This window comes from Prunus persica, chromosome G3 (assembly GCF_000346465.2).
Source record: "Prunus persica cultivar Lovell chromosome G3, Prunus_persica_NCBIv2, whole genome shotgun sequence".
Classification (NCBI taxonomy): Eukaryota; Viridiplantae; Streptophyta; class Magnoliopsida; order Rosales; family Rosaceae; genus Prunus; species Prunus persica.
In genome coordinates this window covers 17277469-17347871 of record NC_034011.1, presented here as the reverse complement: position 1 = coordinate 17347871, position 70403 = coordinate 17277469, and the positions used below count along the sequence as shown (strand labels likewise).

Genomic DNA, 70403 nt, shown 5'->3' with positions numbered 1-70403 from the left:
GAGGCGGGACCTGGAGTCATTGAAGGCCTCGGCAAACATCACACTGACCGAGCTGCCAGTGTCCACCAGGATACGCCCAACGTCGAAGTTAGAAATGTCAGCCCGGATAATGAGTGGATCGTCATGGGGGAGGATAACACCACGCTCCTCCTCCTCGCAGAAGGTAATGGGGGCCCAGCCAGTCCTGTGGGTCTTTGGCAAGCGTCCCTGCTCGGTGCTGAAGACCTGGTGCGCATAGGTGGAGCGGACATAATGTTTGATGGAGTTGTTGGAGGTGCCAGCCAGGGTAGGACCTCCGCTGATGGTGGAGATCATGTTGATTTGTCGTTGGTGAGGGTTAGGCGGGGCTGGTATGTTGTGTACATAGTTGTCCAGCTTTCCCTCGCGGATGAGCCCTTCAATTATGTTGCGCAAGGCAACACAAGATTCGGTGTCATGGCCGCTGAATTGATGAAAGCGGCAGAAGACACCCGTGTTTGGCATGGGCTTGCTGGATGGTCTCCGGGGGGGTGGCTTGGGGATGATAGGAGCTTCACGCACCAGGACATTCTCATAGGTGGTGTTGAGGGTGGTAAATACCTCGAACCTGGGCCTGGGTGTGAATGGAAGTGGGGCCCGATCAACAGGCCTAGGAGGGTTGCTTCCGCTAGAGTGGTGGTGGTTGCCATGTCTGCCACGTTTGTTGTTACCGAAGGGATGCTGGTAGCTATCCTTCTGCTTATGTTGTTGGTTGTCCTGGGTACTCGGGGCAGGGGTAGAATGCTGAGGTGGGGCTGGGGCGGGTGCTGAAGCAGGTGGAGGGTCAGCGAAAGCGTTGCGCATCAGGTTGGCTGGGCCACGCTTGGAATTGAAGTATTCAGCCTTAGCATGGACCGCTGCCTGCTTCATCAGCTCCGCATATGTGTTCCAACTGTTGCTATGAACCAGGTAGCGGAAGTTGGACTCGCGGAGGCCGCTCTTAAAAGCGCCGAAGGCAGCGCGATCGTCAGTGTCTGGGCAGCGGGAGTATTCATGCCTGAACCGAGCTGCATATTCCCGAAGGGGTTCGTCCTCAGCCTGCCTAAGCATATACAAGTCGTCGGCAGAGTATAGGCGATCAGTCTGGATCATAAAATGGTCCAGGAACGTCTGCTTGAGACTATCGAAGGAGTTGATGGTGCGGGGGTGGAGCCTGTAGAACCAATTCAGGGCCGCGCCGCTGAGGGTGGAAGGGAAAAGGAGGCACATGCCTTCATCAGTGAGGCCTTTGCACCCAAGGGTAGACTGGAAGGAGTGGATGTGGGTGAGAGGGTCCTCCGTGCCAGTGTAGAAAGCGATGCGGAGTGGCTGGATATCTTTCTCCTGGTGGTAGTGGAGGATTCGTTCGGTAAAGGGCCCTGGTCGTGGTTTTGCCCAGAGGGGTTGATGGCTGCGATGTTGTTCGCTTTCCAGGCGCCGGACCTTTTCAAAGAGAAGCCTCATGGCCGGGTCGGCATGAGGGAGAGTTTCAGGTGCCAAAGGCCTGGGGGCGGGGCAGACAGGGACTGGGGATTGTTCCCAATTTTCCAGCGCCTCGGTGTGGTAATTTGGCCGGGTCTCTGAATTATAAAAGTCCCAAGTATCCGAGTCCCCGACACCTTCCTCGTCGGGTATGCGGACGGGGGCTGGTGAGGGGCCCAGGTGTGTCACCCGTGGATCTTCGAGGTTGACAGGGATAGGGATCGGCCTTGGCTGACGGTCCGAGAGGCGATCCCTACAATCTTGGTAGATCCTGACTGGTTCATGGGGCCGGTCCCTCGGTGGGGGAACGCAAAGGGGTCGTGACTGGGCTATCTCCGGATGAAGGTGGTCCTTACCCTTGCGAAGCCTAGCTTGGGCCGAGGCACTGTGGCTGGAATGTACTGGCTGGTTCGGCTGAGCAAGCCCAACGTTCTGGGTGAGGTCATGCTGGGCATCCTGGGTGTGATTCCTTTCCCAGTTCAGCTTTAAAACACGGTAGTCATGTTCTAGCTCAACATTCCTGCAATGAAGGTGCTCGTATTTTTCCGACATTTTAGTGACACTGTCGCGGAGGCGCTCCACTTCTGCCTGGAGAGTGGCATCTTCCGAAGATTTCCTTCTAGAAGTACCATCGCGGGGGGTATGATGCTGGGTATCGCGGCTATCCTCGGTCGGCATAGCAGAATGTGGGGTGAAGAAGAGGCGACGGGGCCTGAGGGGTGAAGGAGCCAGCTGGGCTGATAGAGAAAGAGGGGATTCAAGTGTCGAATTCCCACAGACGGCGCCAAACTGTTGATGCTCAAAACGGCCCGGCCAATATTGAGTCCAACTTAGTGATTAGATGTGCTGAGTCTTCAGCAGAGAAGAAGGCTGAGGCCCTTGCTGAAATGGGTTGGTGAGAGACCTATAGAAGGTAAAAAGAGGAGAAGCAATCGTTAAGCTTCGGACACCGGTGTGGTGCCGGCCGAAGGTTCTCCGATGCCTAAGTCAGTTACAAGTAGTAATTCTGGCAGAGTAATAGTAAAAGTGGGAGAATAGTTGTGCTTTGTACCTGGGTACTGTTCCCTATTTATAGGGAGGTGAAAGTAGGAGTTTTGCACAAAGTTCCAATGTGGGACTTTGTGCAAGCCGTTGTGGTGGCGACACGTGTCCTGGAGATTAGGTTTGGCAGCTGGGAGCTTCGGTAGGTGTCTGGCACCTCGGAAGTGTGTCTTCCTTCGGCACAGGAGAAGGCGTGGCTGCCTTGGTGCTAGTCACTTTGGTGCTGGGTCTGCTCGGTTCATTATGGTGTAAACAACATTCTCCATCGTCAAATAGATGGTTTACTTTAGCAATACGGTGTAGTTCCTCCAACACACAAGGAAACGAAAGGCGTATTCTCAGAACTTCCTTGACAACCAAATGATAAGGCGAATGGTGTGCATTGAAGTGATGGTTGGAAGCAATGCAGGTAGAGTCAAAACCGCAATTAATACCAGGAATGCATTTGCATATGATTGCAAATTTTCAGTATCATCCCAAACTTTTAGAAGCAATGCAGGTGAGTGGCATAAAAACGAGAGTGAGACACATGGCCATTGATAACAGCCACATAATTACACGATTCCGGAGGGGAAATCCGCCAACAAGCAAAAAGGTGACACTGAGAGAAGCAATGAACGAGAGGGTATTAAATATTCCGAACGCGATTAAGTCATCTGAGTTGTTGTTGCCTTTTCCAGCGCTACGGGGTGGGTTAACTGCAGCTTGGAATGTTGAAGTTGATATCATGGTTGTTGTTTGTGCAAATATTTCACGGGAGAATATTCGCTTTTAGATCCTTCAACCTTCGATCTTCTTTCTCTCTCTTCCTCGATTCCTGTAAAAAAGACTGGAGTAAATAGACCACACCCGGGGGTGTTGGCCAAAGGCCCTCCGATGCCTAAGTTAGTTCGAGTGTTTGTAGGAAAACAATAGCTAAGCAAAGGGTACGGAGTTTTATGTAGGGTGTAAACCGGGTGGCCGGAGCCGTGTGTGGTAGCCAGAGCCGTGGGGAGAAAATATGGAGAGTGGAGAGGGAGAGAGAGCTTCGGGTATTTCTCTCGGGTCTTAGGAGTAGGTTTTCTGAAGTACCTTGAATGATGAATGAGGTTGTCTATTTATAGGAGCCTCGGGGCTAGGGTTTCGTAGGAATCCAGTTGGGCCTGATAATATCTGAATTAAATATATATTATCTCTTAAGAAGATAATATCTGAATTAAATGATATTATCTCTTAAAAAGATAATATCTGATTTAAATGATATTATCTTCTCTTTATTAGGGTAATATCTTAATTAATGATATTATCTCTTTAAATAAAGATAATATCATATTAATTAAGATATTTATCCCAATTAATTAATTAGCCAGATAAACTGGTTTAATTAATTAATTAAAGAGATAATCTTCTTTTCCACGTGGCGTGCCCTGATTGGAGACGAAAATATATGCTCCCACAAAAGCCCCCAGCTTGTGCATGGCGCTTGTGTGGCATGTAGGAGATGAAATTATTTTTTTCGGGCTCTCCAACTGTGTCTAGGCTTTATTATGTGAGTTGGACTCCTTCGCAGATTGGATTCCCAATTGGTGTAGGCTTCTGACTGTTGTTGGAGTTGGATTCCCAGTAGGAATGAGTTTGTGATTCCTTCTTGACCCGGGTTGTCCAACCTGTATAAATACAGGGCTTCTCTTCACTATTTCTCATATCACAAACTTAACTTCTCTACCTTCTGGCTTGAGAAAGATTTTGGAGAATTTGTACTACTTGTTGAGGAGAGGAGTTGCCGTGCATCCCAAGTAAGTCGAGCCCGTAAAAATATATATGTATGTATATATATTTTTTATTTTTTGGCAGCAAGGAGATGGTCCAGCATGAGTTGCAATTCGTGAGCAATAGTTGACAAATAGCTGGGGAGTTCATGCTGGGATCAGATGGAGCATGAGGTGCATGCTGGTCTTGGAGCTACCTGGCCTGGGCTGGAGCATATGCGTGCTGGGCCTGAAGCAAGGGCGTGGAGGAGCCAAGCCCAAGTCAGAAGGAGGCGCATGCTGGGCTTCGGAGCTGAGGCAAAAAAAGGCGCTGGGCCTTGCGCGCGAAGGGCTTCCGCTGGGCGAGCAGGCTGCTCACGCTGGGCCGCATGCATGCTGGGCTGGAGGGATTGACGGGCTGCTCATGCTGGGCTGCCTTCTTTTCTTTTTTTTCTTTTTTTTTTTTTTTCTGCCAGCCCTTTTTTTTTTTTTTTTTTTGGGATTCTAACTTGTAGAATTTTCTTCTCTTCTTGTAGTTGTTCATTGACCAACCATGTCTTCCAGAGACGGTAGCAAGGCTTCAAGCTCTCAGGTGCCTTTGTATTTGTGGGGAGGTTCCGTAGTGCCTAGCAAGAAGTTCGTGGCCAACTTGCATCGCGTCACGACCGACGCTCAGTTCCAAAAATGGCGGGCTGCTTTCGCTTCTGCCATTCCAGATGACGTGCAGGTCAAGCTATTGAGGTCTCGGACTGTTAACGATTCTTTCGAGGATGCGAATGATCCTGGTGCTAGGATCATTACCTTCCGTCCTTTTTATTTTTCACTGGGCTTCAAATCCCCGCTGTCGAAGCTTTTCAAGGAGGTGTTCTGCGCCATGGGGTGTGCTCCGAGCCAGAGTACTCCCAACGTTTACCGGGCGATCATGTGCTTCGAGAATCTGAGCCGTTTCTTTACGCTGGAGTTGACGGTGCGAGAGTTCTTTTATTTTTTTGAAGTGAGGCACTTCGAGCGGTATGCCCAAGTTCGCGTTTACAGGTCCAGGCTGTTCGACGGTCTTAGTCAGGGAGATCACGCTTGGCATGACGACTTGTTGGAAGTCAGCGGACGCTGGGAGGGCGACGTTGGGGACGGCCCCCTTGTTCCTATCACTTATTGCTATGGTGTGTCTTTTTGTGATTTATGATTTGTTCCCTTTTTATCTGAGTTTCTTCAAGTGTGGCTGACTAACTTCTGTCTTCTGCTTGTAGTGAGTGACATCAGCAAGCAATTGGAGCTTGGGCCTGACATGGCTAAGGTTCACCGTGCTTTGAACATCCCTCAAAAGTTTCGTGAGTGGCACTGGCTGTTGAGCGAGTATCGGGAGGAAGACGGTGGTTTGCCCCCTGCCGAGGATGTCGAGAGATGGAAGTAGAATGGTCCGGACCCTGATGATCTATCTACTGAATGGGATGAGTGCTTTGCTGAACCCCCACCAAAAAGGAAGGCCGATGTCAAGTCTTCGAGAACTCCAACTACTTCTTTACGGGCGAGGAATGTGTCTTCATTGAGGAAGAAGCCAAGGCTCCCTTCTGCTGAGAAAACCCAAGTAGGAGCTATTCCCGCGTCATCTGCCAGAGTCAAACATCTTGTTGGTGCAGATAGCAAGAAGATTGGTGGTATGCGCAACATTAGGGATATTCCCCTTAAGCCTCTTGCTGATGAGTTTGGAGATCGTGATCTGCTCCGCGACGTAGTTCGTGCACGGTCCAAGTCACCTGTTGAGAAGCCAAGAGATGCTGATTTTCCTTTCCGAAGTTCGGGTCGTTTGCACCAGTCGAAGAGTGGAGGTCGATGTGTGAGGTCTGCTCATCCATCCAACCATCATGATCCAACTGTTGAGTCACAAGCAGTCAAGCATGGAGTTGATTCATCGTCGTCAGTTCCTTTGGAAGTAAGGTTGGTAGAGGCTAAGAAAGCAAGAGAGTCATCTGCTCGGGGAAAAAGTTCTTCTGCAACATCAGCGGCTGATCCAAAGGTGGACAAGCCTAGCCCTGCAGGGGATACGGGCGTGTCTGATCTGCTTAAGACGCACTTTCTATCAAGTCCATCCGCTTGTGCTGAGCTGATTGATCAAGTCCGTCACGCTGGTGATCTCGGTACTTTTTCAAGTCTTTCCATGGAAAAACAAAGAGAAGCAACATTTCATCTGCTTCAAAAAGGAGTGGTTTTTGCTGCGGAGACCATCCGGAACTCGTCGTCTGCTGTTGCCCCCTCTTCTGCTCAGCTTAGTGAGTTAGAGAAGAAGAATGCTGAGCTGGCTAGCAGGCTTTCTGCCGAACAGGCTCGTTTTGAGAAGAAGACGTCTGATTTGCGGGTGATGATATCTGAGCTGAAGAGTTCCCTTACTGAGAAAGATTCCGAGCTCAGCTCTTCTGTTGTTGACTTGGCCAGTCGAAAAGATGCTTATTTCCGCCTTGAGTGCAAAAATGCCGACATCTCTCATAGTTATGACAAGCTTTTGGCTAGATTTCACGCCTATCATAAGTCTGCTGAAGAATCCAAGTCTGAGGCTGTCATGGATGCGTACAAGTTGGGCTACTTGGACTGCACAATTGGATATGATCCCTTCTATGCCATTGGAGATGAAGACATCGAGATGCTCTATCCTGACTTGCCCCCTGTGCAAGGTGAGGAGGCTAATGCTGCGAACACCGAAGGAGTTGAAGAGCAGGTGGCTGAAGAGGCAGTAGCTGAAGAAGATGGAGCAGAGGATGATGCAGCTGATGAGGCGGTGGCAGACATCATAGATCATGCATTTGGAGCTGCTGAGAGCGTGGTTGATCAGGTGGACTCTGAAGAGGCTGCAGATCAGGGGTCTCCTGCTGGCGTTTCGGAGTAGACGAAGACTTCTTTATTTCTTTTCAGCTTTTGTAGTCTGCTTTTTGTTTAGAATAATTGGTCTTGTTTTGACCATCTTCTTTTTGTTTGAACTTGGCCGGTTGGTCGCTTTACTATGGAAATTTCAGTCTTTATTTTTTCAACTTCAATTTGCACATTGTCTTGTGAACTGCCTGAGTAACCGGTTAGTGTCTTGGCTGTGTATTTCCCTCGGAATTTTGGCAAAAGCCAGGGCCCCCCTTGAGGGACTCCGGGCGTATTCTGCATTTTTTCCAGAAAACGCTTTAAGACGCTTCTGGTCGTTGCCCTGCGTCTCCCTTAGGACGCTGCTTATGGACAACTGTCTGACTATCCTGCCCCCCTTAGGAAACGGATAGGAACCTGGATACCTCCCTTAGGAAATTCCTGGCGCACCCTGCAACCCCCTTAGGATGCTGCTTTGTGGGCTGCGTCTCCCGAAGGACGCTTTTTATGGACAACTTTTTGACTATCCTGCCTCCCTTAGGAAACGGATAGGAACCTGGATATTTTCCGCAGAGAGCATGGTGACCCCCTTTTAAGAAACTCCTGGCACACCCTGCGTCTCCCTTAGGACGCTGTTTTGCAGGCTGCGTCTCCCGAAGGACGCTTTTGATCGTCGCCCTGCGTCTCCCTTAGGACGCTTTTTATGGGCAACTGTTTGGCTATCCTGCCCCCCTTAGGAAACGGATAGGAACCTGGATACCTCCCTTAGGAAATTCCTGGCACACCCTGCAACCCCCTTAGGATGCTGCTTTGCGGGTTGCGTCTTCCGAAGGACGCTTTTGGTCGTCGCCCTGCGTCTCCCTTAGGATACTTTTTATGGGCAACTGTTTGGCTATCCTGCCTCCCTTAGGAAACGGATAGGAACCTGGATACCTCCCTTAGGAAATTCCTGGCGCGCCTTGCGTCTCCCTTATGACGCTTATTTGCGGGCTGCGTCTCCCGAAGGACGCTTCTAGTTATCGCCCTGCGTCTCCCGAAGGACGCTACTTATGGGCAACTGTCTTTTGTTGTGGCACATTCTGGAATTTGCAGTAGTTGCTTCTCTTTTTCAGAAATGCGCAGTACTCAGTCGTCTGCTGGGGACTGAGCAGGTAGGAGGAAGCGTCATGGATAGTATCTTTGGAGATGGTAAGCGTTCCATTGTCGCGGAATCTCCTTCCCTTCCATGGTGTCAAGTGTATAGCTTCCTCTGCCCCCGGACCGGCTGATTATGTAAGGGCCTTCCTAATTGGGTTTCATCTTTTTAGACCCTTGTCTTTGTGCAGTGATGAAGGCCTTTCTTAGCACAAGGTCGCCTGGTTGAAACTGTCTGATCTTGGCTCTTTTGTCATAGTAAGACTTCAACCGTTGTTGATAGGAGGCGACTCGGACAATGGCCTTCTCGTGCTCGCCTTAAAGTAAGTCAAGGTTGAGTCTCATCTGCTCGGAGTTCTGCTCAATACTGCCCACTTCGATGCCTATGGAGGGGACAGTGATGTGAGGAGGAATGATCGCTTCAGTTCCATAGGCGAGGGAAAATGGGGTTTCGCCAGTTGATCTTCGCTTGGTGGTGCGATAAGCCCATAGTACGCCATGGAGCTCATCTACCCATTTTCCTTCGGCGCCTTCTAATCTCTTCTTTAGGCAGTCCAATATTATTTTATTGGATGCCTCGGCCTGGCCGTTGCCTTGAGGATATCTTGGGGTAGATAGATGCTGCTTGATGCCATACTTTTTGAAGAAGGCAGTGATCTGCTTGTCGATGAATTGCGAGCCATTGTCGGTAACTAGTGATTGTGGGCAGCCATATCAGCAGATAATGTTTCTCCAGATAAATCATTCCACATCATCTTCTTTAGTAGAGGATAGAGTTTCGGCCTCGATCCATTTAGTAAAGTAATCAGTGGCGACGATCACCATTTCTTTCTTGGCAGGTGCCGTTGGCATGGGGCCTACTAAGTCGATGACCCATTGCATGAAAGGCCACGGACTGTTCTGCGGATGGTAGATTTCGGCAGGCAGATTAGGAACTGGTTTGTACCGTTGGCAGCGATCACATCTCTTGACATATTCAGTGGAGTCATGGCGCATAGTAGGCCAGAAATAGCCTACGTTTAGAGCCTTCTGGGCGAGTGACCTGCCCCCAGAGTGGTTGCCACACTCGCCGTCATGAATTTTACAGAGGACCTCAAGTGTTTGAGGGTGCTTTATGCAAGTGAGATGAGGGCCAGAGTATGATCTGCGAATGAGCTTGTCGCCTTGCATGTAATATCTCGCGGCTTTCTGTTGGACCTTCCTAGCTTTGGACTTATCCGTTGGCAGATTTCCATTCACCAAGTAGTCGATGATGGGGTCTTGCCAGCTGGGGTCTTCATCGATCTGCATTGAGTCGATTGGCTCTATTTCTTCGATGCTTGGTCGGTCAAGGTGTTCGACTGGGATGGAGCGTCTGAACTGGCTGTCTAGCGCTGATCCTAGGCTTGCCAACGCATCTGCATGAGTGTTCTCTGCCCGTGGAACTTGTTGGATGGTGAAAGTAGGAAATTCTTTCAACAGTCCTTGGACTTTGTCTAGGTACCGGATCATTCTTGGATGCTTTGCCATGTACTCGCCTGAGGCTTGATTCGTGATCAGCTGGGAGTCTGAGTAGATGGCTAATCTCTTGATCGTCAGTTCTTTTGCTAGGCGCAGTCCTGCGAGCAATGCCTCATATTCTGCCTCGTTGTTTGAAGCAGAAAAGCCTAGTGTGATGGCTTGTTCCAACAAGGTTCCGTCTGGGGTGATTATGACGACGCCTGCCCCTGCTCCTTTGTGATTTGATGCTCCGTCTGCATGCAATTGCCACATGTCGTTAGGTAGGTTTGAATCGGCAGGGGAGGTGTTGTCTGCTTTTTCCTTGCTTTTCATGACCATCTTCTCTTCTTCGGCTGTCAGAGTAAACTCTACAACAAAATCTGCTAAAGCTTGGGCTTTTATAGCAGTCTTCGGCCGGTAGAGGAGGTCGTATTGACTGAGTTCGATAGCCCATTTCATGAGTCGCTGAGAAGCGTCGGGGCTGTGGAGGATCGATCTCAAAGGACATTCTGTCATGACAATTATCCGGTGTGCTTGGTAGTAGGGCCTTAGTTTTCTCGCGGAAACTACAAGCGAAAAAATGAGCTTCTCCATTTTCGGATAGCGAGTCTCTGCATCGAGGAGAGCTTTTGAAGTGTAGAATACCGGATGTTATGCCCCCAGCTCTTCTGGATGAGAGCTGAGCTGACAGCTGAGTCAGACACCGCTAGGTAGATGTACAAGTCTTCGCTTGGTATCGGTTTTGAGAGTAAGGGAGGTGAAGTGAGATAGGTTTTCAAGTTTTGAAAAGCTACTTTGCACTCGTCATCCCACTTGTCCCTGTGTCTTTTCTTCAAGGCTTTAAAAAATGGCCTGCACTTGTCGGTAGATCTTGAGAGGAATCGGTTGAGAGCTGCCGCCCTACCCGTTAGACTTTGTATCTCCTTTGTTGTGGCAGGTGACTTCATGTTGAGTATAGCCTTGATTTGATTTGGATGTGCCTCGATTCCTCTTTGGGTGACTAAGTATCCCAGGAATCGGCCGGACGAGACTCCAAACGTGCATTTGCTCGGGTTCAACTTCATGTTGTATTTTCAGAGTAGGCTGAATGCCTTGGCAAGGTTCTTGATGTAGTCTGCTCGCTCGGGAGCTTTGACTAGCATGTCGTCTACGTAGACCTCCATAGTCTTGCCGATTTGCTCCTTGAAAATTTTGTTCACCAGCCTTTGGTAGGTTGCTCCGGCGTTCTTCAGCCCAAAGGGCATGACTTTGTAGCAGTATGTACCTCTTTCGATGATGAAAGAGGTTTTAGCCTTGTCATCTTCATGCATCATGATTTGGTTGTAGCCGGAGTAGGCGTCCATGAAGCTTAGAAGTTGGTTGCCGGAAGTTGAATCGACGAGCTGATCAATTCTAGGCAGTGGAAAGTTGTCATTAGGGCATGCCTTGTCGAGGTCGGTGTAATCGACGCATACTCTCCACAAACCTTTATCTTTCTTTGCCACTAGAACAACGTTCGCCAGCCATTCTGCGTAGGAGACTTCTTCGATGAAACCAGCAACTAGAAGCTTATCGATCTCGGCGTCGATGATGGCAACCCGCTCGGGGGCGAAGTTGCGTCTCTTCTGCGCTACAGGTTTGATGGCTGGGTTGACGTGTAGGCGATGGCAGATGATCTGGGGATTGATGCCAGGCATGTCGAATGGCGACCATGCAAATACGTCTTTGTTGTTCCGGAGGAAGGCTGCAAGCTCTATCTTTTCTTCATGGCTTAGGCGCGAGTCGATCCGCGCTTTTCTCTCTGGCTTGTCAGGATCAAGGGGTACTAGCTCAGCGTCCTCTTCGGGCTTCCATCCTTCTTCAGGAGAGACCTCCGGACGGATTCCCTCGACTTAGTCCTGATTCTTTAATTGCTATTGGGGAGTAGCTATTCCCTTTCCTTTCTGGTCTGCTCGGTCGTCAGGAACGGGATCTGCTTCCTTCTCTGCTTGTTCTACTCCCTTTAGATCTGCTTGATTCACAGGGAGGAACTGTGTTTGCTTGCCTTTCTTCAGCCCTTGAGCTGAGCATTTTCTTGCCATTGCCTGATCGCTGTTGATCTGGCCGATACCGCCCCTAGGGATTGGGTAGCGAATCTTCTGATGTGTGGCAGAGGTGATGGCGTTGATTTGGCCGATCCATGGTCTGCCTAGAATGCCATTGTAGGGTGAGATTTCATCAATGACCATGAACGTTTGCGAGCTGATTACAGGTGGAGAGTAGATGTCGAGATCTATCGTGCCCACGGTAACCGTAGTTGCGCCATTGAAACTAGTCAGCGACTTGGCTGATTTATTGATCTTTGCCTCTAAGCCCATCTGTTGGACGACTGCCAATTGTAGGATGTTGGCTGCACTGCCCTCATCTGCATGGACTCGGCCGACCATGGCCTGGGCGATTTGAATGCTGATGACAAGGGCGTCGTTGTGCGGTAGATCAAGGCCGATTAAGTCTTTCTTTTGAAAGCCGATCACGGGATTGTCTTCTGCCAGTGAGAGGTTAGTTGAGACTTGGAAGATCATAGTAGCCTGTTTGATCTTCCTCTTCTTCTCTTTGTTGGTCAGTCCGGACTCCTCGGAGTCGGCTAGGATTGTGTTAATCCTTATGACCTTATGGGGTGGCTCTTTTGCGGTATCGCGGTCTTCTATCTGCTGGATGGCCTGCTTTGCGATGAACTCCGTGCAATGACCTTCTCTCACGAGTTCTTCGAGATGCGCTTTCCAAGCAAAGCAATTATTCATATTGTGCCCATGTGTCGCATGGAAGGCACAATATTTTCTGGTATCCCTCTTGTCTGGATCTCCTTTCAAGGGTGGTGGTCTTTTTATCCAAGGTTTGTTCTTCACTTGGGCCAAAATTTGATGTATGGGGATAGAGAACTTGGTGTAGTTCTCTTTCGTCGTGGCCTCTCTTAGTGGGCGTGACCTGCCTTTGTCTTTGTCCCTACTGCCAAGCCTGTCGCCTCTTTGTTCTGCCCGTTTAGCCGGTCGATCTTCTTGCTCAGTGGACTTCTTCGCGGCGATTCGATCGTCATCCCAGAGTGCGTAGCGTTCTGCGGTCGTGAAGACCTCTGCCAGAGTCTGGCTGGGAGTGATAGTCATCTCGCGGTATAAGTCATGTTCTGTTGGCAGACCTTTCTTGAATGCAGAGGATGCGATTTGGTCATCGCACCCTACGATGTTGGCCTTTTCTGCTTTGAACCTTTTGATGTAATCTCGAAGGGATTCCTCGGGCTTCTTGCGCAGGTTGAACAGATGGTCAGGGTTCTTCTTGATCGTCCGATAAGAAGTGTATTCTTTAGTGAAGACATAAGTAAGCTCCTTGAAGCTGTTGATCTACCCGGATGGCAGGGTATGGAACCAATCCTGAGCTGCTCCTCGCAAAGTCATTGCAAACACCTTGCACATTAGCGCGTCTTTGGCTTTGTAGAGGATCATAAGGCTCTTGAAATGCTTCAGATGACTTTCAGGGTCGGAATCGCCTTTGAAGCATGTGAAAGAGGGCTTTGAGAATCTTTTCGGGGGAGCAGCCTGCTCGATTTTGGCGGTGAAAGGTGAGGAGTTTGCTTGGTCTACCTCAATGCGTAGTGTATCTTCGAAATTTCCGCCAATCTTTAAGTCTCGAAATCGGTTGTTCACAAGCTTCTCAACGTCTTCTGCACGCATGGTTAGATGATGTTGATTGACTTCCTCATTGGCTTGCGAGGGTCGACCTTCTCGGTTGCGCTGTCTAGGAGGCGTGTTGGTAGACTGTGCTTGCAAGGGATTTCCAATAGTTTGCCGACAAGAATTGGTTCTTCGAGAGCGAGTAGCGGAGCGCCTTTCTTCACGGTCCTCATTGTGATGATTGTCGAGTTGACCTCCCTGGGGGCCTATCCTTTCGTGAATATTTCTCTGTGAGCGGGCAGCGGAGCGCCTTTCTTCTCGATCCTCGTCTCGATGGCCATCAAGTTGACCTCCTTGGGAGCCTAGCCTTTCATGAACTTCTTCATGCTGGCCCAGGCGAGCGTGGATGTCAGGTCTTGGGCCCAGCCTATCGCGCACGTTGGTCCTTAAATTCAATCTGGATGGGAAACTTCGTCTGCTCTGAGTGTGGCTTGCGGATGCTTGTGACATGTCCGCGAGCTGATCTCGTTGTTGCGCATTTCCTTGTCTGCTTACTCCTGCTCGACCTGCTTGGTTCCGGCCGAACTGCCTATCGGCGCGTTCGTTTATCCTTCTCTCTTCGCCCTGTTGTCCAAGGCCAAGGTTTTGAGCCAAGTTTATTTGGTTGAAGAGCTGCCTCATCAAATTGTTTTGGTCGTCCATTCTCTGAGTTAGCTGGTCAACTCTCAGATTAAGGTCTACGTGACTTCGTGGATTGGGAGGAGAGAAATGTGTAGAGCCCAATTGCACACGGGCTAGGTTTTCGTTGGATGTGTGCGTGGGAGCATGCGTTGAGCGGGGAGGCAATGGAGGGAATGGTTGAAGTTGCTCCAAGATTGGGCCAAAGTCGGCGGTGGTAGTGAGCCCAACTAGATGTGAGGTTCCACGATGCTCAACGGTGGTGCTCTGAAGGTGGCTAGGTTCGGCCATGGGGCCTTGAGATGGTACGACGGCGGCGGAGGCAAGTGCGGTGGTTCCAGTCACACGGGGTGGCTGCTGAGGGTTCATGGCAGCGAGAGGTGGTGGAGCCGCCATGTCGATCGTGGGATCGTGGGAGGAGTAGCTTTGGGCCGTCACAGATTGAGCCATAACGGCTGTTTTGCTCCTTGTGCGCTTGCTTCCAACCATGGTTGTTTGGAAGGCTTCGGTGGATTGGAAAATAGGAGGAACGGATTCCTTGAGCATGCGTTGAGTATAACTCGAGCTCTTAATGAAAGCACCAAATGTTTGTGCAAATATTTCACGGGAGAATATTCGCTTCTAGATCCTTCAACTTTCGATCTTCCTTCTCTCTCTTCCTCGATTCCTGTAAAAAAGACTGGAGTAAATAGACCACACCCAGGGGGTGTTGGCCAAAGGCCCTCCGATGCCTAAGTTAGTTTGAGTGTTTGTAGGAAAACAATAGCTAAGCAAAGGGTACGGAGTTTTATGTAGGGTGTAAACCGGGTGGCCGGAGCCGTGGGGAGAAAATATGGAGAGTGGAGAGGGAGAGAGAGCTTCGGGTATTTCTCTCGGGTCTTAGGAGCAAGTTTTCTGAAGTACCTTGAATGATGAATGAGGTTGTCTATTTATAGGAGCCTCGGGGCTAGGGTTTCGTAGGAATCCAGTTGGGCCTGATAATATCTGAATTAAATATATATTATCTCTTAAGAAGATAATACCTGAATTAAATGATATTATCTCTTAAAAAGATAATATCTGATTTAAATGATATTATCTTCTCTTTATTAGGGTAATATCTTAATTAATGATATTATCTCTTTAAATAAAGATAATATCATATTAATTAAGATATTTATCCCAATTAATTAATTAGCCAGATAAACTGGTTTAATTAATTAATTAAAGAGATAATCTTCTTTTCCACATGGCGTGTCCTGATTGGAGACGAAAATATATGCTCCCACAGTTGCCACAACCATCAGCATGCCACGCGTCTCTTCCATGTGTCTCTTCCATCCAAGTTTTTGGGTATTCCAAGCAATTTACCAGTCTATTTATCAGACACCAAGCTATCGCTACTGCTTTGTTCTGAATCTGACCAGCAGCGGCAGTAGTTCTTTTTGTTTCCGTACCTGGGCCTGGCTCAACCAAAATTTGATCAAGTTCAGCTAGGCTGCTCGGGTCTCTTGGATTTTTTTCTGAGGAATATAACTGGATCACGCCATTTTCTTCTTCTTTTACAGCAGGTATCATCTGCACAAGTGGTACCATTCATATATTGAAAACTTTGTTGCTTGGAACCAAGGCATAAGAATCACGTGCATGGGTGTATCCATGAACTTTTCAGGGGAGGTGCAATATTTGAAACACTAAAAATTGACATTTGGCAGCTTGCTATTGGACTATTTAAAAAAGGTACCAAAATTGACACGGAGTCTTTCTTCCTCGTCAAACTCGAACATCAATTCTTAATAAACTTCTAAAATTTATAACTTTTGTTTTGGAGCTCTGATTGATGGACCATTTTCTTCTATATGCTCATGAGATCGAGTCTAACAATCAAGGTAAATATTCAGGGTCTCACACAACAGTAAACAAAACAACCTCTTCGAGGCATTTAGTTGAACAATTTGTCGGCACTAGCAAAGGGGTAAATTCCAGCATCTCCAAGGAAGTTTCCGGCAAGTCTCTTTGTGCTTTTGTGGATCCGCCAATGATCGTGTGTAGGATCAAAAATTAATCCCCACTCAAAAAACAATAATAATGGTGAATAAAATTAAAATTGTAGTTTTCAAATGCATTAATTCTAAGAAAAATTAGTGTATAATGATTATAAAAAAAACTTAAATAATTTGTAACACCCCGGACTCCAAATTTAATTCCTATTTTAATTTATTTAAAGTGAACTTACGAATTTACCCTTGGGGTAGGGGTAAATTGATCATTTTCTTATTCGGAAAGATTTTGGAATCACAACTGGTATTTTTGGGTAGGTTGTATTGAGACGAATTCGTAGACATGCGGTAGGCTTGAATCGGAGTTGGAACGAAGATTTGGCAACCAAAAGTAATTCAGTGGCAAACTTGTAATTATTTCGAAAAGAGTTAGAGTAAAAATCTGATTTTTTTCACTTTTACCTCACTCACTCACTCACTCACTCACTCTCTCTCTCACTCTCTCTCTCTCTCTCTCTCTCTCTCCCTCGTTACTGTTCACCGAACCAGAAACCACCACCCCTCCACCGTTTTCGGCCACCCCGATCGACGCCACCGGTCCCGATCAATTCCCCTCGACGTCCTAGTCAGCCAGTTTTCCCCGCCGGAAACCACGAATTCTGGCCACGATCTCGACTAGTTTGAACCGGTGAATCGCTGCCTTCGTGCCGTCGACTTCGCCGCCCAAACCCGGTGAATAAGGTGAGGTTTCTCATCCATTTTCTGAGCTCTAGCTGCTTTTGGGATAAGTTTGGATTGATTTGATGTGTAGAAAATAATTTTGTAAACCTAGGTTTTGGCCGGATTTCAAAGTGAAATTCCGGCCAGTTGCCGTCCAAATTGGACCTCCCTGTAATTGAATGATGTGATCCTGACCTCAAGTAGAAGCTAGGGTAGGAAGGGTGAGCTCGAGTGTGGAGTTTTTCCGTCCCCGGAATTCACTCTACACACCCACGAGCTGCCGGCGCTTGTGGCGGCACGTGGGCGAGGGTGGTGAAGTTGCACTTTGTCTCGATGAGATCCTTAGGTTGTCACGAGTGTGTAGGATTTCGTGGATCTGAATTCGGACTTCGTTTGACTATTGAACGGATTTTCGTATATTGTGCGTTATCCGGGTTCGATAGGTTCTGACCGTTGGATCTTTTCCCAATTAAAATATGTTGTTCTAGGTATTCCTAGGACCGTGTAGGACTTCACGATCATGAATCGGAGCCCCGGATGTTCCGATTCAATAATTCAAAGTTTGTGGGTTAGCGATAACCGTACAATCGTTAGCGATTCCTAAGCCTATAATCGGACCTTAGGATACCTCCTTCAACGTACACGTACTGGGAATTTGGGAATTTAAGTATTTAATTTGTGAATTCCGTTTTGATGTAATTTTATATTAATTAAGGGTTCGTATCTCGAAATAGGTGCTCCGACTGCACGTACTCAGCAGGCAGGACCCTCTCGTGGTCAGGCAGCGTGGGAATACTTGTGAGTGAACTTTGTTTTCAATCATATGCATGGTTTTATTGATGAAAGATCTATGCATAATGTTTTTAATAATTTATTAAATATATTATATTCATTGGTTGAATTTGATGTTTGTATAGCGCTTTGGCAATATATTGTGGGTTTGGCATATTTGGGTATCGAGAGTATATTTTATATGAATTTTTGGGGGAGTTATATATACATATATATATATATATATTGTCTATAGGTGGGATACTTGGGTTGTTGAGGCGAGTTGTGGAGGAACTTGAGTATGAGGGGTTATTGAGAGAAGTTGTATGATTACACTATGTAAGTACCTTCCCCAGTGATTAGACTTCTCACACGTGGCGTTGGATGTTCTGGCATGTGGGAAGAATAGGTTATCAGTCTCACACGCGGCCTTGGATATTCTGGCGTGTGAGACACTTTTCATACGCGGCGTTGGATGTTCTGACGTATGAGAAGACTCTGTATATTGTTTGGGATCATCACACATGGCGTTGGATGTTCCGGTATGTGATGGTCTAGTCTACGCGCGTAGGACTTAGTATTGGAGCTACACATGGCGTTGGATGTTCCGGTGTGTGAGCTGTGGAGTTTCGTCCCCCGGTTGGACTGCTCATCCCTAGACGCAGGATAGCACCTGAAAATCCTACGGGGTAGTTAAACGATCCCCCGGTTGGATTGTTTCCCCGGTACCTAGGTAGTGTGATGAGTATATTGTATAGTTATATATATAGATATATAGTTGTGAGAGTGAAGAAATTATAGTTTATCAGTGGGTTGGCAGGAGCAACAAGATTGTGAGAATGTGGTTTATGGATGAAGTGATTTGTGTTTTTAAAGAGTTTTTAATGAAATATATTTTTCAGCATTTTGAATGAATCTGCATGTCTTGAGCATTACTTTTATACGGTGGGGTTACTATGTTGTTTGAAATGCAAATTTGTTTTTGTCCACTCGCATGTTATCTGTTTTGCTCCCCCAGCCAGTAGTTGTCTCAAAAAGTGTGCAAGTGGTGTACGAGGCTCGAACTGTGAACTTCCCTAGTTAGGATTTGAGTACTTTCTTCTACTCAACTGTTGTTGTAAACTAAATTCAATAGATGCTCTATTATCGCCCATGGTAGATTTTACTTGCGAGGCCGGAGGCCATTTAGTATGTTTTGTTGTATTATGAAAGCATGTTGCTGGTTGGGATTATCTTGTGTAAGTTACAAGTAAAATTTTGTTCAGTTTGCTTAATTTACAGGGGAGACTCTGCCAAAATTTTGGTAAAGAGTCTCGGTTTTTAGTTAGTGGGTCCGGTATTGGGATGATGTCGGAACAAAGACGGGGTCCGCTTCGGTTTCCGGGGAATTCCGGGGCGGGTCCTGTCAGCTTGGTATCAGAGCATTAGGTTCATTTTCCTTTGACTTTTGCACTTTTGTTGCATTGTTGATCTAATGATTTTATGATTTCTTTATGTAGAATCATGTTAGCTCGCAGAGCTAGAGCAAGAGGTCGCGGTCAGAGATGGGGGCCGAATCTGCCATCTCCATCTCCATCACCCCCTCTTTCACCACCAGTGCCTTCACCTCCACCATCTCCACCTGCCGGAGATAATGCTTTGGATATAAGGCATGTACTTAGCTAGTTTACCCGCACAGAGGTCTATGTCAGTGGTGGAGCACGAACACCAGTTTAATGAGCTGTCTAGATTTGCTCCAGAGCTGGTTGCCACTCAGGAGGACAGATGTAGACGATTTGAGGAAGGATTATGGTTAGAGATTCAGGCAGTGGTTACGGCCAACACTTATCCAAATATGAGGGCTTTGGCTCAGGCGGCTGAAAGGGTGTCGAGAAAACTCAGTGGGAGTGCTGGTAGGCGCCGTAGAGATACACCAGGAATTGGTGGGCCCAGTCAGGGTGCATCAAAGAAAGGAGGATCTAGCTCCAGTTTTGCTAGCGGCGGTGGTCAGGAGGACAGGGATCTAGTTCTAGTAGTGGGAGATCCGGTTTTCGTCCAGCTTGGACTCAGTATTCAGGGCCGCAGTCTACAGCTAGCATAGCTAGGACTCCTTCTAGGCAGACTGGGTTGACATGCTTTAACTGCGGAAAGGTTAGGCACATGGTGAAAGATTGTCCTAGCTATACTCAGGGAGGTGGACCGAGTCAGAGTAGTAGCTTGACATGCTACTTTTGAGGGCAAGTGGGGCATACTAAGAGAAGTTGCCCAATTATACTCCAGAGTGATGCAGCAGTCCAGGGGACTGGGGCCCAGCAGGGGCAGGGTAGTATGGGTCAAAATCAGAGTTAAGGTGGTGCTTCTTCCTCTGCAGCAGGGTCATCCAGTAGTAGGGCACCGTCATCTTCTAGAGGCAGGAGTGGTAGGTAATCAAGGGGTTAGCCTGGCATTCCACTACTCAAGCCTGAGTGTTCTCTATGACTCAGCAGGAAGCACATGCCACCCCGGACATGATTACTGGTATGATTCCAATCTTTGGTTATCTTGCACTTGTTCTAATTGACCCGGGGGCCACACACTCCTTCGCAGCACACAATTTCGTACCGTATGTCAGTGTTAGACCTACATCTATGACAAGAAGTATTAGTATTTCCCTACCTACGGGAAAAGTCTTGTACGCAGATCAAGTGTTCAGAAATTGTTTTGTCCAAGTAGGCGATGCATGGTTGGAAGCCAACTTAATTCCTTTAGATTTGGTGGATTTGGATATTATATTAGGGATGGATTGGCTAGAGAAGCATCATGCATCAGTGGACTGTTTCCGGAAGGAAGTAACACTTTGGAGTCCAGGGCAACCTAAAGTTACCTTTCGTGGGGAGCGTAGAGTTCTCCCTACTTGTCTTATCTCTGCTATCATAGCTAAGAGGTTACTCAAGAAGGGTTGTCAAGGATATTTGGCTCATATCATCGATACTCGAGAGATCACCCTGAATCTGGAAGATATTCCTATTGTTTGTGATTTCCCTGATATTTTTCCAGATGATCTCCCTGATTTACCCCCTGAAAGGGAAATCGAGTTCATTATCGAGCTTCTTCCAGGCACCAACCCTATCTATCAAACTCCCTATAGGATGGCACCAGCTAAGCTCTGAGAGTTGAAGACTCAGTTGCAGGAGTTAGTGGATCTTGGGTTCATCTTACCCAGTGTTTCTCTGTGGGGTGCACCGGTGTTATTCGTGAGAAAGAAAGATAGGACCATGAGGTTATGTATTGATTACTGGCAGTTGAATAAGGTGACAATACGTAACCGGTATCCTTTGCCTCAGATTCATGATTTGTTTGATCAGTTGAAGGGTGCTAAGCATTTTTCTAAGATTGATATGAGATCAGGATACCATCAGGTGCGGATCAGGGAAGAGGATATTCCTAAGACCGCATTTAGAACGCGGTATGGACATTATGAATTTCTGGTGATGCCTTTTGGACTGACGAGTGCTCCAGCAGCGTTTATGGATCTCATGAACAGAGTGTTCCGACCATACTTGGATCACTTTGTGATTGTGTTCATAGACGATATCTTGGTTTACTCCTAGACTTTGGAAGGGCATAAGAAGCATCTAAGGTTGGTATTGAGGACTTTGAAGAGAAAGCAGCTTTATGCCAAATTTAGTAAGTGTCAGTTCTGGCTGGACAGAGTGGTATTCCTCAGATATGTAATTTTAGATGAAGGGATTTATGTGGATCCACAGAAAGTTGAAGCTATTGTGAATTGGGTACAACCCACAAGTGTGACAGAAATACAGAGTTTTCTGGGATTGGCAGGCTACTATCGGCGAGTTGTGGAATGGTTCTCTTCGATAGCAGCACCTCTCACGCGGTTGACAAGGAAAGATGTTACATTTGATTGGACGGAAGAGTGTGAACAGAGTTTTCAAGAATTAAAGAAGCGATTAACCACCATACCTGTCTTGGCTCTTCCGGATAATTCAGGAAATTTTGTGATTTACAGTAATGCATCTTTACAAGGCTTGGAATGTGTTCTGATGCAATATGATCGGGTGATTGCTTATGCCTCAAGGCAACTCAAGAAGCATGAGCAGAATTATCCTGTCCATGATTTGAAATTTGTTGCAGTAGTGTTCGCTCTCAAGATTTGGCGGCATTACTTGTATGGTGAGACGTGTTAGATTTTCACTGATCACAAAAGCCTCAAGTACTTTTTCACTCAAAGGGAGCTTAATATGAGACAACGGCGTTGGTGTGAATTGATTGCACGATTGAGTTTCATCCAGGTTGAGCTAATGTGGTTGCAGATGCACTGAGTAGAAAGACTACTGGAAGTTTAGCTCATCTCAGAACGGCATATCTTCCGTTGTTAATGGAACTACGGAAGGATGGAGTACAGTTGGGAATAACTCAACAGGGTGGAATTTTTGCTAGCTTACATGTGAGACCCATTCTGGTGGAATGGGTAATTGTAGCCCAGTTGGGGGATCTAACACTTTGTAGAATAAGGGGAGAAGTGGAAAATGGTACCCGGAAGGATTATGCAATAAGGGGAGACGGAGCGTTGGTAACAGGAACTCGTCTCTGTGTATCTAAGAATAATGATCTGAAAAGAGAAATCATAGAGGAAGCTCACTGTTCCACTTACACTATGCATCCGGGAAGTACCAAGATGTATCGGACCCTACGAGAATATTACTCATGGCTGCATATGAAGGGAGACATTGCCAAGTATGTGGGCAGATGCTTGATTTGTCAACAAGTGAAGGCAGAGCGACAGAAACCTTCAGGACTTATGTAACCACTTCTGATTCCTGAATGGAAGTGGGAACGCATTACCATGGATTTTGTTTTCAAGCTTCCCCGTACTTTTAAGGGACATGATAGAATTTGGGTGATAGTGGATAAACTCACCAAGTCAACCCATTTCCTACCCATCAAGGAGACTTATTCTTTGACGAAGTTGGCAAAACTCTTTGTGGATGAGATTGTGAGATTACATGGAGTACCTGTGTCCATTGTATTGGACAGGGATGCTCGATTCACTTCTCGATTCTGGAAGTGTTTGCAGGAAGCTATGGGTACTAGGTTGCAATTCAGCACAACTTTTCACCCACAGACTGATGGACAATCAGAAAGGACCATCCAGACTTTGGAGGATATGTTGAGGTCATGTGTGTTGCAGATGAAAGATGCATGGGATACTCACCTTGCCTTGGTGGAATTTGCATGTAATAACAGTTATCATGCGAGTATTGAGATGGCTCCTTATAAGGCATTGTATGGGAGGCAGTGTAGGACTCCTATTTGTTGGAATGAGGTGGGTGATAAGAAATTGGAAAGAGTGGATAGTATCCGAGCAACAACCGAGAAGGTGAAGATGATTAAAGAGAAGCTGAAAACCGCACAAGACCGACAGAATAGTTATGCGGATAATAGGTCAAAGGATCTTGAGTTTGCAGTTGGGGATTGGGTGTTTCTGAAGTTATCTCCTTGGAAGGGTGTAATGAGATTCGGGAAACGTGGGAAGTTAAGCCCTCGTTATATTGGACCCTATGAGATCACTGAGCGCATCGGACATTTTGCCTATAGACTTGCATTACCTGCAGAACTATCGCAGGTCCATGATGTGTTTCATGTATCTATGCTTCGGAAATACATGCCAGACCCTTCTCATATTCTAGAGTATCAACCTGTAGAGTTAGAAGAAGATTTGTCATATGAGGAATAGCCTCTAGATCTATTCCGGTAGTGAAGTTTATGTGGAGAAGCCAAACCGTGGAAGAAGCTACATGGGAGCCTGAGGAGCAAATGAGGGCCAAGTACCCTTATCACTTCCATTGACAGGTACGTGAATTTCAAGGACGAAATTTTTGTAAGGGGATAGATTGTAACACCCCGACTGCAAATTTAATTCCTATTTTAATTTATTTAAAGTGAAATTACGAATTTACCTTTAGGATAGGGGTAAATTGGTCATTCTCTTATCCGGAAATATTTTGGGTAGGTTGTACTGAGACGAATTCGTAGACATGCGGTAGGCTTGAATCGGAGTTGGAACGAAGATTTGGCGATCAAAAGTAATTCAGTGGCAAACTTGTAATTATTTTGAAAAGAGTTAGAGTAAAAATATGATTTTTTTTCACTTTTACTTCTCTCTCTCTCTCTCTCTCTCTCTCTCTCTCTCTCTCTCTCTCTCTCTCTCCCGATTCTCTCTTTCTACGTGCAACCTACGCCTCCCCCGTTATTGTTCACCAAACCAGAAACCACCACCCCGCCACCGTTTCCGGCCACCCCAATTGACTCCACCGGTCCCGATCAATTCCCCTCGATGTCCCGGTCAAGACCCGCTAGCTTTCTTCGTCGGAAACCACCAATCTCGGCCACTATCTCGACTAGTTTGAACCGGTGAATCACTGCCCGTCGCGCCATCGACTCTGCCGCCCAAACCCGGTGAATAAGGTGAGGTTTCTCATCCATTTTCTGAGCTCTAGCTGTTTTTGAGATAGGTTTGGATCGATTTAATGTGTAGAAAACAATTTTGTAAACCTAGGTTTTGGCCGAATTTCAAAGTGAAATTCCGGCCAATTGCCTTCCGAATTGGACCTCCCCGTAGTTGAATGATGTGATCCTGACCTCGAGTAGAAGCTAGGATAGGAAGGGTGAGCTCGAGTATGGAGTCTTTCCGTCGCCAGATTTTACTCTACACACCCACGCTGCCGGCGCATGTGGCGGCGCATGGACGAGGGTGGTGAAGTTGCACTTTGTCTCGATGAGATCCTTAGGTTTTCACGAGTGAGTAAGATTTCGCGGATCTCAATTCGGACGTCCTTTGACTACCGAATGGATTTTCGCATATTGTGCGTTATCCGGGTTCGATAGGTTCTGACCGTTGGATCTTTTCCCAATTAAAATATATTGTTCTAGGTATTCCTAGGACCGTGTAGGACTTCACGGATCATGAATCGGAGCCCCGGATGTTCCGATTCAATAATTCAAAGTTTATGGGTTAGCGATAACCGTACAATTGTGAGCGATTCCTAAACCTATAATCGGACCTTAGGATACCTCCTTCAACATACATGTACTTGAAATTTGGGGATTTAAGTATTTAATTTGTGAATTCCGCTTCAAAGTAATTTTATATTAATTAAGGGTTCGTATCTCAAAATAGGTGCTCCGACTGCACGTACTCAGCAGGCAGGACCCTCTCGTGGTCAGGCAGCGTGGGAATACTTGTAAGTGGACTTTGTTTTCAATCATATGCATGGTTTTATTGATGAAAGATCTATGCATAATGTTTTTAATAATTTATTAAATATATTATATTCATGGGTTAAATTTGATGTTTGTATAGCGCTTTGGCAATATATTGTGGGTTTGGCATATTTGAGTATCGAGAGTATATTTTTTATGGATTTTTGGGGGAGTTATATATATATATATATATTGTCTATAGGTGGGATACTTGGGTTGTTGAGGTGAGTTGTGGAGGAACTTAAATATGAGGGGTTGTTGAGAGAAGTTGTATGATTACACTATGTAAGTATCTTCCCTAGTGATTAGACTTCCCACACGTGGCGTTGGATGTTCCGGCGTGTGGGAAGAATAGGTTATCAGTCTCACATGCGGCGTTGGATGTTCCGGCGTATGGGAAGACACTTTCCATACGCGGCGTTGGATGTTCCGGCATATGGGAAGACTCTGTATATTGTTTGGGATCATCACACATGGCGTTGGATGTTCCAATGTGTGATGATCCAGTCTGCGCGCGTAGGACTTAGTATTGGAGCTACATATGGCGTTGGATGTTCTGGTGTGTGAGCTATGGAGTTTCGTCCCCCGGTTGGACTGCTCATCCCTAGACGCAGGATAACACTTGAAAATCCTGCGGGCTAGTTAAACGATCCTCCGGTTGGATTGTTTCCCCGGTACCTAGGTAGTGTGATGAGTATATTCTATAGTTACATATATATATATATATATATTGTTGTGAGAGTGAAGAAATTAGAGTTTATCAGTGGGTTGTATAGTTTCAATAATACATTTGGCGGTTTATATTCCTTACATTTTAAATAATCAAACACGATTTTATGAGATTTTAGTATAAAGTATATACATTGACTTGTTGAGGTATCAATATTGATATAAACTGTATCTTATACTAAAACTGGATTTTAATATTTTGATTTGTTGGGAATTTGAATTTCTAGTATTTCTAGTATTTTTAATGGGGAATGAAAATAAGGGAATATAAGGCAATGGGCGGGCCAAAGGTTTTAATAAATCCTAAGCACAAGCCCTACCCAACCTTAGAAGGTTGAGTCGAGCGGGCCTCATTAACCATCGGTTCAGGTTGGACTTTGGCCCATTGAGCCTCGAGTTACCCACTTTGACCCGCGGACTACGAGCCAAATGATGATATCCCTATTTTAGATCATCCATTCCAGCTTATTTATATCAGCCTCAAGTGATTTTAGTATTTTCTCAATTACTTGTTTCTCCTTTTAGTTCTTTGTTCAATTTCTAGACTACTAAATGCTGTCTTGTACCTAACACACTAAATAAAACAAAGAATTCCCTTGGTAATGATAGCCAAAATCATCATCATCATCAGTAATATGATAAAAGTAGATTTAACACAAACTTACCCCATGATATGATGCACTAGTTTCCGAAGTGCTTTCTGAAATGTCACGAGATGTCATGCCCCTATCATTCAAGACCTTTAAGTTGCTCCTTCTATCCAAAGTGAAAAGGTCCACAACTTTCGGATGATGGTACATCTTTGCCAAGTGCAAAGGAGTATTTCTTCTGTTGTCTTTTTGGTTTGTCAACATTTGAAACTCAACATTCTTGAGAAAATATTTGACAAGATTGTCCTCGCCACATCTTGCTGCAACATGGAGTATATTTTGGTCACTTGAGTTCCTCAGCTCCATTGAATCGGGACAATGTTGAAGTAGCTCTTTAACAATGTTGACATGACCTTTGCTTGATGCATAATGGATCGGAAAGTTGCCACAATGATCCTGTCAATGAGAATCCACGAGACGTCTGCCTGAGAAGCGAACCCCTTCTAGATAACCAATTGATGCTGCATAATGCAGTGGAGTCCTCCCTGTCTCATCTTTTGAGTTCAATATATTTGCTTCCATGTTTAATATTATCTTTAGGACTTCTAGCGTCAATAAATAAATCAAGCATAAATCAGAACAACATGATTATAATAATAATCTTTTTCTATAAAGATGTTGTAATATCTATCAAAATCTATCACATTGTTGCTGTGACAAAAAGAAAAGTCACATTAATATAGGCCCTTACAATTTAAAAACTCTAGACCATAACCCACCAATAATAAAACCTTTAAGTAAAACTCAATTTTAAAATTAGATGCCATATAGGATGTGTAATGTAATTTGATTTATTTACCAATTATGCCATTAAACTACTCTTTAAGTTCCTAATTTTAAGCAATGGAATAATGAGCTACAATCCAAATTAGTTCAAACTTCTATTAATTAGGAAATTTTTTTGCTCACAACTTTAAACTAAGGTGTATGCTCATCACTCTTGTTAATACTTGATATGTGTCAAGACATAATCATAATTAACCTTTTATTTTGATTTATGTAACTATGGTTATACTTATAGATATGGTGATTTATAAAATTATGAATTATTGTATTGTGCCGGCCAAAGAATATGCGGTGAAAGAATATTGTGGGTGTTGGTGGGACCATATGCTTCTAGTATTAAATGTATTATTAATTATAAAGATGAATTGGCACCTCAAAATGGTGCCATTTTTTTTTAACAATTATTTTTCACTTTGGCACGGATAAGTAATGGTGTCTTTTCAATGGGCTAACAAAGATTTAACAGTATCTTATAATCAATGGAAACTCCAAATATCAGATTCCAAGTTTGGAGCCATTCAACATGGCTTGGCTTAACTTAAATGGCTTCTATCTTAAAAAAAGGTATATCTTTAATGGAAAATAGGGAAGGACTGAGCCAATAAATGACATATATTTTTTATGACCACCAAAAAAAAAAAGAAAAAAAAAGAAAAGAAAAGAAAAAGAGTAAAGATTTTATTACATATGTATTATATTTATGTATGAACTTTTGGTCTTTTTGGTTACTTTGGAATGTATTGTGTGTTCGAACTTTTTTTATAAATATTTGTAAAAGGTCTCCTCACACATGAGATCATGTCCATGCCACTAATAAGACCACTAGGGTGTGTCAACCTAGACATAAATGATCACGTGGTTACGTACAACCCAACCAAACCCAACTACCTTCGACCACGAACCCAGTGCCATATTTTTATAAGTTATTAGTCTCTAATAAAGGGTTTATAAGTGAAACTCCCTAAAATAAAATAATTTAATTTTTCATAATTAGGGTCGGAAAGTTCTTATGTCTACAAGGTTCTAGATGCTAACAGAAGAAGAAGAATTGAGGAAGAAGAAGATTGGAGAAATATAAAACAGCGAAATTGAGAGAACAACAGAGAACTTGTATTTCAATGAGAATAACCCACGTGATTATTACAACAACTAACATAACTAATACACGTGACTAACTAACCACACGTCAGCTTAACCTCTCTCTTTACTATTAGCCGAACACTAGAATTATTAATGAAGAGTTATCAAACAGTTTTCACCAAGCTTTATATAAGGAGGAAATAAAAATAGATTTCAGATTAATAAACAACAACAGCTCCACAGAATCTTTATTTATTACATAGCATCCAAACTGATCATTCTGACTTGCCAAACACAACTTGAGTGGTCAAACAATATTGGATTCAAGTGATTTTTTGTAGAGATGATTTTTGAATGAGCATCTACAATATAGATGGTTTGGATTAGTGAAATACAATGCGAAGTGAGTCATACAAGAGTATCCCTCAAATAAGCTAATTTGAGGAATCCCTAAATGGAAGCTCTCTGTGTTAATAAACATGACTACAGCTCCATAGAATCTTTATATATTACATAGCATCCAAGTTCTAACAGAAATAAATTAAGGCAAACATTGGCTAGGGCACCAGCCAAACACGACCTACTGGTTCTCCTTAAACACATTCTTCATCATTAAATAGATGGTTTACTTTAGCAATCTGGTGTAGTTGCTCCAATACACAAGGAAACGACAGACAGGCGTATTCTCCTCAGAATTTTTTGGTACGGTGACGTGCTCTCGAACTATCCACCAAACTATCAATCACGTTCCTGAGGCTTTTTGGGATCTTATGCTTGAACCTGCCCCACAACTTCCTCACCAACCAAATGATAAGACGAATGGTGTGGATTGCAGCTATGATCCCAAGCAGTGTAACCCAAACCACAATGGATATCTGGGATATCTTTTCATATGATTTGTAAATTTCAGTATTAGGGAACACTATGATAAGAGCATGTATATAGGTGAGTGCCATAGAAGTAAGAGTGAGACACATGGCCATTGATAAAAGCCACATAATTACACGATTCCGGAGGGGAAATCCGCCAACAAGCAAAAGGGTGACACTGAGAGAAGAAATATACGAGATGGTATTGTGTATTACGAACTCGAGGAAGTCTTTTGGGAAGCCGCTGCCTGCCACTGAAGTTCCAGCCAAGCATATCTTATCATCGGTGCAATAAGTAGCATTTCCTGCGCTACTATTTATTTTATTGTCTTGCCAAACACCACCGGGTGGATTAACTGCAGCTTCGAAAGTTGTGGTTGATATCATGGTTGCCACAATCATCAGCATGCCACGTGTATCTTCCAACCAAGTTCTTGGGTACTCCAAGCAATTTACCAGTCTATTTATCAGCCACCAAGCTGTTGCTACTGCTTTGGTCTGAATCTGACCAGCCGCGGCAGTAGTTCTTTTTGTTTCCATACCTGGGCCTGGCTCAACCAAAATTTGATCAAGTTCAGGTAGGCTGCTTGAGTCTCTCGGATTTTGTTCTGAAGAATATAACTGGATCACGCCATTTTCTTCTTCTTTTACAGCAGGTATCATCTGCACAAGTGGTACCATTAATATATTGAAAACTTTGTTGCTTGAAAACGAATCGTGTGCAGTGGTGGATCCACGAAATTTTCATGGGAGCTGCAATATTTAAAACATTAAAATTTCAAAAAATAATTTAGACAAGCAAATGCCCTTAGAATTTAAACAATATTAATGTCATTCAAAATAAAAACAATTACGTCTATTACTAATTGATTATAGTCTATATGGTATATCAATTAATATGAACAAAACCTATATCAATGAACACAATTAGTTTACCAAAATTCATATCAAATATATATGAACAATATCCATGTCAATTATATAATTAATCTAAAGAAAGTCAACACTAATTAATCTGACCAAAATTTATATGAACAAAGCCATTTTCTTCTTCTTTTACAGCAGGTATCATCAGCACAAGTGGTACCATTATTATTACTATTATTACTACTACTTGTTTCTCCTTTTAGTTCCTTGTACCTAACACACTAAATAAAACAAGGAAGTCAGAATCATCAGCATCAGTAATATGATAAAAGTAGATATAGCACAAACTTACCCCATCATATGATGCACTAGTTTCCAAAGTGCTTTCTGAAATGCCAAGAGCTGTCATGCCCCTATCATTCAAGACCTTTAAGTTGGTCCTTCTATCCAAAGTGAAAAGGTCCACAACCTTGGGATGATGGTACATCTTTGCCAAGTGCAAAGGAGTATTTCCTCTGTTGTCTTTTTGGTTTATCAACATTTGAAACTCAACATTCTTGAGAAAATATTTGACAAGATTGTCCTCGCCACATCTTGCTGCAACATGGAGTATATTTTGGTCACTTGAGTTCCTCAGTTCCATTGAATCGGGACAATGTAGAAGCAGCTCTTTAACAATGTCAACATGACCTTTGCTTGATGCAAAATGGATCGGAAAGTTCCCACAATTATCCATTCGATGAGAATCCACGAGACGTTTGCCTAAGAAGCGAACCCCTTCTAGATAACCAATTGATGCTGCACAATGCAGTGGAGTCCTCCCTTTCTCATCTTTTGAGTTCAAAATATTTGCTTCCATGTTTGATATTATCTTTAGGACTTCTGGTGTCAGTAAATGAATCAAGTATAAATTAGAACAACATGATTATAATGATAATCTTTTTCTATGAAAAGTTGTAATATCTATCAAAATCTATCACACTGGTCGCTGTGACAAAGAAAACAAGTCACATTAATATATAGGGCCTTACAATTCAAAAACTCTAGACCATAACCCACCAATAATAAAACCTTTAAGTAAAACTCAATTTTAAAATTAGATGCCATATAGGATGTGTTCATGTAATTTGATTTATTTACCAATTATACCATTAAATTACTCTTTAATTGCTGACAGTTTTTTAAGTCCCTAATGTTAAGCAATGGGATTATGAGCTACAATCCAAATTATTTCAAACTTCCTCTTATTATGTGTATGTATATAATACATACTCTAAAAATAAAAAAAAATTATTATTTTAATGTACGAACCTTTTTTCTGGCGGCCTAGAATTGCAGCAAACAACGGGGACTTGCCTTGAATTTTTGTGTTCTTCTTTACTGCTTTTTCTTCTATTAGCTTCACTATCTCAACAAGCCCTTGTTCAGCGGCCAAATACAAAGGGGACTTTTGTTCTTTATTAACGTAAAGTGAAACGGCAGGATCGGCCTCTATCAAACACTTGGCTACTAATTGGTGACCTCGAATCAGGGTCTCATGCAAGGCAGTGTTTTCCTCATTATTTTTCATCCTCAGTAATGTCAATACATCACCAGTATTTTCAACATCTGTTGTTCCTCGTGCTTCACGCAGAAGAGTGTTTGTTGTCGTATCTACATCCCCAGCTTTGGCTGCAATGTGAAGCGCGGTGTCGCCTTCAAAGTTTTTCTCTAACAAAAGGGGCTTGTGTTGTTGTAAGATCTTGGCTGCTAGTTCGACATGGCCGGAGCTCACAGCTATGTGAACGAATGTGTTATTCTGGGGGCTCCGTCGAGATAGAAACTGAACGCGAGTATTGGGATCCCGAAGCTTCTTTTCAATAGTGTCGTGAAATTTATTTGTTTTGCCTTGAGTAGCATAGCTGTACAGCTGCTGGTACAAGAGCAAGTTATCAGCATCACCATCTGTTTCCTCAGAGTCCTGTATTTGATGATGCGCTTCCATTTCCTGTGATGGTAGTTCCGTTACAGTCGGTACTTCCCTATTAGTTAACGGCTCCATGTATGGACTTCAACGTTGGTTTAGATTCCGATCTGCACAACGTTGCAGAGATCGATCAATGAGTGACTATGAGTGCCCTGAGTGCCCTCTTAATTATATCAACTTAACTATATATATATATATATATATGATTACAGATAATTAAGTAATTAGATACAATCACGGTTTGAAACGTTCTTACCGAAAAATGATGAGTACGTAGGAGCCCGGGAGAGAGAGAGGGAGAAGAATAGCTAGCTTCACTTGAAATGAATACAGTACTAGTTCTACACTACAACTCAATATGTTGCTTGGGAAACCCTAAACTGCATTATTTGTTAGAAAACTAGTAACCACCGGTGGAAGCCCACCAGGTCTATCAAAACCAACACCAGGATCCTCATGAAAATGATGCTGGACTCGACAGAACCCCAATATAGTTCCCATTAATTATTATTATTATTATTTTTTTATTTATTTTTTATCAAAGCATTAATTATTAGTTGTATCTCCGAGGCCTACCAATAATTATTACTTGTATGGCATCAGTACTCAGTGCCCGTGATAGTACGGTAAAATGTGAACCTTTTGATACTTGTATGTCAACTTTAATTATTGCTTGTATCGCTGAGGCCTACCAATTATTCATGTCGATGATGCATGTGTAGTGCACGTTAGTGCACGTCATACTACGGGAAAATGTGAACCTTTTAGTAACTTGGTAAAATGTGGCTTTCTTGTTTACTTTACTGTGTTTTCCTATTTCCTATTTTTTTTCTTTTTTCATTTTTAGTTTGAATTATGTCCTTTAAAAAACGAAAGCAAAAACCATACCAAAATATTTGTTGGAATTTTAAAAGATTTTAAAAATTTAATCGTTTTATTTATTTAATTATTTTGGATATTTTATTTTATTTATTGTGGGGGTTATAAATATTTAATATTCAGGTTTTATTTCTGGTTGGTGAATGCTTTAATTTTTTGGTTGGTGAACTTTTATGGTTGGTAAAGGTTACATATTTTTGGATGCCTATAAAAGGGCACTCTTCCTTCACATTTGAGACAACCATAGTACACCATCAGAATATCACATACCTCAATCACTACCACAAACTAATTCTTTCATTTTCTACTTTTATATATATGCTCTACTTTATATTATTATTTTGGTAATGGTTCTGCGACTTGGATACATATATCCGTTTATGAACGTGCTCATAGCGGATATTGAGTTTGTGTACAAGGGGTCGTATCTTGGAGTCTTGTAGACTGTGTCGGTACCTGCACGTAGGGAGGCTACAAAGTCTTTAGGACATCGTCTTTGACGTGCTTTAATGTACCAAACTCACCTTCTTACTTATTATTTATTTTCCTTTTACTTACCTATTATTTTGTTTTATTCAATTTCATTATACCTTCAAAGCTTTCCAATTTGTTTATATGTTATTTATAATATAAATGTTTTGTATTTGACTCTACAGAAAGAGGAAAACTATTATTTTATATAACAATATTTTCTAAAGAAAAGAAACAAAAGATCCCAGTTGTTAGATTAGCAATCCAGAAAACAAAGATTTTATATTCTGGATAGACAGAATGCTATTGTAAAAAAAGGATAGTAAGTTCAAAAGGAAAAGGAAAAGAGTAGCAGATGAGTTAATTACACTTTAACATCCCGAGAAAATTTAAATAACAAAACGAAGTTGGACAAAATCCTATTGAGAAGTACCTAATAAAACTGAAAAATATACATGCAGAAAACTTATGATAAAACTTATGAAAGGAAACTCAAAGTTTTCTTCTCATTTTTTGACTTGGGGGCCTCCGTCGAGACAGCAACTGAACGCAAGTATTAGGATCCTGAAGCTTCTTTTTGTTAAACGTAATGCATCTGTATCAGTTGTTAAGTAGAGTTGTGTCTGTTGAGAAGAGCTATGTTTAAGAAGAGTTGTATCTCTTTAGAAGTCTAGAGTTGTGTCTGCAACTCTTAGAACTAATCCAAAGGTTATGTCTGTTTATGGAAAGGGCTGAGTGTTTTTATATATAGCCAATGTTATAGGCTGCTGTAGCATCAAAGAAGTTAACAAAAATCAGTTTGAATAATTCTCTGTTTTACAAACACTCTCTGCCTCACTTTATATTTCCATCGTATACTTTAGTTTTGTGATCATTCCTCCAACACTTTTCAATAGTGTCGTGAAATCTGTTTGTGTTGCCATGAGTAGCTTAGCTATACGGCTGCTGGTACAAGCGCAAGTTATCAGCATAACCATCTGTTACAGTACGTACCTCCCTATTAGTTAACGGCTCCATATATGGACTTCAACGTTGCTTTAGAATCCGATCTGCACAACGTTGCGGAGATCGATCAATGAGTGACTATGAGTACCCTCTTAATTATATCACAGATAATTAAGTAATTAGATACAATCACTGTCTAAACGTACTTACCGAAAAATGATGGAGGTAGAGGAGCCCGGGAGAGAGAAAGGGAGAACAACAGCTTGCTTCACTTCAAATGAATACAGTACAACTCAATATGTCGCTTGGGAAAACCCTAAAGCTGCATTATTTGTTAGAAAACTAGTAACTACTGGAGGACGCCCACCAGGTCTAGCAAAACCAACTAGGTCCTCATGAAAGTGATACTCAGCCGTTGGATAAATGAATGGACGGGTGATCTTGGATTAGCAAAACCATCCAGTTAAAATTGATAACTAACATCAATCGCTAGCAACCAAAACAATGAGAAAATGAATCAACTTTGATAATTAATTGCCGACAAAACTGGTGTATAAAAGGGTGTCTGAAAAGTAGTGAAAACCAAAAGAGGTGGTCCGTCAGACTTAGATCAGACATGGTTCAGCGATCTGTTGTTTGGTAGATTTAATTATGATATTCTTGTTATAATTAATAATTTAATAGTATTTTAAAAATAATAGTGCATAAAAAGATAAAGTTGTGTTTTTTTCAAACTTATATAATGGGTGGAAAAATAGAATGAAAATAGCGACATTGTGGTTGGGTCCGTGAGATTTCACACTTATTCTCCTCATTTTACACTGTTGTTTTTTTTATTATTGAAATTTCACATTGGAGTTACAATATTAGTTTCACTTGGAGTGATAAAGGTTTCCGAGCTACTAAGAACCTAACAGAACTTTTAAAAAGAGAGTTTCTTTTTCACACAATTGTTTGTCGGTGGTGGAGGGTGAAGACCTTATTGCACATGCGTGCATCAACATCAAGACTGAATTATTTAATATAGACAAAACATTCTACTGCCTTCTCGCTTTGCTGTCAACACACGCGTGGACATTACTACAATTTTAACTTATACCGACAACCTAATATTGGCGAATGAGCAGTTTAGTCAGTACTAGGAATCATTACTGGCCAAGTAAAGTTGTTTGCCACTACTAAATAATACTAATAAAGTCTTTGGTCAGTACAAGTTTTACTGACGAGCAACAGCGCCAGCCCCTTTAAGGGCAGAAAGCCAAAATATTAAACGCTTAAATTTGTAGATATCAGGAAGCCAAATTTTTTCACTGACGAGTTGGTTTGCCAATACTTGACTTAAATATAATTTTTTTTACTTAAACTTTCTCTTTACTTCCTTCAAATCGACTCTCTCTCTCATTGACCAAAACAGACCATATCTTCTCTCTCGTCTTTTTCTTTCGTTTTTGGTTTTGCTCTCTGTCACTCACTTTCCCTTCCTCATTTTTTTTAATTGAAGAAGAAATTGTTTTCTTCCTTAGAGCTATTGGAGTTAGAGGAATCATGTGGTAGTTTGATTTTCGTATCAATTGGTTCAGATTGACAGAGAGATTCAATTTGGGGGTTTTCTTTGCTCTTTTCAGTTGGGGTTGATTCCCTGTTCTGGTGAGATTTCTGTTCCTATTTCTTTTATTTTTTTCAAGTATTTGAGTATAGGCAATGACCCACGAATCCTTCTGATTAGTTATAAATTAGAATACAAAAATTTTAAGATGCAGACATGGACGATGTACCAGTTGTATAGATGAAAGGCTGATTATATCCTTTGATTTTTTAAAGCTCTTGTTTCAATCTTTTATTATTTGTTGATCAAGTCTGGGGCTTGTTTATTTGTTTTTGGGAGCTTTATCTTCTGTTTTGTTTTGTTTGGGTTGGGGTTCTGTTTTCTTTTTCTGTTGGGGTTCTGGTGGTTTGCCCTGGGGGATTTTTGTCCTCTTTCTTGTGTTTCTTTTCTTTCTTGTTCTTAATAAAATTGTTTCTACTAGAAAAAAAAGTATTGCGAGTATTTTGCTTTTATATATGTGTGAGTTGATATATTTCGGTTAATATGCATACTTTATTTATTTGTTATAATGTGGTCCACTTGTTTGGTGTTATTTATTCTTTTCTTCAGTTCAATGAATGTACAATTTCTTGTTTAATTTGGTTTTGCTTGTGAGTTGAAGTAGATGGTGTTGAGGGTCATCCAATTGAGAGACAATAGATTGTTTTGTATTGAAATGCTGAAGTAATAGTTTTTTTTTTATACCAATGATGTCTGATTAATTTGTTACCACTTTAGATGAGTAGTTCTGGAGATAGTTCACAAGAAGGGCTCAATGTTGACTTGGGGGATGGTCTAGAGGGAGATGGTTCTGCAAGTGGTACTGGTATGTTGGTTTTTCCTTTTTTCTTTTAATAAACTGGTATGTTTAAATCATTACATAAATATATTGTCTATGGGATATATGAGAAACTTATTACCTTTGTATTGAGCAGTTAAAATTAATTTTTCATGTAGGCAATGACGCAAAGCAAGGTCGGGGTCAAGGGATATGCAACTAGTGTCTAAATAACATGAGAAAAAGTATCAGACTCCAGCAAACTTGATGCGTGGGACACTCTCGTGTTTCTTATTCCTAAAATTATTGAATACTTAGTGCATGTATGTGAGTTTATTAGTTATATATTTTAGAGTTGATGTAAGACTACCTTATTGTGGATGCAGGGCACCATTGAATTTTGTCCTGAACAGCAGCCTTTGATTCATGTCTTCAAGGATGTATGTATAAATGAAGAATAATGAAAAATTGTGGAGAAGTTTCAAGAGTGATTTGAAGTAAGCTTATTATAAACCTTTCGAAGGAAGTGAAAGACGGTGGCAATGTGGGGATTCTCGTGTAGACCCAAACCAGTGGCGGCTGTTGTTTGAACATTAGGAAAAAGATGAGATTGCAATACGTATTATTACACAACAGTCAATATATATATAATCTGTGCAATGATTAAGCATGTTTTGCTTTTGCGAATAGTAGGAACAAGCTAAATGAAATGCTGAAAATTGGAGTAAACAAAAGTTGAATCACACATCTGGCACAAAGTCTTATGCTCGAAGCAAAGCACAATATGTAAGTTTATGAGGCACATGAATGTTTATTCTTTTTTCTTGTTCATTGTTCTTTATGTTCTTTTATTTGTTCAAGTATATGAAAAACTGAAATGTAGAGGTCCAGAAGACTAATTGTACAATTCATCATTGTAGATTTTATTGGTTTGGTTAATCTATGATGACCATAGAATTTGATGGAGAATGATGAACTGAATATGTATCTTTGTTTTTTGTTAGGCTGAAATGCAGGAAAACTTTAAGGGATTAGTTGAAGATGAATGTCCTGATAATTTAAAGGCATGAAGAAGAGCTTTGGTTGGGCAACTAAAGTTTTGGAACTCTACTGATGTAGGCAGACCTTTGTAATATTTGGCTATTGTAAATTGTAATCCACATTGGTACTTTATATTTTATAAGAATGGTTGTTGTATCTTGTATAGTTCAATCTTTCAGTATTGTACTTATAATTGTCATTACATTTTTAATATGAATTAAAAAAAAAATTAGGAATGAAAAATGTGCAGATTATATTACAAAAGAAAAGGCATTTGAAGGAAGTATATTTAATGGTGCATTAGCTCAAAAAAGAATTGAATTGACAAACAATCCTGGCATTTTTTCTTTTGGTTAAGAAACAATCCTGGTGAATGTTTGGCCATTGGTATTGAAACAATAATCCTCACAAAAGCTTCTTTAATACTGGCCATTTGTTTTGTCAGTAATAAATTGAAGTCACTTTATGACTTGTGTCAGAGACAAACCTATACTGACGAATATGTTACAAAAGTTGGTCAGCATTAGTATTACTGACATGACTTTTACTGACAAGCCTTATTTCCGTCGCTGCACTCGTCAGGAAGCCATTACTGACGAATTTTCGCCAGTAATCAGGTTTCTACTGACCATAGAGCGTTGTCGGTATAAGCTAAAATTGTAGTAGTGGGATCCAACACTCTCCCTCCTTAGCTTTTTTTTATTTTGGCTATCTTTCTAGCATATAAATTTGAAAATTGAATTGTGAAAGTTTAATTGGGGCATCTCTTTCTTTCATTTCCTTGTGTGTGGTTGGGGTCCTTGTTATGTATTATCTCTTATCTTCCTATGATGTAAGGTCATTTTCAAATAGGGATAATTTTATAAGAAATTGTGTCAGATTACATTTTAATCGTCTTCAACAACAAATGATTAAATTTAATATTTTAATGGTTTTAGTATATTATGTAAATTTATTAATTAATTTAATTAAACTATTATTTATATCCTGTTTAAAATACATTTTAGAAGAGAAAATATTTTGGGATAGGATTTTTGACACCCTCGCGTCTCCAGCACTCCTTTCCTCCATTGTTGCTGCACTGTGATAGGAGTATCACTAGAACGTGGCTGAGAGTTGGGAGTCCCCTCAATTATCCAGGTATAATATATATCCGTTGCTAAAGGTGCCTAAGAACAGAAGTATTGGGAATCGATGCGTATGATATAGTCATACGCTTCGGATATTATCCGATGCTAAAGATTATTTACAGCATCGCTGTTTACATAACCTCCGATGCATAAGTTGTTACCATGTGCCAAAAGAGGTTGATCTCTGATGCCTAAACGTTTAACAACATCAGGGAATATATTAGCACTGATGTTAAATACTCATTATAGCATCAAAGGTTTTCATTATCCTGATGCATGTTATGACTTACTACATCAAAAAAAATGCGACTATTGTGGCAAATTATGATCTATGCCTTCATTTTTCATGTTTATGTTGAAGTGGAAAGCCTACAAAAATGGTTTTACTTTCTACAAATATTATTAACTCTTCTAATTATAGGCTTTGGTTCTCATGGAGTGCTATTATTGGTTTTAGAAATTACACTTTACTTTATTACCCTTAGAATATCAATCCAAATCATGAAGAGTAGCCCATTGCACATTAAAAAAAAAAAAAAAGAGCAATACAATTAGAATTCAATCATTTACAAAAAATATACAGATTCACTATAATTTTCAAATGCAATTGTGTGTTAGGTGAAGTAAGTGTGATTAATAAACTCAATTGTATAATTCAGATTTTCAGTTCCCCTAGGCCTATAAATAATGAGGTTCTCCAAGCTTGTAAAGACATCCCAAGGGGGAGAGCTCTCAAACACTTCTCTAGAGCTCCCCTCCCTTCTCTCCCTCAAATTCTCTTAGTTTTCCTTTATAGTTCTCAATTGTTGTAACAAAATCCTAAAGTTTTTGAGTTCTAATTTAATTTTCATTGTAATGTAATTTCTTAGTTTTCAAGTTTGATTAGTTTCCAAGTTTCAATTATGGTTTTTGTTCGTATTCATTATGCTTATAAGTTAATATGCTAGTTTGAATGATTGATCACCATTAAGGCTTGCATGTTAGCTATCTTGGTTTGAATTAAGAGCAGACACCGTGCTTTAATTCGAATTGAACTATGAATAGGAAAAGTGTGTATAGAATCCGACAATCGGGATTAGATACATACTTGATTGTTTAAAATGTTCTTCTATGCTTAATGGATTCCTAATGCTTAATTTTAGGTTAGAAAACAGATGATCAAATTAGGGAATTAGGAATATAAGGTTAGGGCCAGACACCATGGCTTAATCATACTTTAGCTAGAACCAATCCATGAATCATACCTTGTTTCAATGTACAAACCTTTTTTCTGGCGGCCTAGAATTGCAACAAACAACGGGGACTTGCCTTGAATTTCTGTGTAAACCTTGCATGTCTCAAGGCGATGTGCCTACGCATGTGGGTGCCGAAGGCGAATGGATGCCAAAGGTGACACAAAGCTTGCATGTTGCAAGGCAATGTGGCTAGGCATGGGGGTGCCGAAGGCAAAAGGGATGCCGAAGGCACAAAGCTTGCATGTCGCAGGGCGATATGCCTAGGCACGAGAGTGCCGAAAACAAAAGAGATGCCGAAGGCAAAGGGGATGCTAAAGGCACAAAGTTTACATGTCGCAGGACGATGTGCCTAGGCACAGAGGTGCTGAAGACGAAGGGATGCCGAAGACGACACAAAGCTTGCAAGTTACAAGACAATGTGGCTAGGCACGGGGGTGCTAAAGGAGAATAGCAGCCAAAGGCGACACAAAGCTTGCATGTTGTAAGACAATGTGGCTAGGCACAGGGGTGTCGAAGGGCGATGTGCCTAGGCACGGGGGTGTCGAAGGGCGATGTGCCTAGGCACGGGGGTGCCGAAGGCGACACAAAACTTGCATGTCGAAGGGTGATGTGCTTAGGCACTGGGGTGCCGAAGATCCTCAAACCATTCTGGCAAAGCTGTTAGATTGGGGCAGCTACTCATTTCCAAGCAGTGTAGGGTCTTTACATTTTCCAATCCTTCTGGCAGAGAATCAAAACAAGGACAGTCCAGAACGATCAAACTTCAAAGAGAGGAGAGGTGTTGCACACCGGCTGGAAAGGAACCACGCTTTAGATAGTACATGATAGTCAAGTGCTCAAGCAATGTGAGCTGTTCCAAACTCGACGACAGAGAAGTTAGTTCACTGCAGTTTTCAATGGACAAAGTTCGAAGCGAAACCACACCTGCAATTCCACAATTTGGTAGGGATGTTAGACCGTGACAGTCACTAATCTCTTCTGTACTGCTTTTTCTTCTATTAGCTTCACTATCTCAACAAGCCCTTGTTCAGCGGCCAAATACAAAGGGGACTTTTGTTCTTTATTAATGTAAAGTGAAACGGCAGGATCGGCCTCTATCAAACACTTGGCTACTAATTGGTGACCTCGAATCAGGGCCTCGTGCAAGGCAGTGTTTTCCTCATTATTTTTCATCCTCAGCAATGTCAATACATCACCAGTATTTTCAACGTCTGTTGTTCCTCGTGCTTCACGCAGAAGAGTGTTTGTTGTCGTATCTACATCCCCAGCTTTGGCTGCAATGTGAAGCGCGGTGTCGCTTTCAAAGTTTTTCTCTAACAAAAGGGGCTTGTGTTGTTGTAAGATCTTGGCTGCTAGTTCGACATGGCCGGAGCTCACAGCTATGTGAATGAATGTGTTATTCTGGGAGCTTCGTCGAGACAGAAACTGAACTCGGATATTGGGATCCCGAAGTTTCTTTTCAATAGTATCGTGAAATTGATTTGTTTTGCCCTGAGTAGCATAGCTATACAGCTGCTGGTACAAGCACAAGTTATCAGCATCACCATCTGTTTCCTCAGAGTCCTGTATTTGATGATGCGCTTCCATTTCCTGTGATGGTAGTTTCGTTACAGCCCATACCTCCCTATTAGTTAACAGCTCCATATATGGACTTCAGCGTTGCTTTAGATTCTGATCTGCACAACGTTGCAGAGATTGATCAATGAGTGCCTATGAGTGCCCTCTTAATTATATCAACTTAACTATATATATATGATTACAGATAATTATTACTTGTATCGCATCAATACTCAGTGCCCTAACAATAATGTGAGACAGAGACAAAATACTTTTAATCAATTGATTGTGGATTGGGCGGGGAACTGACCCAATACAAAGTTCTTTTCTATGCCTCAATTAAGAGGACTTCCATATTCATCTAGCGCGAAATGGGTAACTGACAGAGAATGACAGTGGAAATGACATAACTTTATCGGAATATTTCTCTATTCAGACAACTTGAAAGAAAAAGGAAGTACATAAACAACTCAGCCTGAAGATTTCTCTATTCAGACCTAGTACATAAAATTAAAATGGAGATTGAAGATTTCTCTATTCAATCTTGTACAAGGAAATATCATACCAAGAGTTGGCAGAGCAAGATAAAGAAAATTCCTCAGGAGTTGTCAACTGGGAAATTCAGAGAATGAAAAGGAAGGTTGTTTCAAGCTTTTGAGCTGGGTTTATAGACGTTGAGTTTGGTTTTTTGTTGGTTGAGTTGTCTTGACAGGACCCGCCCCGAATTTCCTAAAACCCGAGACGAATCCTATGAAAATTCCCGATATCATCCCGATGTCGGGCCCACTTCTAAAATTATATCCTCTTTTCCAAAAGGAATAAGGGCGCGAGACTATCTGCCAAAATTTCAGCAGAGTTTCCCCTGTAAATTGAACATTTCCCCAAATTTCAACCTGCACAAAAACACATTTAATATCCACAACTGGCAGCATGCACAAGATAATTTCATGCAAATCACATAATTGGCCTCCGGCCTTCAAATAATTCGAAACAAACCACCAAGCACGCTGTCAAATCAATTCATATCTATGTCCGCAGCTGCACTTAATAACCTTAGGCTGCCTACGTACCTTCACTGAGGGATCAAGCCACACGTAGTTCTTTCCTCTAAAACCCGATTCCAAACACATACAATACTTTTATTCATCTCTTTGTTATGCACAATATCTCCCCATACGCCGGTACTACCAACGTCACGTATAGGGTCTGTTAACACGCCAGATAACATACGCTACGTGCGACCTCAACATACTATCACATAATCTCCCCATACACCGGTACTACCAACGCCACATATGGGGTTTGTTCGCACGCTGGATAACCTACGCCACGTGGGACCTAACAATCATATAATCTCCCCATATGCCAAAAATTCCAACGCCACATATGGGGTCTGTCTCAACATCGAAAAATTCTATGCCACGCGAGACCTCAACATCATATCACAATATCTCCCCATACGCCGGTACTACCAATGCCACGTATGGGGTCTGTCAACACGCCGGATAACGTATGCCACGTGCGACCTCAACATACTATCACATAATCTCCCCATACGCCGGTACTACCAACACCACGTATGGGGTCTGTCCGCACGCCGGATAACCTACACCACGTGGGACCTAACAATCATATGGTGGTACTTATTATGTAATCAAAATCCAGGGAGGTACCTGAGGTAGTGCGTATAGCACTTCAAATTGACATTCTAAATTCTTTTCATACATTTATACCTATATTTAAATATATAAGTTAAACTCTAGTATTGTATGAACCTCAACAACATCCCAAGTACCCCACACATCACCAATACTTTACCAAAAATGCTAAATTAACTATTAATTATAAAAATAGTTTCAAATAAACCATTAAATTCATAAGCCTAACAATTCCATCACAAAGCCATGCTATTCATTTAAAAATAAGGTCCAAGAGTTTCCTACAATAATAATAAATAGTCTAAAAATCTCAACCTAATCAACACCGCTCGAGACTTGTCATTAGGGTCATTATAATCCTTCTAGGAAGGTAAAACTGCCCCGGAAGACTCAAGGTCAACCAAGGGTCAAACTACCCACGTTTGGTCAAACGGGCCCAAGGTGCCCACGACCTCCAAATTCCGATCTGAAAGTTCCTATAGGTTCCATAAGGTTTAGGATATACGTCCTACAAATTTGGTTCAGATCGGAAGGTCGAATCACTCACGATCGCACGATCTGACGGTTATTATAAACATAAGATTTAAATTATTAAATCGGAACATCCGAGGTTTCGATTCATTATCTGTGAATTCCTACACGATCCTAGAATTGCCTAGATTAACATATATTAAATTCAAGACCATCCAACAGTCCCAACCTACACGATCTGGATAACGCGCAATAGGCGATATCCGTTCGGGACTCAAAAGGTATCCAAGTTGAAATCCGAGCACACCTATGCACTCGTGAGAATCAGGAGATTATATCGGGACATAGTGCCCTTTTTCTACAGTGCCCACGCACCGCCGCACACATTGGCAGAGCGTGGGTGCCCAAAGCGATTACGCGTCGTCGAAAAATCTCAAAACCAAGCCTCCAAACTCCTACCCTAAGCATAACACCCTATTTGGAACCACTTTTGTTCTTGGACCTAACTTAAAAACTGACTGAAAGTGGCCGGAATCACGATCCCAAAATTGGCCGAATTTCAATTCATAAATCGAATTACCTACACTCGGAATTGATCGAATCCTACCCAACAGGCAGCTAGAGCATGAAAAGTAGGTGCGAAACCATACCGTGATCGCCAACAATAGCGGCCGGAGGAGGGAGATTGGAGCCGGCGAAGCTCGAGCGAAAACCGGTCAAAAATCGTGTTTTTTCGGTGGCTAGAGCGGCTACCGATGTCGGGGAAGGGCCGGGTCGTGACTCCGAGGCCGAATCGGTCCTTTTGGCATCGGTCCCGTTCGTAGCCGCGGCTGGTGGCCGGAGTTTCAAAGAGAGAGACCGTCCGGGGGGGGGGGGGGGGGAGAGAGAGAGAGAGAGAGAGAATCTGATTTTTATAAAAATCCCATTTTGAAATAATTACGATTGTGCCACTGAGTTTCTTTTGATCATAACTTCCTCGTTACAACTCCAAATCGAGCCCATTATGTGTTTACGAACTTATCTCGTCGAGCTCTACGCAACGGTATAGCTGAAATTCTCAAATTCCTTACGATTGTGCCACTGAGTTTCTTTTGATCGTAACTTCCTCGTTACAACTCCAAATCGAGCCCACTATGTGTCTACGAACTCATCTCGTCGAGCTCTACGCAACGGTATAGCTGAAATTCTCAAATTCCTTCTCGGTCAAAAAGTCAACTTAAAACCAAATAAAATATTCTAGGGGCAAAAATGGTATTTTCTTTGAATAAATTAATATTTACTAATTTATTTAGGACCGGGTCGTTACATGTCTGTCCTTTGCTGATGATTTTTCCTTCAATTTACAGAGAATGGAGGTCGGTTGAATGGACTAGCAGTCAATTTGAAGTACCCACTTGCCATTGGTTTTGGTGAGTGGGTCGTGTGCATATATAAGTAAACCCAAAAAAGTTGCTAAGAGGCTTTGATGTGATTTGACAGAAGTTATCACTATTAGACTTAAAGAAATCCAAAATATTAGTCCACTTGTCATTGATTGGTGGGTGACAGCCAAAAGTAGCTAACTAAAATACAAAAAGAAATGGAGAGATAATGACCACCATCTCTACTTCTTTCTTTATTCATTCTTTAAGCCTACTTGAATATTATTTTATTCTTCTTTCAACCTTTGTGTAGACTTTTCACGTTTTGAACTTTGGCTTTATTTTAATATTCTTCACAGAGAATATTACACTACTACATTTTATGATTTGCGCGACGAAGACAATTTCGTCGCGCAGAGTTGAATTTGATCGCACACAATCAAGCGCGACAGAAAATTCGTCGCGCGTAATCTGTGGTGCAAAGATCGTGAAGAAAGACTTTGCGCGACTGATTGTATCATCATCGCGTAAATTTGTGCGACGGTTACCCTTCGTTACACAAAAGGTTCAGAGACGGCGCAATAGTTCGTCGCACAAACTTATGCGCGACGAAAAAGAGTTTGTCGCCACAACGATGCGCGGCGATTAATATTCATCGCGCAATACGTCTCGTACACATTTGCGGCACCAAGAGATATTCGTCGCGCAATTCGTGTCTACACGTATTGCGCGACGAAAGATCATTGTCGCGCATACGATTTTTGCGGGATAAAAATTTTCGTCACGCGGTATGTGTCTTAGATATTTGCGGCACAAACAGATCTGACTCTGAAGAGTGGCCACCTGTGCTGTCAAAGCAGTGACCTGACTGTTTGACTGCGCTGATGAACCAGGTCTGGGTTCCCTTCGCCTGGCATTCCCTATCCCTCGACAATATGTCCCCGGTCTCCTCCCGAGAGTCTGATCCAATGTCTCCGTCAAGATCTGAAACCCAGCATCCTGTGGAGGATCCACAGACTCGATCGAAGTATCGGGAGGAAGTTGGGAGGCGGACTCCTGAAGAACCAACTGGCTCTTCTCCACCATCGTCGTCTGTTTAGCATAACATAAAATATAAATTAAAACATTCATATAATAACCTTTAAACTTGAATGCGTAATATAATAATTAAAATTAAATAATACTTACATGAAGGGACTCGGCCAACTCATTCCCAGGTCGAACATAAACGTCGCCAAAGACATCGATCTCTGAGAATTTGGACCCCCCTAAATTGAACAAGAGAAGAAAAATATTAGTACGAAAAAAATAAATTAAGAATAATTAAAAATTAAAAATTAAATAAAAATTATTTTATTATTACCTGCCGCCGTGCATCCATCCTATAGGAGAAGGGCCTGGAACCCGAATGATGGAGAAGAGTCTTCTTCTTCCTATTGCCCTTATTGACTTTGGCTTTATTCTGTTATACAAAAAATAAAACGTATTAGTTGAAATAGAAATTAAACATAAAACATTAAAAAAAATATTAATAAGAAAAATATAATAAATTTGAAATTCATATTACAAATTACCACAAAAGCAGGCGCCTGAAAATGAGCGCAGAGCCACGCCCAACTATCCTCCCGCCCCTCAAGCTCCTTCGGGCAACCCTCCTGAAGAGCGACTTCTGGATCATCAAACGCCTCAAAATAGTGGTTCAAGTCGCTCTTCCACTGTTTGTACCTCTCAGAGAAGAGTCTGTTGACGTATGCCAACGACTCGTCGTCCAGGTCCTCCAAGTTGTAGTTCGTCTGCAATAAATTAATTACATACATTTAAATAATAGAAATATAAAATTTGAAAGAAAAAGAATTAAAAGGCCTACATACTGACAACTGGCCGTGAACCTCCGTCTTGGTCTCGTCAGGCATCACCTTCCAAGACTTCCATTTCATCGGCCAATGGCTCCGAATGACATGACCAATGTCGTGGGCCAAGGAGCTATGCAACTCTGCCGTCGGTGCAGCCCGATGTCGCTCGTTGTATCCGATGTTTATATGACTGTTGGTCACCCGGGTGACCTTCACCGTCTTCAACTGCCGACACGGCCCTCGGGTGTTCTTCTTGGCTGCAAAGAAAGATGACATTAATGTTAAATAAATAATAAATTTAACTAAAAAATACACACACAAATAAAAACAAAAACAAAAACCAAAACAAAAATAAAAACAAAAATATAAATAACTGGAGTTTAAGGATATCTATACCTGGCTGTGACCCCGACGCATCAGTGGATGTGGGGTCGGTGGTGCTGGCGGGCTGATGACGCCGCCTGGCGCTAACAGGCTGTGCCACTGATGAAGCTGATGAAGCAGGTGCCTGGGACCCCGTGGGACCAACTGCCAAGTGGTCCATCAGTGCTGGCGCAGTGGCAGCAGATGTCGGCTGAGCCGGGGGTTTTGAACTTTGCGTAGTCGTCACCGCCCTACGACGTCTAATCAGGTCTGACATATGCACAATTTCATTAATACACGTACAAATTAATAAAATATACGAATATTTGAAAGCACATACAATTTTATTAAGATTCTTGACGTAGGGTTTGCGAGTTCGGAGTATCCGGGACTCTGATCCACGATTCGTCGAATCCTAGATGATCCTAGAAATACAAGGTACACCATACATGAGTTTGAGTTCGATCCAACGGTCCGAACATAACAAACCCGGAAATCGCACAATAGGCAAAATCCGTTCGAGACTCAAACGGTAACCAAATTCCAATCCGAAAATACCTACGCGCTCGTGACAAATAGGGGATTGCACTGGGACCCACTGCAGGATTGCTACAGTAACCCACGCGCCACCACAGGCGCCGGCAGCGCGTCGGTGTCCAAAGCGATACCAATCGCCGGAAATTTCTAAAACTAAGGGCCAAGGTTCCTACCCTAGGTTCAAAACATCAATTGGAGCCACTTTTGTTCTCGGACCTACCCCGAAAAATGGCCAGAAGTGGCCGGAATTGAAATTCAAAAACCCGCCGAAACTTAGGGTTTCAAATCCACTGACCTATTGCAACAATTACATAAATCCTACCCAACCATCAGCTAAAGCATCTAAAATAGGACAGAAACCATACCTCAATTGTCGGATTTGGTCGCCGGAGGAGAGAGAATGACGGCGGCGCAGATTCGGTGAAAACCGAGAAAAAGGGCGGCTGGCTCGACTGTGACGGTGGGGAACCTCCGGGGTACCAGCGTTGTGGCGGCGCCGTCCAAAATCCACTGGGGTAGGGGGCTGAGCTGACGGCGGAGAGAGAGAGAGAGAGAGAGAGAGAGAGAGAGAGAGAGTTAGGGCAGAAAAGTGAAGCTGGGGAAGAAGGAGGCTATCGCGTCGTTTCTGTAATTTTATTCGAGTTTGCGCGACGAACAACCAAAAGCGTTGCGCAAAATATTTTAATTGACACTTGCGCGACGACATAATTATAACCTCCGTCGCGCAATATTGTAAATCCCAAATTTCGGTATCAGGGTAGTTTTTGCGCGACGCATAGTATCATATATTCGTCACGCAATGTTGTCAATCCGTCAAAATTTTAGGACTTAGGGTTTAGCGGGAGAGATTGAAAACTTTGCGCTACGCTGCCCTTGTTTCGTCGCGCAATGTTGTCAATCCGCCAAAATTTTGGGACTTAGGGTTTAGCGGGAGAGATTGAAAACTTTGCGCGACGCTGCCCCTGTTACGTCGCGCAATGTTGTCAATCCGCCAAAATTTTGGGACCTAGGGTTTAGCGGGAGGTATTGAAAACTTTGCGCGACGCTACCCCTGTTTCGTCTCACAATGTTGTCAATCCGCCAAAATTTTGGGTTTATTGTTTATTTGCAGACATATTGCGCGACGAATGACGACAGCGTCGCACAAATCCTCTTTCTGTAAACTCTCAAAAATATTTACCTAAGTGTCCGAGGAGGACGAGTGTGAAAGAGGGGTGGCTGAGATTGCCCGACGAAGAACGCTTGTTTCGTCCTGCAAATCCTCTTTTTGTAAACTCTCAAAAAATTTTGGCTAAGTGTCCGAGGAGGAAGAGTGTGAAAGGGGGTGGTTGAGATCGCGCGACGAAGAACGCTTGTTCGTCGCGCAAATCCTGTTTCTGTAAACTCTGAAATTTTTTTGGCCAAGTGTCCGAGGAGGAAGAGAGTGAAAGGAGGTGGTTGAGATTGCGCGACGACAAGTTGCGGTTTCGTCGCGCAACACTGTTATTTGCAAGCTTTGGGCAACCAACGAAACATATTCGTCGCGCAAACTCTAAACCCTAAACCCTAAACCGCGGAAACCATAAACCCGAAACTAGTTTTAATGATCCAACCGGAAAACTTGTTTTTTTATATTTCGAGATCGTATACGCCGAAAATCTGACAAAACAAACGTTAAGAGATCAAGTAACGGTACAAAACTTTTCGACGGTTCTAAATAAAAAGTCATGATTTAACGGTTATTTTAACTCCAATTTTGATGATTTTTTACAGCTACTTTTCTTGACCCTATATGAATACAATTACTGAATTTGATCTTCAATTTAAGATGTTTACACTAGGGTGATACCACATAATCTTATGTTATACTTAACGAAAGTATAAGTAAACTATTCGTTGTTGGTGAATATATGGTTTTGATGGCATACGCATTCTACGAAAGTAGTTTCAATAATCCAGCCATCAAACGTGTTTGTTTATACTTCGAGATCTTAGGCCCCAAAAATCAGAAGAAAAAAAACATTTAGAGATCAAGTATCGGGACAAAACTTTTGAACGGTTATAAATAAAAAGTCATGATTTAACGGTTATTTTAACACCGATTTTGATGATTTTTTACAGCTACACTCCATGACCTTATATGAATACAATGAACTAACTCGATCGTCAATTTTGAATATATATTTGTATATAACATATATTATAAAAGAATATATATTTGCGCTACGAGAAGTATTGTTCGTCGCACAAAATTCCTTCGCGTGACGGATGAGAATTTGTCGCGCAATGTTTTAACTTTACGCGACGACTGTGTTCTAGGTCACGCAAACTTTGCGCAACGAGGTGTTCTTGGTCGCGCAAAATTGCATCGCGTGACGGATAATAATTTGTCGCGCAATTTTTTAACTTTACGCAACGACTGTTTACTGGGTCACGCAAACTTTGGCGACGAGGTGATCTTTGTCGCGCAAGGGTTATCGTTTTTGAAAAATGTTTGGTGTCAATAATTTTCAAACTTTGTATGAAAATGGTTTGGATATATTTATTTATCAATGTTTTATAACAAATGTTTTATCATTTTCATTTTGTAAACGTGTTTTGTCAAAAAAAAATTTAAAAATTAATATTAAAAGGGTTTGGATATATTGATTTATCAATGTTTTATAACTAAATTTATTTTAATAATGTTTCAGTTGTCCACATATATAAGGTTTGGATATAACAACTACATATATTCAAACTTTTGTATTACACAAAGTCTGTACATTAGCATAATAAAATTACAAAAAATTTAATTATTCATCATCTGAACTATAAGAACTTTCGTTATCGTCGCTATCATCACTTTCGGTTTCCCAATCCTCCTTCTCCTCCTCTATAACTACATCATCTGCGTTGCTCGGGCCCACTGCAACATCGAATCTAGGAAGATCCCCGAGGTCAATTGTAATTGACTGAATCGGTATTTCGATTGAAGACACTCCTTGTATTTGAAACGGTTCTTGTATAACATGTGTATCTCGAAGTGTTTCCGCATCATTTTCCATTGAAGATTCTAAACGTTGGTCAGCCACATTGTCGACGTCGTTGTCAGTTGGGTCTAGTTCTGGTATAGCATACACGTTCCTATGATCCATCTTCTGAACAACTTTCCAATTGCTCCCAGCTTTAGGGTCATCTAGATACACAATTTGTGTTGCCATGTTTGCCAAAATGTAAGATTCGTCATCATACCAAGTTCTATTAATGTTCATAGACAGTAAGCCATGGTTGATTTTAACACTTCCCGGCCTATTTGGGTTGCTATCAAACCATCGACACTTAAACATAATCACTTGGTATCGATCTTTGTAAAGCAATTGAACGACAGTTGTAAGTTTGCCATAAAAATCAATGTTCGTACTTTCGTCTCCACCTGGGACATGGACACCGCTGTTTTGCGTACACAACTTGTCATCTCGTGCAGCCCCCAAAAATTTGACACCGTTAATATAACAACCCGAAAATAATTCAGCGCGAATTGGGCAAAACGCCAAGTTATATAACTTATCACTGTAAGTGGGGGAATTCGATGATTTCAACTTATTCACCTAATATAATACAAAACCATTCACATGTTAGTCTGACAAAATTAAATACTACAATTTATATTTGTCAAATACAAAACACTTATAACTTACATAATCCAAAAACCATTGTGGAAACAATTCACGGTGTTTCTGGGAAACTAAATGTGATGGATGTTCTCGCGCCATCATCTCTTCATGCTTATCTAAGTATGCCATTATCTCATCACAATTGTTCAGTACGAACCAATGCGCTACCTCCATGTCATTTCTAGAAAACGACTCTCCTCGTCCAGGATCTCCAAAGGGTCGTGCGCTTTGGGCAAAAACAGAAAGTTTTTCCTTTCTCATACCTCTGTCGTTATTGCGCTGAGGACGATTGAAAGCCGTCTCCACATCCTTTAAATACATTTCACAGAAGGTAAGCGACTCATATTGAACCCACGCCTCTATAATTGATCCTTCGGGCCTCGTCCTGTTGCGTACACTTTTTTTCAGCTCTCCGAGAAGCCTGTCAAAATAAAACGATATGATACAAATTAGCAAGTCTGTGATAATAATGCATACATAAACGATAAGGATTATATACCGTTCTATTGGATACATCCAGCGATAGTTGACAGGACCAGCAAGCAATGCCTCTTCTGGCAAGTGGACCATCACGTGCATCATACTTGTGAAGAAAGCTGGAGGAAATATCATCTCAAACTTGCATAGGACTTGGACAATGTCGTGGCGCAACTGAAACATGTCTGTCTTTCGCAATGTTTTTGCCGTCAGTTGGGAAAAAAATCTGGACAATAACATGATTGGATTCACAACATCTTCCAGCAATAGATGTCGAATACCTACAGGAAGTAGACGTTGCATAAACACATGGCAGTCATGGCTCTTCAGTCCAGTAAATTTACCCCCATCAACATTCACGCAACGTGCGTTATTAGAAGCATACCCATCAGGAAACTTTACAGACGATACAAACTTTAGAAACTCTTTTTTGTCATTCGGTTTCATAGAAAAGAATGCAAGATCCCTTCTAGCTTTATCACTGTCCCTGTTCATCCATAAACCCCTTCGTATGCCCATTCTTTCCAAATCAAGACGGGCTTTGATTGTGTCCTTTGTCTTGCCCTCGATATCTAGAATCGTGCCAACCAATGTGTCAAATACATTTTTCTCAACATGCATCACATCTAGATTGTGCCTCAATTTGAGTTTCGACCAATATGGGAGCTCCGAAAACATAGGCTTGTGAGTCCAGTTCATATGTGTAGACGGTCTGGTCCGACTAACTGTTTTTCCGAACGGAGCAAAATCCAAACGGTTAAGCTGTTCCAAGATCTCATCACCGGACCATTCTCTAGGTCTGAGGCGACGCTCTGTGTTCCCGTCGAACTCTTTATCTTTTTCCCGCCACTCGTGGTCCCATGGCAACCATCTTCGATGACCAAGGTAACAAACTTTTTCCGCATGCCAACCAGAAGTTACATCTTCCTTGCATACAGGACATGCCATATAACCCTTTGTGCTCCACCCAGAAACCATTGCATATGCTAGAAAATCATTCACAGTCCACATAACTGTTGCCCGCAAAGTGAACATCTTCCCAGTTGATTTATCGTACGTGCGAACACCGTTTGTCCATAAATCCTTCAGCTCATCAACCAGCGGCCTTAAGTAAACATCGATTGAGCTCCCAGGATCCTCAGTTATCAAAACAGTCATCATCATGTATTCTTTTTTCATGCATTTCCAAGGCGGCAAATTATATGGGAATACGAAAATCGGCCAAGTGCTGTGGTGTTGGTTTAGAACCCCATACGGATTGAATCCGTCAGTGGCAAGTCCCAATCTCACATTTCGGGGATCAGCAGCAAACTCGGGGAACGTTCGATCGAACTCTTTCCATGCCTCCCCATCTGCAGGATGCCGCATCACATCATCGTCTACCCGTTTTTCCTTATGCCATCTCATGTCTGTGGCAGTATGCGTCGACATATACAATCACTGCAACCTAGGTTTCAGGGGCAGATAACGCATGAATTTTTGTGGGATCTTAGTCATTCTATTCTGAGATGTCATTTTGAACCTCGACTCATTGCATATAGGGCATGTCTCCAACGTTTCATGCTCCTTGTAGAATAACATGCAATTATTTTTGCACGCATGAATTTTTTCATAACCCAATCTAAGACCATTCAACACCTTCTGCGCATGTTTATGGTCTTTCGGCAAACAATTGTCTGTCGGAAGCATTCTCTTGAAAACTCCCAAAAAGTAATCAAAACACAGGTTCGACATACGATACTTTATTTTTCCGTGCATTAGCTCTACAATGGCCATGAGAACGGAAAAGTTCTCGCACCTCGGGTATAGCTCTTGATTGGCATTTTTTTAACAGTTTTTCATATTGTTCAAACTCCGCGCTGTCTATTGGTGTAGGCACGTCATCTTCCCTTTCATGATTGATGTTGGTTGATGCAAATGGAAAAGCATCCTGTATAATATCCATGACTTGATCATTAGGATCCACAATAGGTTCAACACTGTCCATTCTTGTGGCATTTGAAGACGAAGCATGTTCTAATTGTTCCCCATGAAGGTTCCAAATGCTATATGTCTCAATCATTCCATTCCTCACTAAATGAAATCCAACATTTTCAATTGTCTTCCACAACGTGTTATTACACCTCCTACAAGGACATCGGATTCTAGTTTCACCCGGGTTGTGTCTACGTGCAAACTCAATAAAATCCTCGATCCCATCCAAGTATTCGTCTGCACATCTATTCGGGTTCTGTATCCACCTTCTGCTCATAATTCCTGAAACCACAATCACAACATAACAATCACAACAACTTCATACGAAGTTATAATGTCACCTTATGCCTCCGGTAAGGGCCCTATCCCATTCGGGAATGTATAGTCCTGTCACGTAACCTACGGCTACATGAGATTAGATTTCGACATGGATGAATTTCGGCAGCATCTCGATACAGTTCTTGAGGTGGGCATAGGTATAAATACCTACGTACCACCCGAAGAACGTACCGAGATGACACCAAAATCTCCACAATCGAAACCTAATCCTGTAGCCGTAGATTACGTGACAACACTATGCATTACCAAACTGTCCAAATAGCGGGACAATTTAAGAATTAATTGGACCGCAGTCATGCTTTACGCATCCATGTTCGAAATCCAACTAATCTTGAACGGGAAACTAAATGTTACAAAACATACAAATAAAAGTACGAAGTTAATTTCAATTAACTTCGTACATCACAACACATTGTGCTACGTCACGCACAATTTAACAACATAATATAAATATAACTTCACAAAAAAAAATATACACATAACAAATTAACTTTAACATTTTTAATATATAAAATGAATAAAATACCTTATCAATCGTTCTCCACAAATCGCTAATTACAAATATCCCTAACGAGAACAAAATTAATAGTGTTAGTACGAATTTACATTAATACTTATAAACTAACGATAAAAAATACTTACCCAATCAACGTACTGAATTTCCAGCAAAGGCAGCAATAGAGAGGTTGAGAGAGACGCAGAGGCAAAAAGGAAATTTGTTTCCTTTCTGCCTCTACAATGGCAGAATTCTGATATGAAGAAGAAGGACTTTGTGCGACGAAACATATATTTCGTCGCGCAAAATACTGTCGCGAAAAACCATTTTTCGGTCGCACAAAACGTGTTTTTCCGTCGCGCAAAAACTTGCCGACAAAAAAACTTTTGCGCGACGCAAGAAATTTTCATCACAAAAACATTCATCGCGCAAAAACAAAATTCCGTCGCGTAACATTATGTTTCGTCGCGCAAGAATGTACCGACATCTGCTTTACGTGACGAAATCTAATTCGTCGCGCAAACAAAAATATCCCCCCTCAATTATTTTGGCGCCTAACCTTTACGCGATGAAGTTTCAGATCGTCGCGCTAGGTTTTCTTACGCGACGATTGCTCTCGCCGCGCAAGTGTTTGGCGCCAAAATAAAACCCGGGTTTTTTTTCGCTCACTTTGCACGACGAAGGAGTATATCTATCGCGCTAAGAGATTTTGCGCTTCGAAAATTTTGGTTGCGCAAGTTTTCACTTTTTTGCGCAACGAAACTTTTTTTCCGTCGCTTTATTGCATTTTGCGCGACGAAGATTTATTCGTCGCGCAAATAGAAAAACGTAGTAGTGTTAAATTGTTTCCATCTACCACATTTTCATTTTATTCTTCTTTGCATCAACTCACTTGTGATGAAGTCCCTCCATTGATAAAGTGAAACTTGATTTGCAGCCACTAAGTTTCTCCTCCGAACATGCCTTGATTCATAATGAACTGGGAATGCTAGATTGATCCAATTGCTGCAAATTTCAGATATGTTGTTCTCCACATAAGTAGGATCAACATTCATGAAGAACTCAATTCCATTTGAGCAATGGAGAATCTGATTTAGCATGGTTGCAACTGAATGGTCATCATACACTGCTCTCACGAATAGAGATCATGATTAGTGTTCTGAAGATTCAATACTTGTGCAAATGACGCAAAATGTGGATATATTGTAGTAGACATCCTAATGAACAACTTTCATGAAGAATGAATATTCATTTGAGGAATGGAAGCTGGCCCGAATTGCCACTGTTATCAGCTTTTGCTGTCACTGGTATGCTTCTGATCTTGGATGTCGTGAGGATTCCAAATTTATCCAAATGATCCCAAATATGGATATGTTGCAGTAGACATTCGAATGAACAACTTTCATGAAGAAAGAAAATTTATTAGAGCATTGGAATTAGGCCCGAATTGCTGCTATTAGCTCTTTGCTGGCGCTGTGCATCTGGTATTTTCAGCTTTTAGGATTCAAAATTTGTCCGAATAACTCCAAATTTGGATATGTTGCAGTAGACATAGAGATGAACAACTTTAATGCAGAGCGAAACTTGATTTGAGCTCTGGAAATTGAAGTTTTGGCCCACTCCCTATGACTGCAGCAATGCATGTCTACCCTTATTTTGGCCATTTTGATGTTCATAGAAAACTATCTACTATTTTAGGCAAAAATACAATTTTTGGTACAAACATAAGCCCCCGAGTTTTCATGAATTTGGGCAAAATTTGTGAAAATTATAGCCCTTGAGAATTTTATCTTCTTGCCTCCTTGATCATGAACAAGCCACTGCATTTGGCCATTTGATCCAGAATAACACCACATCATCCATGTATTGGCTGATACCATATTGAAATATTTGTGCCTAAGGCCATATTTGTGATAGACATTGCCATGTATTGGCTATGGAAAAGATGTGATGCTTTTTGGCCTATTGTTTTTATTTTATTGAAAAATAAACACTTAACTAACAAACAACTGAAAATAGAAACCAATTAACTAGACTTAAGTAAAGCAAGAAAACAGAGTTTCAAAGTGCAGTTTTGACAAATCTGACCTCTGTTCAGTTTTTAGCTTTTAACTTTCAAACCACTAGCCTGATTTTGACGTTCTTTGCATCATTGGATTCAGTACGAAAAAACAAAGAACGCTATAGAGGCCAATTTCTGAAAATGTTACCTCACACCATAGGGGGTGGCCAACCATGTTTCACTCCAAGCCTTGCTTCCCTTGCTTCTCTTGAATTTTCAGCATGAATTTCATGTTTTTGTAGGATATGAAGCAAGGTAGGAGGATTGTGCTCCAAAGAAAATGGATGCTCAGGCCCCTTAGACATGGATATTTTTGGGCCACTTTTGGCCTCAAGTTCTAACTTAGTCATTGATGATTTTGGCAAGTTAGTTTTGTTACCCACAACCATATCAATTTCTACCCTGACCATATTTTGGTCTCCCACAACCATATCAATTTCTACCCTGACCATATTTTGGTCTTCGTAAAAATTAACTTGTGAGTCCTCCTTTGTTGGGATCTCCTCATATTTTTGCTCTTGGACCATTTTCTGGTCCTCATCCTTCACCTCGTCCAGATTTTCGATTTTTTCAACAGTAGGAGGAGTTGGTGGTACAAGAGAATTCTCCTGACGCAGTGTTTTGAAAAAACTCCTTAAAACCTTTTCACATTTTTTCGCAAGCTTGGGAGAAATCCTCGCAACCTTGAGATGACAACTTGGACAGATTTTCATTGGGTTCCTCCCAGGCGGTTTCAAGTAATGCGTGAGATTCATTGATTGACTCTGGACAACCATTGAAGAAGTTTTGATCATTACAGCCATAGTTCGGCTTGTAGCATTTTGAATCATTATCTTCCTCATAGCCTATTTACTTGGCTCATGAGTACTTTGATGATAATCAGTTTCTTCCTCATAGCCATAATCGTTTGGCTGAGGATTATTTTGATCAAGGCCATAATTTGGTTCAGGATCATTTTCACTATAATCACTATCTTCTTCATAGCCATAATTGTTTGGCTGATGATTATTTTGCTCATAATCTGTATTTAGCACACAGCCATTATTATTTGGCCGTTGTTTAAGTAGATTTAAAATTCTATCACATTTTTGGAGAATAGCCATATTTTGGTCTGAAACAATATAGTGTCCTGTATTCTCTTCATAGCCATCATTAGTTGGCTCATGAATATTTTCATAATAGTTAGTTTTTAGCACATAGCCATAGCCTGGCACGTAGTTATACTGATTCAAAATAATATTCTCCCCATAGCCATGATTGTTTGGCCAGTAGCTAACTTGATGATTAGTATTAATATTATTATTAGGATAATAATAATAATTTGGATCATAGCCACAATTTGGCCACTCATCTCCATCATCGTCGCTATAGTCCGAATCATAGTCGTTGGGACCATATTGATTCATGACTTGAATTTTGCACTAGATGTCCTACTGGGCGTGCTAAAAATGTTTACCCCGAAAAGGACCCCCTGGCCATTCGCTTGGGGTTTGGCCGTGGAGTTTGTTTGTTGCGATTGCGAAGGCGTGCCACTGTTGGCAGTGAAAAACTCCAATAGACTGAAAATGATAATATTGGAAAATGCGCACCAATATTGACTTTAATCAATTGCTTGTGGATTGGGCGGGGAACTGACCCAATACAAGGTTCTTTTCTATGCCTCAATTAAGAGGACTTCAATATTCATCTAGCGCGAAAAGGGTAACTGACAGAGAATGACAATGGAAATGACATAAGTTTATCGGAATATTTCTCTATTAAGACAACTTGAAAGAAAAAGGAAGTACATAAACAACGTAGCCTGAAGATTTCTCTATTCAGACCTAGTACATAAAATTAAAATGGAGATTGAAGATTTCTCTATTCAATCTTGTACAAGGAAATATCATACCAAGAGTTGGCAGAGCAAGATAAAGAAAATTCCTCAAGAGTTGTCAACTGGGAAATTCAGAGAATGAAAAAGGAAGGTTGTTTCAAGCTTTTGAGCTGGGTTTATAGATGTTGAGTTTGGTTTTTTGTTGGTTGAGTTGTCTGTCCTTTGTTGATGATTTCTCCTTCAATTTATAGAGAATGAAGGTCGGTTGAATGGACCAACAGTCGATTTGAAGTACCCACTTGCCATTGGTTTTGGTGAGTGGGTTGCGTGCAAATATAAGTAAACCCAAAAAAGTTGCTAAGAGACTTTGATGTGATTTGACAGAAGCTATCACTATTAGACTTAAAGAAATCCAAAGTATTAGTCCACTTGCCATTGATTGGTGAGTGACAGCCAAAAGTAGCTAACTAAAATACAAAAAGAAATGGAAAGATAATGACCACCATCTCTACTTCTTTCTTTATTCATTCTTTAAGCCCACTTTGTAACACCCTGACCCCAAATTTCCCCAAATTTAACCCTTATTTAATTATTTAATTATTTAAGGGTATTTTAGTCATATTTTTAACCGGAGAGAGTTTGGGACCGTGACTCGTATTTTTGGATAGGTCGTACTGAGACGAGTTCATAGACACGTAGTGGGCTCGAATCGGAGTTGTAACGAGAGAGATATGGTCAAAAGAAACCCAGTGGCACAATCATAAATATTTCGAAATGGGATTTTTATAAAAATCTAGTTTTCTCTCTCTCTCTCTCTCTCTCTCTCTCTCTCTCTCCCGCGACCTCTCTCTCTCTCCCGTCGGTCTCTCCTCTCTCTCTCTCTCTCCTCGTAACTCCGGCCACCGGCCACGGCTGTGGACGGGGCCGGTACCAAAATGACGGGGGCGTCGTCCTCTTCCTACCCCAGCCACCTCCCGCTATCAGCCACCGCGGATTCGCCGGAATTTGGAGATGAAGCGGCCGACGTCGTCCAAACTTCAAAGCCGCCGATCTCCCTCCTCCGGCCACCAATTCCGTCGACCCAGGTATGAATTTTGAACCTGTCGAGCTGCTCTAGCTGATGGTTGGGTAGGATTAGATCGATTCTTAGCGTAGCCAACTCGATTTTCGAATTGAAAATCGGCCAAAACTTCGGCCGCCGTGATCGGCCATTTCCGGTCAGTTTTTGGGGTAGGTCCAAGAACAAAAGTGGCTCCAAATAGGGTGTTCTACCTAGGGTAGGAGTTTGGAGCCGTGATTTTGAGATTTTCCGGCGAAGCGTTATCGCTTTGGGCACCACGCGCTGCCGGCGCGTGGGCACGGTGGAAAAAGTAGCACTGTGTTCCGATGAGATCCTTAGGTTGTCACGAGTGCGTAGGATTTCGCGGATCTCAATTCGGACGTCGTTTGACTATCGAACGGATAATCGCATATTGTGCATTATCCGGGTCCGATAGGTTGGGACCGTTGGATGGTCCCAAATTTAATATATGTTAATCTAGGTAATTCTAGGATCTTGTAGGAATTCACGGATTGTGAATCGGAGCCCCGGATGTTCCGAATAGTAATTTTACAGTTTATATTTTATATTAATTGTCAGATCGTGCGATCGTGAGAAATCCGACCGTCCGATCTGAACCAAACTTGCAGGACAAGTGTCCTATACCTGGTAGAACCCATAGAGACTTTCGGATAGGAAATTGGAGGTCGTGGGTTCTGCAGGTCCGTTTGACCAGGGTTAGAGTAGTTTGACCCTTGGTTGACTGTGAGTCTCCCGGAGTAATCTCACCCTTCCAGGGGGATTATCGGGAGCTAGACTATTGTGGAGGGTTACACAATATTAGAATTATTTATATAATTATATATGGTTGTACAAGGGTACAACAGAGTCTAGAATGTCAGTTTGGAGTGCTATACGCACTACTTTAGGTACCTCCCCGGATGTTGGATTTACTACAAGTACCACTAAGTGAAAGTTAGGTCCCACGTGGCGTAGGTTATCCGGCGTTGGGACAGGCCCCATACGTGGCGTTGGTTGTACCGGCGTATGGGGAGATTTGTGATATGATGTGCAGGTCTCACGTGGCGTAGGTTATCCGGCATTGAGACAGACCCCATACGTGGCGTTGGTTGTACCGGCGTATGGGGAGATATTATGATAGTATGGCATGGTCGCACGTGGCGTAGGTTATCCGGCGTGTTGACAGGCCCCATACGTGGCGTTGGTTGTACCGGCGTATGGGGAGATTATGTGAAATACAAAGAAATGAAATAAGGTATCGCCCAAGTGGGGAATTGGGTTTTAGGGAAGAACTACGTGTGGCTTGATCCCTCAAAGAGGGTACGTAGGCAGCCTAAGGTTGTTAGGTGCAGCCGCAGACTAAATATTAGTCATAAATTGTATTTGAATTGTTTGGTAGTTGTTTGAGAATTATTGGAAGGCCGAAGGCCATTTATGAGAATTTGCATGAAATTATATTGTGCATGCTGCCAGTTGGGAATATTAAATGCGTTTTCATGCAGGTATAAATTTGGGGAAATGTCCAATTTATAGGGGAGACTCTGCCGAATTTTCGGCAGGAAGTCTCGGTTTTTAGTATTTGAGCCTGGCATCGGGAGGATGTCGGGAATTCCAAAGGGTTCGCCTCGGGTTTATGAAAAATTTGGGGCGGGTCCTTTCACACTTGAATATTATTTTATTCTTCTTTCAACCTTTGTGTAGACTTTTCACGTTTTGAACTTTGGCTTTGTTTTAATATTCTTCACAGGGAATATTAAATTGTTTCCATCTACCACATCTTCATTTTATTCTTCTTTGCATCAACTCACTTGTGATGAAGTCCCTCCATTGATAAAGTGAAACTTGATTTGCAGCCACTAAGTTTCTCCTCCGAACACTCCTTGATGCATAATGAACTGGGAATGCTAGATTGATCCAATTGCTGCAAAATTTGGATACGTTGTTCTCCACATAAGTAGGAACAACATTCAAGAAGAACTCAATTCCATTTGAGCAATGGATGAACTCAATTCCATTTGAGCAATGGATAATCTGATTTAGCATGGTTGCAACTGACTGGTTGTCATACATTGCTCTCACGAACAGAGACCATGATTAGTGTTCTGAAGATTCAATACTTGTGCAAATGACTCCAAATTTGGTTATGTTGTAGTAGACATCCTAATGAACAACTTTCATGAAGAACAAATATTCATTTGAGGTATGGAAGCTGGCCCGAATTGGGCCATAAGTAGGCCAGAATTGCCACTGTTATCAGCTTTCGCTGTTGCTGGTATGCTTCTGATGTCTGATGTCGTGAGGATTCCAAATTTATCTAAATGATTCCAAATATGGATATGTTTCAGTAGACATTCTATTGAACAACTTTCATGAAGAAATAAAATTAATTAGAGCATTGGAATTAGGCCCGAATTGGGCCCGAATTGCTGCTATTAGCTTTTTGCTGGTGCTGTGCATTTGGTATTTTCAACTCTTAGGATTCAAAATTTGTTCGAATAAACCCAAATTTGGATATGTTGCAGTAGACATAGAGATGAACAACTTTCAGGAAGAGCGAAACTTGATTTGAGCGCCGGAAGTTGAAGTTTTGGCCCACTCCATCTGACTGCAGCAATGCATGTCTAGCCTTATTTTGGCCATTTTGATGTTCATAGAAAACTATCTACCATTTTAGGCAAAAATACAATTTTTTGTACAAACAGACTGTAATCCTCAACAGAAATTAAGCATCCACTGTTAACTTATTGAATCTTGAACATTAACCTTGGTCTGCCCAATGCATGTCTAGCCTTATTTTGGCCAGTTTGATGTTCATAGAAAACTTTCTACCATTTTAGGCAAAAATACAATTTTTGGTACAAACAGACTGTAATCCTCGACATAGACATTAAGCATCCACTGTTAACTTATTGAATCTTGAACATTAACCTTGGTCTGCCATTGATGTCAAAAACACTGAGCGAGAGAGAAAGAGAGTTCTTCTCTAAGATTGCCGATGCCCTTAGCTCCATATTCCAGATGGCACTACTACAAAAAAGCAAAAAGACGACGGTAAATCACCGTCGTGTATTCGGTTTTTCAATGGTCGTGGAATCCACCGTCATCTTTTCCCTCATAAACCACGACGCTAAATCACCGTCGTTGTCACAATATACAACGTCATCAACAAATATAAAACGACGTCTTTGTACTGCAAAAGATTTAAAAAAGCAGTCGAGGATGAGAATAGACGACCAACTCTCTAAAAAAACGGTCGTTAAAAAGGAAAAATATGACACATATTAACAGAACAAGGCCGCAATATAGACATACAACGACGAAAATTAAAATAAGACGCTGTTAAATATCATTTTCACGACAATAAAAAATATGACGTCTTTAAATACATTAGAAGACGACGTTATTGATACCTACTACGTCGCCTATATAAAAAGAGCCGTCGTAAAATAAATTTTCCACTTCGATTTTTCTATAAAAGATGACGTGGAAATAGTTGTCAGTGTCATTATTTACGACGTATGTATTTATAGAGACGACGAAATAAAGTAGCAATCGACGACATTATACATTTATCACGACGATAAATAACTACCGATGTGGTTAGTAGTTTCAAACGACTCAATAAAATAAAACACCGACGTGGTTAGTTTATACGCTGTCATTTATTGAAAATCATAAAAACAAAATCCTGTTAAGGAGACTAACCCTGGATTGTAAGGCATCAGGAAAATCTGTTCACCGTCAGTCCTCTGAAGTCGAGCTGCTAGTAGGCGTGATCTGTCAGCTATTGTGCCAGAGCTGGCACTAACTGTAGCAGGGTCGATAAAGCCAACCATGGAGCACATATTTGCTCGTTTCAAAACATCGTGTAAGCACCTAGATATATAAAATAATATAAACAAGTCAGCACAAAAAAACACACGACGGTTATGTATAACAAAACGACGTATTATAAAATTTCACACGACGTACTGAAATAGACAACGACGTTATAATATATTTATCACGACGGTACATACTAACGACGTGGTTAGTTGGTTAAGACGACGCAATAAATAAACCAACGACGTATTATTTTAGAATGACAAACCTCATATATACAGCAATGACAGTGGCTCCTATTTCTTCCATGCCTGCAAATTGTGTAATATCTTCAGGCAGGAGGAAGGTATCGCGCTCTAGACCAAACACCTCCTTATCAATTGTAAAGTGCAGGGTCTTATCCTGAGGCACGAGTGTCGTTTCCACATAACGACAAAGGGATTTTAAAGAAGATGGCACCTCCATATTTGAATAATCAACAACTTGAATAACCTGTTTAAAGAAATAAAAAAAATGACGTGGTAATTCAATAAAAACGACGGTTTAAGGAATACAACGTCGTCTGAAAAGAGTTTAAACGACGGTGAAGAAACCGTCGTGGTGAATAATTTATTACGTCTTAGAAAAAAATTCCGCTGTCTAAGTTGTAAACAAACGACGGTTTAAAGAAAAATATCGACGTCTGGAATTTTGAAAAACAAATAAAAAAGGCAAAGTTATGTGAACATACCTGGTCATCATCTTCTTTCTCCTTTTCATCTTGTTTTTCTTCTCTCTTCTCTTCATCTATTACGGCGGGAATGACTAACTCCGTCGTCTAAAAACCACAAAGTTTTAAAAATAACGACGTTTAATGGCTTGTAAAACAAGTAAACTAAATACGACGTGGTATTGAAATACAAACGACGGTTTATTTTTAAAATCGTCGTGGTATGTATTTCAAATGACGGTTTTATTAATAATAACGACGTCTAATGGTTTTTAAAAAAACAGAGAATTCAAAGTTCAGATATGTTACCTTTTCTTCCTGATGTTTCCCATTTTTGGCAGTATCATCCTCAAAATGCTGGGATCTCACATCACCTCCAGAGCAGCTTGCTTTGTCAGACATTGGATTTTTGGGACTTTGGCTAATTCTGGGTTTACGCATGCTTGGATCAAAATTGGGAATTAATTGGGAAAGCTAACTCAGGAAATGCTCCCTCTTAGCCTCTACCAATTGTTTCGTTCTAGCCTCCATCCTTAAAGCCTCTTCCCTTGCCTTAGCTTCCATCTTTTTAGTCTCTTCTTGAAGGAGAACTCTTAAACTGTCCTTCAAACGGTCGTCAAAGCTCACTCTCTGTGGTTTGGGTAAATTGAAATATTGCCTTGGTGAGATCCTAGCACCTACTCCTCTCACTCTGCCTGGATGCTCGGGGCCCAAAGCCATGGTCAGCACATCATTGCTGCCAGAAACAGTGACTTTGTCTTCCGAGACTTGTTTTTGCAATTCATCCTAAAACAAAGATATATAAAAAAGTAAGAACAAAAACACACGACGGTTATTTATATACAAACGACGTATTATATAATTTCACACGACGCAATAACATATAAATCGACGTTATTATAATTTATCACGACGGTAGTTTAACAACGTGGTTAGTTTTTAAAACGACGAAATGAATAAACCACCGACGTCTTGTGCTTTATTTACAGATAACAGAGGGATGATTCAATATTCACACCTTTAACGACCTTGTTTAAAACATTTCGACGTAGTAATTCAATACAAACGACGCGAAAATGAACCACCGACATCTTATGCTATAATTACAGAAAACAGAGTAGTGATTCCTATTTAGACCTTTAACGACGTTGTTTAAAAAATTTCGACGTGGTAATATCATTCACACGACGCAAAATATAACATAAGACGTAATAAGAATTATTCACAGTTTAATAAAAATTTAAAACAGAGTGAGTAGGCTTACAATTAATTTTGCTTTCTCTGCCACCTGTGGATCCGGGATGTTACCATGTTTGTCCTGTCTAGCTCTCTTCCATAAGGTAGATCGATCAATTTCTACCCCAGGCATGGTTTCCTCCAATTGATCCTCCAAACCAGCATATCCTTTTCGAGACAATCGATGATTGTACTCAAGTTTCTCCCTAATCTGTGCAGGTTGAGAATGCACAGACTCAAAATCTTTGGATAACCTTGAAGCTACAAAGGCATCCCATTGTGCTTTCTCTATGAATTTATATGTTTCAGGGGGTTGGCTTAATCTCTCCCTGTCATTGGTGTATGGAAGGATATAATGCCTCGTTAGTGTAGACTTGAAATCCTTCCATTTCTTGGCAGCAGAAGCTAACACAGAGCTCTTGCCCCCTTGACCTACCACAAAAGCAATGTCAACTGCTTCCCAAATCTGCTCCTTTATATCCTTGGGGATTTGAGCCCATTTCATGTCCACAAGTGGAACTCTGGAGCGTGCTAACACACCAATGTAGGACTGCATCTCACTATGTGCTTGGCCAATTCCTTTCCCCCTTTTATTATACTCAACAATTGGCCTCAGTTTCTGAAGTTTTCTCTTCACAACACGAGGCATTGTGCTCATACCTCGACCAGCCTTTGAATCATCAGAGATTGTTGTCGTGCTGGTTGGTTCTGTCTCAGCAGATGATGAAGCAAACTTCATCTTCTTCGAAGGCTTCACTTGAGGAGGTACCATTTCAAGCTCCTTATCTCCATTTTTCTTGGAGCCAGAATCCTTACTTTGGTCTTGGTGAGAAACCATTTTTACAGACAAAACTGCAAGTGAAAATATTTCAGGAAAAGATTAAGAACACAAACGACGGTTATTAATAAAATACGACGTATGATATGATTTTAAACGACGCAATGAAATAATCTCAGACGTAATAAATGTTTAAAACCAAGGTAATTAAACAACGACGAAATAATTAACTATAAACGACGTGATAATTAACTATAAACGACGAAATATTTATATAACGTCGTGGTATTGATGTTCACACGACGTCAGTAGTAATATACCGTCGTCTATATAAGGATCCAAAACCCTTCTTTCTTTCTCTGTGAATGTTTGATTGCAGATTTAATTTTTCTGAACCATGGTTTTTGTTTTCTAATTTGATAAAATACAAGGCCAAGAAAGAAAGTTTTGGAATCTTATATAGACGACGGTATTTTAATATGACGTCGTGGTATTAACATTCACACGACGTAAAATAATAAGATACTGTCGTCTATATTAGATACCAACCCTACTTTCTTTTTCTTTATATTTTATCAAATTAGGGAAAAACAAAAACCATTGTTCAGAGAAATCAAACCTGCAATTAAACAAGCAAATAAAAAAAAGACTATAATTTTAAAAACAACTTTGTCAATTTTCAGACGACGCTAGAACGACTGACGAACCGTCGTGGTCTACATATTTAACCACGTAAATAAGAAGCTACCGTCGTCTTATTTAGTTGAGGTAGTTGTCTTCAAATTTGGAAACTTTCCCTCTTTGTCTGTATGTTTTATCGAACTTGGAAAGAAGTAAAATGATTTTGGCCAGAAAAAAGGTAAAAAGATTTTTCAAACAAAAAACGTATGAGCATGCAAAACAGCAACCAAAATAGTGAAAATGAAAGCTTACCTTTTGCGTGCAATGAAAGCAAGAGGAAGATTATGTTTAAGTTCAGAGACGATGAAGAAGACGAGAGGAAGACGATGAGATACTCTGACAGTGCTCTGACAAGGAAAAAAGTCTAAAAGTTTTATCTGGGAGATTGAAATTTTTAATCGGGTTTGGAAACAGCGCATGTGTATGTCAGGTAGACGAAAAGTTGCTTACATATAAAACCATTTCAAAAAAATAATACGGCGGTTACATATAACTACGACGTATAAATTACAAAATACGACGGTACATTTAACTTCGGACGTGGTAAATAAATACGACAGTAGTGTTGTAGGTACCGTCGTAGTAAACTCAAAAATTAAAGTACATAAGTAATAACTCGCGTCATGGTAGATTGTTTAACACGTCGTTTTTATTAATGTACCGACGTGGATTTCTGTAATATACGTCGATCATACCGACGTTGATTTTACAATTTAAACGGCGGTTTTTTTGTAAGGACCGCCGTTGGTTTTAAAAATTTATTCTATAAATTTGTCGCTTTCATTCATTTTTGGTTTACATTTAGGGTTCCAAGTTCTTCCTCTCTCAGTCTCTCACGTCTCAAAGACAATAATTTGGATGTCTTTCTCAAAGAGAAATTGAGCTTACTCGCATCAAATATATGTCCACAAGAAGAAGCTTGTCAACTAGCCTTCTCACTTCCTTGATCAAGCCTGATAGGACACTTAGTGCTTCTGAATACTCCTTGCTTTCCATCAAAAGAAATGCAAGCCTGGCCTCCACTCGCTGTCGAAGGAAAGTTCTCTTCTCAGGGAAATCTGCTTGATTTTCTTGGCTAAGAAGATCCGTCAGATTTGTGATAGCCTCTTCCTTTATCCGTAGAGCTTCAGAAGAAGAAGATGGGTTTCAAGAATGCGATAAAGAATAGAAATGGCTTCAGATGGCCTCTAAAGCATGAGCAATCGAATCAGTAGTTGCTGGGAGATATGATGAAGACATTGTCAATGCTTTGAACTATACAAGTCCTGCAGAAAGATAAAGGACCAAACTGTTAAAGAAACTGAAACAACAGCGGTTTTCTGTTCTACCGTCGTCTTTTCTCGTCGTCTATATTAAGGTAAGATGGCGGTAGATTTATAATTACCGACGTAGATTATTTTGTTAAACGTCGTTAAGTGTACTACAACTGACGTGGATTTTATTTTTAAATTATAAATAGAGTTTTTTCCGAATTCTTTCAGTTTTAGTTTTCAATTACAAAGCGTGATAAATAGATTTTTCTTTCCCGAGGAAATTTAAAATGAGGGAAATTAATGTTCTTGAATTTGTAAACTAACATGACGCAATATTACTAACCCGAGGAAATTATAAATAGATTTTTCTTTCCCGAATAAATTTTAAATTAATTCAGATTGAAACAACGACGGTTTTTTGTTATGCCGTCGTTTTTAACTAACACGACGCAATATTTGTTTTGCGACGTGGAATCTTTTCATTTAACGTCGTTATGTTTAATATAACCGACGTGGATTTGAATTTTTAAATTATGAATAGAATTTTTTTTCCCGTGACCTTTCAGTTTATTTTTCAATTACAGTGCGTTATAAATAGAGTTTTTTTTTCCGGAGGAAATTTAAAATGAAGGAAATTAATGTTCTGGAATATGTAAAGTTTCTTTTTTGGAGGACAGATTTAAATAAAATAAGAATATAAAAACAACGACTGTTTTTTTATTACTGTCGTCGTTTTTCGTCGTCTTAAGTAAGACTAAGACGACGTAATATATTTGTTTAGCGACGTTGATTTGTTTTTTAAACGTCGTTAGGTATAATATAACCGTCGTTGAAAATTGTCTCTCTGATTGCAAATTTGCAACGACGTTAGGTATAATATTTGTAGATACACAAACGCACACACATCATCAACTTCCAAAAAATTGTCTCTCTGATTGCAAATCTGTGTCATCTGTTAAGATTATGATGTGGAACAGAGTTCCATCTGGTAAGATTTCGTAACCCTTGGGATCTCAGACAAATCTGATTATGTCGGCGATTTTCTATATAAACCATTGTGGTTATTTCAATTCTTGTCATTAAGTAGATCTACCGACGTAGGATAAGAAAATCAAAGAAAAAAATTGTTAACAAAAATTCTTATTAAGACGACGGTTAAAATTAAATGTACGACGTATAAAATGAATAAATACGACGTTAAATTTTATTGTACGATTTAAAGATAACGTCGTAGAACTATACGAGAATGACGTCGATATATTTATATTTTCCGTCGTTGTACATTAATTTAATACGGCGATATTTTGTATTTTAAAGCCGTGTATTTGTTTGTACTTATACGGCGTCTTATACGAAAACCTCGTCGTGTTATTTTATGAGTAAAAAAGGCGGTTTTTATTGAAATCGTCGTCTTTACTTTCTACGTCGGTCGATTCATAACTTCTGCCGTTCTTTGTTGGCATTGATTTTACACTGCGGAAATCTGTTTCAAATAGACGTCGGTTGTTTAATTAGGTACGTCGTTGTTTTTGAACAGCCATTTGAATCTCCATTTTTTTGTTGTCTAAGGTTGTATTACACGACGGTGTTTTTAGAACCGTCGTCTTTTTAAAAACCACGACGGTTTTCACTTAGACCGTCGTTGTTTTCTGGTCGTCTTTTTCACTTTTTGTAGTAGTGTGGGGTGAATATCTTGATGAGTTGTGTATCGGCTCTTAGAGCGAGCTATTCTTTTTATACGCATCACTCAAGGAGTCTTACCGATCAAGAAACTCCTTAAAGTATCCTTAATGCAATAGAACAATGAATCCTAATTCTAATAAAACTAGGAACCCCTTTAGCCTTGTAATCCAATTAAGCACTAATACATAGGCTACTGGATGAGATTGTTTAGAGTCCTTGATTAATCCTTAGTCTTTGCAATCCGATAATCATTAGAAGACCAACGTCATGTGAGTTTAGGATAGTAAACTATCTTACATCCACTACCACTATATGCAGAACAGACATTCTAATGTAACACAAACACCACAATATTATTAGAGGTTAAAAGGTGAGTTGACATACCTCTGTTCCTTTGCGGCTTGGGTATAACATCAATGAAAAAATGACCATCACTCCAACTCCAACTATTGTTAAAAGAATTGACATCATGATATAAATCTGGATACCAAGTATACATTGGAGAACCAACAGTGATTCATCATTTTCGCTGTGTTTATAAAAAATAAAAAAAATAAGGTATTAGTCATAAGAATCTTTGCTAATAATAAGGATTTGATACTTAGAGTATTTCTGTTTGGGTTTTGATACATAGAAATCAAATTTTGTTGTGGATATGCCAGAAGAGGAGGCCTAGATTTGTTGGGTTGTCTAAAGTATAAATGAAAAATATAATTTTACCTTTTTTGTCTAAAAGCTTGGCTAAAATTAGATCTCAGCCTCCCTCTCTCTCTCTCGATTGGAAAACAGGGTAGCCGCATACCCAATTTCACGGCGACAACGACCTTATCTCGCCTTGATTCCTTACGAACCTTACGAAA

General features: G+C 41.3%; 2 protein-coding genes and 1 long non-coding RNA gene across 5 annotated transcripts; 1 reads left to right on the top strand and 2 right to left on the bottom strand.

Annotated features, from left to right (window-relative positions):
- LOC109948103 lies at positions 11594-12820 on the bottom strand. Its single transcript, XM_020560030.1, has one exon. It carries the CDS (start codon positions 12818-12820, stop codon positions 11594-11596), a length of 1227 nt encoding a protein of 408 aa, XP_020415619.1.
- LOC18784079 (protein ACCELERATED CELL DEATH 6) lies at positions 28377-34197 on the bottom strand. Of its 3 annotated transcripts, none has more exons than XM_020559016.1 (4): positions 34164-34197; positions 31004-31765; positions 30045-30574; positions 28377-29488 (listed from the first exon to the last, which is right to left on the bottom strand). In XM_020559016.1, exons 2-4 carry the CDS (start codon positions 31731-31733, stop codon positions 28646-28648), a joined length of 2103 nt encoding a protein of 700 aa, XP_020414605.1. In that variant the 5' UTR covers positions 31734-31765; positions 34164-34197; the 3' UTR covers positions 28377-28645. The 3 variants fall into 3 exon arrangements, with proteins under 3 accessions (XP_020414605.1, XP_020414604.1, XP_020414606.1); XM_020559015.1 differs by lacking the exon at positions 34164-34197 and adding an exon at positions 31915-32623; XM_020559017.1 differs by lacking the exon at positions 34164-34197 and adding an exon at positions 31915-32623 and having other exon boundaries at positions 29403-29578.
- Positions 35311-37600, top strand: LOC109947809. Its single transcript, XR_002270585.1, has 5 exons — positions 35311-35600; positions 36277-36364; positions 36496-36587; positions 36703-37102; positions 37321-37600. It is a non-coding gene; the product is annotated as an uncharacterized LOC109947809 (long non-coding RNA).

Bases quoted from the DNA above. Each gene is read 5' to 3' on its own strand.
- LOC109948103 (XM_020560030.1), bottom strand. From the start codon at position 12,820: ATGACTATCACTCCCAGCCAGACTCTGGCAGAGGTCTTCACGACCGCA.
- LOC18784079 (XM_020559016.1), bottom strand. From the start codon at position 31,733: ATGGAGCCGTTAACTAATAGGGAAGTACCGACTGTAACGGAACTACCA. The intron at 30,575-31,003 runs GTTCGTACATTA...TACTGACACCAG, and splicing joins TCTAGGCCGCCAGAAAAAAG to AAGTCCTAAAGATAATATCA. The intron at 29,489-30,044 runs GTAAGTTTGTGC...CCACTTGTGCAG, and splicing joins CTAGTGCATCATATGATGGG to ATGATACCTGCTGTAAAAGA.